Source organism: Aegilops tauschii, chromosome 6, assembly GCF_002575655.3.
Source record: "Aegilops tauschii subsp. strangulata cultivar AL8/78 chromosome 6, Aet v6.0, whole genome shotgun sequence".
NCBI lineage: Eukaryota > Viridiplantae > Streptophyta > Magnoliopsida > Poales > Poaceae > Aegilops > Aegilops tauschii.
In genome coordinates, this window is record NC_053040.3 from 415,221,460 (window position 1) to 415,291,864 (window position 70,405).

Sequence of the window (70,405 nt, forward strand, 5' to 3'; positions counted from 1 at the left end):
TAATTTCATTCCCAGTTGCTCTTGTTATTAAAAGATGCATCGAATTATTCTCCAAACTTTTTAAGAATCCTTGAGCTTACTGCCTTGGAGTTCTTTGCCACATGAATACCTCCTACGGATAATTCCTCACACTTATCGAGTATCCGTTCTTCCCTCGTGGTTCATATGATTCACAAGATACATTGAGAGGTTATCTGATCTTTCGGTAATCCTCTGCCCGCTATTGCTCTGCAATTGTGTGCTTGCATTTTGGTTGTGTTCCTTAAGACCAGCAATATTCATTTACTATCCTTTGTCACTATCATTTTGAGTCCATTGATTCAATAAGTTGTGAATGCTCGCAATCCTCAATCAGATCCTATGATTCATTCTTCCAGCTCAGACGTCATTTTGAACTGGAGTTGGTTCTCAACCAATCTAATCATCATCAATTGTACCCCTAAGGCTATTCAACTTATCCAGCCCTAATCAGAGCTTTGCTTCGGATCCCTTGATTTGAAAATCATAATTCCTTTGCATTTGAGCTCTGAATTAGTCAGTTGCTTCTATAATCCAATGCCTTTGCATTGTTTCTTCCTTTGGTTGTGTGCCGATGCTCACATCAGCTCCGTTATGGATCGTCGGATCCTTTGTTGAAATATCATCCGACAGAGTCCTTCGTATACAAAAACCTTGAGAAGTTATTTCCCTGATACAAAATGCCATTGGTAAATCCTATTCTCGGATTTGGTCAACCATGCTCTGCCTTCGAGCTGGTGATAATTACTCTTGAAGCTTGTGGTATATGTTCCTAAGATGCCCCGATGGGTTGAACCTATGCCTTCCTTAATCTGTGGGAATCCGAGAGTTTTCACGAGTCATATTCTTCTGGTATTTTGCCAGATAAAATTTCAACACTACAACTTCTTCGAAGTGAGAAGTGAATGAAAGGTTATGCATTGGAGAAGTGGGAGTCGAACTTGAACTTGGTGTTCATGCCCATGGATACGATGTAGATCTTATCATTAAAGCTTCTCTTAAATTAATTATTCCTTTGGTATAAGTTCATCTTATATCTGGGATCTGGTCTTTTGCAATCGTGGTTCCGACCATGTTCTCCTTTAAATACCATTTCTCGTGCAAGTTTAAGCACTTGTCTTCTGCAAAGCAATACCCCAGTCCAACCTCTACTTTGATCTGTCGTCGAGTATTACCCCCTGGTATCTCGAGGATATCACCCCCATTGCACTACATGTTATGAATTTCTGATGGAGTAGTAGCTTTCCCCGTCATAGTCACTCCACGAGTTCTGGGTTGTCGTCAACCGAGAACACCGATTAGTGAATCGAATCAACACTGTGATTCAGTAGTCCTAGTACTTTGTTGCTGAGACGTTTAATACTCCATCACGTCACTCCTAGCCCGGTCGGTTACTTCATGATCGTGCAAATTTTAATAGTGCTACCTGGTCCTTCTTCCCGGAGCACAAATTTAGACGGTGAGCTAATCTTACGTCGATCTTCCTCGTCATATCATTTCTCCTTGAACATCAAACTTGATTTCGAGTTTGTGTCGTACCCATGGTTCCAATAACCTTTCGCTTCATCATTCCTTTAACTTGATGTCATCGCCGATCGATTACATCTTCATGAAATCTCTCAAAAATGTGTCGTGGTTATCATCAGCATTCGGAGCTCTTCCAGGATATCAATTGAATTCATGATGAGAAATATCATCCTTGCCCTCGATGATTTGTGTTGTCATCGACCACTTTATTGCCTTCCCTCAAACACAAACTTGTTCGTGTTCTGTGTTATACCTTGAGATTCTTGTATCCAGTATTTGTTCTCCTTTACCTGGGAGTATTACCATCTTTTATGTCAAGAATGTCATGAGAATTTCACCACCTCTTAAGAATTCTTGATACAGGTGATACTTGTTGCCATATCCATTCATTCCTTGGTCCCCGTGTTGTTTCTAACAGGAAAACCGACAATTGAACTATGTTGTGCGACTTCAAAACTTCTAGCAACCCTATTGCTTTGAAGTTAATGGTCGATATTTCATTCTTAGACCATTGGTTATCGAATCACCATTCTAACATTGATCATGCTACCTAAGCCATATTTCGGGTGCACCTTTCAACCAATGTTTAATTGTGTATGTTTTCCTTGAGCATACCTCGTTATATCATTTGATCTGACAAACGTTATTTCCTTGTTCACATAAATGTGGAAATCCATCTTTGAAAATCTCGATGAATTGTCACTGAGACCATCAGCCACCTCCTCATCCTCTCCTTGATTTAATGATGAACTCTTGTTTCGGAACTCGCTTCCATAGTTCAATTCCCGAGAATCTTACAATGTCATCTCGACAATTTGTGTTGCACCTTTCTTCTCAGGCATCCTGAGTCTGAGTTACCCTGACACCAATCAGATCTGAATCTCGGTCAGATATGATGGTTGGAACATATTTCCAAGAGTTATAACATTGGTCTTTATGTGACCCAGTAAGGTGATGCCGTGCCTAGTACACCTGGCCGGAGGACCTATTGTTATAGTTTCCTTGTTAGCAAGGCTATCCGTTCTTCCATGAGGAAATTGTAAGACTTATTCTACAAGTTATTCCTGATGGATCCTTTGTGTTTACAAAGTTTGATCTTCACCTGATGACCATGTCAATGCTATCTCGAAGCATGTCTGTGGAACTCCGATTTTCAATAAAAGCATTTGAAGCACAATGCTAAATTTTCTTTATCAATTATCCAAACACCATTGTTTGGGTTATGTCATGAAATTCCTCTCCCCTTACCTAAATGGTTTTCTACTTTCTATCCTGTCATGGATATCATGCTCTGCTTGTCCTTGGGAAGGATATATCCCTGAAACATGTGTTTAAACACATTTTCCTTTCCATTGTTCTGTTTAATCTGATGATCACCTTTTCCTTTCCATTGTTTTGTTTAACCTTTCTGGTGACCTATATGATCTAAGCAGTAATATTCTGCTGCTTATGTAAACACCTCGGTGTACAACTTTGTCAGTAAGACCCTGTTACTATTGTTGATGACATTCTGGTAGCCACCGATGGACGAGAACCTTGCCTATTGGTCCGCCCCGTTCAACGAGCAGGAAAATGGTTCTCTTCGTCCCTTGCCCTTGGTACCGATGTTGTTGCCGACATAACTGACAGACTATCCTCTGACATGCCTTGCTTACATGATCGTGCAAGATGTCACCGACCTTCCTACTTTTAACAGCATGGTGGGCCCATAAACCACAGTTCCACAGGATCGAAACCTGACTCTCCTGTACACCTTGTTGACAAAGTTATCCCTTGCTCTTGGTTTCGTAGGTAATTCACGAGCCACCTTCCTAGTGATCTATTCTGGTATCTGACGCAATACTTATTCTCGTTGCTCTGAACCCCTTTTCACACTCCGTTTCACGCAATGAGCGATTGCATGCCTGCTCGGAACTTCTCATGCGACCTTCCTACTTTGCTCTCGATACTTTCTTAAGTTTCAATTGGAGAGTTACTTTCCGCCACCTTCCCCGATGTTATCGACCAGATAGTCAACCTTGCAGAGGTTCGTTCCCCCGGAATACCCACCCTTTATTCTTTCGTAAGTACGATGGAGTTCCCGAAGAAAGGACGACAACTTCATCATGATGCATTGGAATAAAGAATTGAAGACATCAACAAAAGGGATTAACTTCTTCGAGAAGATCCGTTAGAGTATCATAACCAGAACTTTCCCCCTTACTCCCCTCTTAAATCTCGGGACGAGATTTCTTGTAGTGGAGGAGAATTGTGACGGCCGGATAATTAAGCTACAGTAATTCTCTGCTAATGGTGCCACGTCACCACGGTTACTGTTGCTAATCTCGCGTTAGTTCGAAACCGATTCAAATTCAAAATCAAATCAAACGGTAAAAGTTTTCAAACTTTAAAACTGTAATGTTTGGGTTGTGCCAAATAATGCATATGTGATTATGGAGGTGGAACAAAACTTTTATGAAATGCTTAACTGCACTGAAATGATTTAAATAGTAGCAAACCTAATTATTTAAATGCCTTTACTAATTAATAAAATATCAAACTAAATTATTTAGGGACTAGACTTTTGTGACAGTGGACTAAACTGAAATACTAAATTAGATGCCAAGTATATATTTTACAAAAAACTAAAGCAATAGGAAACAAAGATAAAACAGAATAAAAAAATAAAACAAAACAAGAAATAATAATAAAAGAAAGGAAAACCCCCCCTCCTGGGCCGTGGCCTAGTTGGCCACCGGGCCAACCAGGCCGGCCTAGCCGCGCCCCACCCACTTCCCCTTAACCCCACTACGCGAAACCCTAACCCCTGGCCGCACCACTTCCCCCCCTCGCTCCCATGTTCGCCCCCTCCCGATCCAGATCTGGATCGTGGAAGCGAACCGCCGACGTCGCCGCCTGGAGGACCACAACGCCACACGCCGTCGCCACCATCACCTCCGACGCCGTCGCTCGGAGCCCCCCGTCCGTGTGCCTCCTCGACAGCCCGTCGTCCCCGTCCTCCTCCTCGAGCTCGAGCCCGCTGCCATTTTCCCCACGAATGTCGGTGAGGCTCCGGCCTCCCTCCCTCTCTCCCCTTGTTCTCTGTCGCCGGCGCCGTCCACCACGCGCCGACCACGCTCGGCCCTGCGCCTCGCCGTGGTCCCCCGCGCCCTCGTACGCGCACACCGCGTCCGCGTCTTCGCGCGCCCCGGCCTCTTCGCGGTGCACGCGCACGGCCCCGCTCGCGCCCAACACCACCCAGCTCGTGCCCGCGTTGTGCTCCCCTCGCCCGCTCCGGCCGCCGTAGTTGTCCCGTTGTCTTCCGTCGTGCACCTCGTCGCACCTCGTGCCGCTACCCCGTCCGCTGGCCTCCTCTTCCCCTGCTCGCCGCTCCCCTGCTGCCTAGCGCCCGCGCCCACCGGAGTTGCCCTCCCGCGTGTGCGCCCTCCTCCCCAGCGCCCGCGCATGTCGCTTGGGGCCGCGCCCCGCCTTTGCCCCCGTGTCGCCACCGCAACGCCCTGCCTCCCACCTCGGCTCCGCCGCGCCAGGCCGCGCCGGCGCCACCCCTTGCTTGCTGCCTGCAGCTACTGCTACCCCGCGGCCGCGCGCCGTCGTCGCCCGTCGCCCGTTCCTTCGACCGCGCCGCGCCGGCGCCCCTCCCCTGGCCCGGTTGCCTCCCGCTGCCCCGTTTGCCTCGCCCGCACCCGGGCGCCCGTGAACCCGCCCTGGTTGGCCCTGGGTCATAGACAGCCAGGGGCCCACGTCCCTAAAACTGTGAAAAACAGAAATGTAATTAAAAAAGAGTTAAAGATATATTAACTAATTAATTAATTAATTTAGCTTAATCAACTTAACTTAATTAACATGTTTAATTAAACTAATTAATTAAGTAATTAGTTAATCAGTGTATGACAGGGGACCCCACCCCCTGTTGACCAGTCAAACGTTGACTGGTCAACTGGGTCCCCCTGGTCCCACATACCAGCCAGAGTACATTTTTGTGTACACTGTGCTGGGTACATCTAGCAATTTGACATTTTATTTACGAATTAAAATAATTTAGAAAGTGGATTGAAACTTTAAAAATTCATATAAAATAAACCGTAACTCGGATGAAAATAGTTTGTACATGAAAGTTGCTCAGAACGACGAGGCGAAGACGGATACACTCTTTGTTCGTCCGCCACACATCCCTAGCATAGCGAACATTCAACAATCCCCCTTCAGTTCGTCTGTCCGAAAATGCCAAACACCTGGGATATTTTCCCATATGTTTCCCCCCTTCGCGTGTATCACCTATCCCTGCGTTAGATCACCCCTAGCACTACGTATTGCCATGTTATACTCTGTGATGCTTTGATTTCTCTGTTATTTATTGTGTTCCCCTCCGTTACTTCTTTCCGGTAGACCTCGAGACCGTTGTCGATACCCCTGTGATCGACTACATCGACGACGACCCCTTCTTCTTGCCAGAGCAACCAGGCAAGCCCCCTCCCCCCCTTGATCACCAGATATCGCCTATTCCTTCTCTCTACTGCTTGCATTAGAGTAGTGTAGCATGTTACTGCTTTTGGTTAATCCTATTCTGTTGCATAGCCTGTCATTGTTGCTACAGTTGTTACCCTTACCTGCAATCCTAAATGCTTACTATAGGATGCTAGTATCCATCAGTGGCCCTACATTCTTGTCCGTCTGCCATGCTATACTATCGGGCCGTGATCACTCGGGAGGTGATCACGGGTATATACATATATACATACATACTATACAGGTGGTGACTAAAGTCGGGTCGGCTCGTTGAGTACCCGCATGTGATTCCGATGTGGGGGCTGAAAGGACATGTGGCTCCATCCAGGTAGTGGTGGGCCTGAGTTCCCGGCGGCCCCCGACTGTTACTTTGTGGTGGAGCGACAGGGCAGGTTGAGACCACCTAGGAGAGAGGTGGGCTTGGCCCTGGTCGGCGTCCGCGGTTACTTCATAACAAAACACTTAACGAGATCTTGGTATTTGATCTGAGTTGGGTCATTGACCTTATACGCACTAACCGCCACGTGGGACAAGATATGGGCAACCAGCGTCGTGGTATCAGCCGAAGCCTTCGTGACGTCAGCGACTGAGCGGCGCGCGCCGGATTGGACTGGAACGCCTGCTCTTGTATTAGGGAGGCTAGGTCTGCTTCCGGCCGCCCACGCAACGTGCGGGTGTGCAATGGGCGATGGTCCCAGACCCCTGCGCGCATAGGATTTAGACCGGCGTGCTGACCTCTCTGTTGTGCCTAGGTGGGGCTGCGACGTGTTGATCTTTCGTGGCCGGGCATGACCCAGGAAAGTGTGTCCGGCCAAAGGGGATCGAGCGTGTCGGGTAATGTGGTGCACCCCTGCAGGGAAGTTGATCTATTCGAATAGCCGTGTCCACGGTAACAGGCGACCCGGAGTTGTACCTTGACCTTATGACAACTAGAACCGGATACTTAATAAAACACACCCTTCCAAGTGCCAGATATAACCCGGTGATCGCTCTCACACAGGGCGACGAGGGGAGGATCGTCGGGTAGGATTATGTTATACGATGCTACTTGGTGAACTTACCATCTATTCGCTTCTACATGCTGCAAGATGGAGGCTGCCAGAAGCGTAGTCTTCGACAGGACTAGCTATCCCCCTCTTATTCTGGCATTCTGCAGTTTAGTCCACCGATATTGCCTCTTTACACAGTTACCCATGCATATGTAGTGTAGATCCTTGCTTGCGAGTACTTTGGATGAGTACTCACGGTTGCTTTTCTCCCCTTTTTCCCCTTTCCTTTCTTCCTGGTTGTCGCAACCAGATGCTGGAGCCCAGGAGCCAGACGCCACCATCGACAACGACTCTTACTACACCGGAGGTGCCTACTACTACGTGGAGGCCGCTGACGATGACCAGGAGTAGTTTAGGAGGATCCCAGGCAGGAGGCCTGCGCCTCTTTCGATCTGTATCCCAGTTTGTGCTAGCCATCTTATGGCACCTTGTTTAACTTATGTCTATACTCAGATATTATTGCTTCCGCTGACTCGTCTATGATCGAGCACTTGTATTCGAGCCCTCGAGGCCCCTGGCTTGTATTATGATGCTTGTATGACTTATTTTATTTTAGAGTTGTGTTGTGATATCTTCCCGTGAGTCCCTGATCTTGATCGTACACGTTTGCGTGTATGATTAGTGTATGATTGAATCGGGGGTGTCACAACGAGGGAGAGTTCCGTCAGCACGACGGCATGGTGACGGTGATGATGAAGTTACCGGCGCAGGGCTTCGCCTAAGCACTACGACGATATGTCTGAGGTGTGTAACTGTGGAGGGGGGCACCGCACATGGCTAAGAGAAGACTTCATGTGTCTTTGGAGTGCCCCCTCCCACGTATATAAAGGAGGGGGGAGGAGGTGGCCGGCCCAAGGGGGGCACGCCAGGTGTGGGGAGTCCTACAAGGACTCCCTAGTCCTAGTAGGAAAGAGGGAAAAAGAGAAGGAGTAGGAGAGGGAAAGGGGGGTGCCGCCCCCACCCCTTGTCCAATTCGGATTGGCAAGGGGGGCGCGTGCCACCTCCTTGGCCGGCCCTCTCTCCTCCACTAAGGCCCATGTATGGCCCATTAACTTCCCGGGGGGGGGGGTTCCGGTAACCCCGGTTCTTCGAAACTTTCTGAAACTATTCCGGTGTCCGAATATAACCTTCCAATATATGAATCCTTACCTCTCGACCATTTCGAGACTCCTCGTCATGTCCGTGATCTCATCCGGGACTCCGAACAAACTTTGGCCATCAAATCACATAACTCGTAATACAAATCGTCATCGAACGTTAAGCGTGCGGACCCTACGGGTTCGAGAACTATGTAGACATGACCGAGACACATCTCCGGTCAATAACCAATAGCGGAACATGGATGCTCATATTGGCTCGTACATATTCTACGAAGATCTTTATCGGTCAAACCGCATAACAACATACATTGTTCCCTTTGTCATCGGTATGTTACTTGCGCGAGATTTGATCGTCGGTATCATCATACCTAGTTCAATCTCGTTACCGGCAAGTCTCTTTACTCGTTCCGTAATGCATCATCCCGCAACTAACTCATTAGTCACATTGCTTGCAAGGCTTATAGTGATGTGCATTACGGAGAGGGCCCAGAGATACCTCTCCGATACACAGAGTGACAAATCCTAATATTGATCTATGCCAACTCAACAAACACCATCGGAGACATCTGTAGAGTATCTTTATAATCACCCAGTTACGTTGTGACGTTTGATAACACACAAGGTGTTCCTCCGGTATTCGGGAGTTGCATAATCTCATAGTCAGAGGAACATGTATAAGTCATGAAGAAAGCAATAGCAATAAAACTAAACGATCATTATGCTAAGCTAACGGATGGGTCTTGTCCATCACATCATTCTCTAATGATGTGATCCCGTTCATCAAATGACAACACATGTCTATGGCCAGGAAACTTAACCATCTTTGATTAACGAGCTAGTCAAGTAGAGGCATACTAGGGACACTCTGTTTGTCTATGTATTCACACATGTACTAAGTTTCCGGTTAATACAATTCTACCATGGTAAGGCCTTCAACCTCGCCGGCCAAGGCCATGCTTTCGATCCCCACGAGACCCAAAGCCAAGACGGTCGCATCCAATATGGTGACGACCAATTCACTGGCCATGAAGAAGGGGAGGCAGACGACTATGGCTACTCATGGCATGAGGATGATGACGTGTATTGCGAAGATGAGGAAGAAGAGGTCGACATTGCGGAGGAGCCATTGTTTATCGATGAGCTCACCCAAAGGGCCGACGCGCAATGGAGGAAGCAAAGCATTCGCGCGGGATCATACACCAAAGAAGAGGACACTTTGATTTTAGAGAGTTGGATGGAGATAGGCCAAGACCCCACGAAAGGTGCCGAGCAAAAAGGATCCATCTTTTGGGTGAGAGTTCATAAAACCTTTCATGAGCAAAGGAAGTTTGCGTCCTACAAGTTTGCAAGCACCCGAGGCATCAACTCAATCCAAAAGAGATGGGGACTCATTCAACAAGAATGCAACAAGTATTGTGCCACGCTTGAGAGTGTCAGAGCCCGTCCCTTTAGTGGCCTAGGCGTGGGTGACTTGGTATGACCTCCTCTTTTTCATTGCTATGATCATGTTTGTTTACATATTGCCATATTCATGTTAGTTTACATGTTGTCCTTCGCTATTACATTTGTGGCCTTCTCTTTGATTTTGTAGGTATTCCAATCTTTGGAAGCCTTCAAGGCCCGACATAATAACAAGCCATTTACTCTCACTCGTTGGACGCTCATCAAGGATTGTCCCAAGTTCAAAGATCAATATGTCGCTCTTAAGAAGAAAGGAGGCAAGGTGGCCATGGCTGAGAATGGTGATTTGCTCAACAGGCCGAGGGGCAAGACCAACTTGAAGGCCGACGAGAAGTGGATGCGCCATCCGTCGCCTTGCAAGTAACTTTGCAAGGCACGATGACTCAAAAGAATGTGAGGGGGGAGAGGAGCAGCAAAGAGAAGGAGGAGCAAATGAAGACATACCTAGAGCTCCAAACAAAGAAGCTTGCCATGGAGGAGGCCGCCAAGAGGGGGAAGCTCGACATTGAGGAGGCCGACCAAGTGAAGAAGCTCGCCATCGAGGCCACCAATGCCAATACCAAGGCAAAAGAGGTGCGCGCTAACAATCATGAGCGTCGACATGACCAACATGTCCTCGAAGAGGAAGATTTGGTTCGCAAAACGGCAGAAGGAGATGTTCGACCAAGACGGCCTGAACTAGGGAGGCCTCGACCATGGACTATGGCCGTTCTTTTTGAAGGTTTGCTTGTGTGCAGGCCCCTGTCTTTGTTGTCGTCGTCAAAAACGTATTCATTTTGAAGCCTGGCTGGTGTGCCGGCCGCTGACTTTGTTGCCAGCGTGAAACTTGTTCATTGTGCCAGCTGCTGGCTTTGTTGTCGGCGTGAAACTTGGTGGTGACCATCTTGTAGGCCGGCCGTTGGCTTTGTTGCCGGCATGAACCACGGCCGCTGGCGTGAACTATGGTCGCTGGCATGGAGTTACGTCTTTGTTGCTTTGAAAAGTTTATATGCAGCCAGACAATATGCAGTCGAGATGCACCCGGACGTTGGACGTACGGCCGGCGCATCAAGAAAATGAGCGGACGTCATTTCATTATCAGTATCAAATGAACGAAATCCGAATAAAACGGTAGAATCGCGCGTTGGAGTTCAGCCTCAGAAACCACTCTGTGCGATTACTAGTCGTAGAGAGCCACAAGGAGCACCCCAGCGAGACGACTACAAACCTCATTGCTCATGTCACGTCCTGTTCAGTTCCAAAAGAAAAGTCATGTCCTGCCCAATAGACCGCCATTTCCAGCTGCTAAAATCCACGCAGACGGATCGAACCACGTGTTCCCGGCAAACGTGAATCATGCACCCTGGATCAACAGTGTCGTGACAGCTAGCTTAGCATACCATGCTTGCAAACTGTGGAACAACCCAATTATATACTCATGGACCTAACTAGTACTGCTTCGTGTCAAGCAGGGCGGTTTATTCTGGAAATTTTAGAAGGGAGAACGTACACCTAGAGTACCAAGGACATTTTTCTTGTCCAAGTCGAACCAACTAGGCCCACTTGCATACTTCAATCATGTCATGCGGGAGAATATTTCATGGAAACATAATAGTTATACATGCATCTCCCATCCTCTCAACCCTAGCCGCCACCAAAGCCTTCTCCATGCCATCTCCTTGATCCTCCTCCGCTCTCCCGCCGGCGGTCTCATCGACGACAAGATGAGTTCGAAGTTGACTCTTTCGTTTTTTCGTCGGTAATACCAGGTTTGTGTTCTCTTTAGGTTTTGATTTTGTGTTAGCATCGGCGAGATGGCGTCGGCGATGAGCATTGATATAAAGCATTTTCCATAGCCGTCTCTTTTATTTTTATTTTCTTCGGTTTTACTAGGTTTGTGTTCTCTTCATGTTTTGATTTTCTGATAGCATCGGCGAGATGGCGGCGGCGATGCACATTGAAATAAGCTTTTTCGATATCTTCCTACCTCGATGACGTTTGATCCGACACGGTCGAAGGGCTTGTGAAGTATTTTGGTGTGGTGACTTCAACATCTTCTTTTCATTTGTTCAGTCATGTTTCTCCAATCCTTTGGACTTCTGATGAAGAGTTGTACCCGTGTGCTGTGGGGGGTGATGCCCCAACCGATGTTTCTTCAACAATTTCTAGTTCAAGCGGCGAGGGTGTTTGCAGGTGTCTTTTTCCTACAATGTCAATTTATTGAAATTTTCAATCTCCAATGGTCGGCGTAGCACCGAAGGAAAAAGATAACCGACATCATTTTCAGTGTAAATTTGTTTTCTATTAGTCATTTCGTATCCAATTGTCTTCTTATTTTACTAGTTATTGTTTTCTTGATAATTAACAAATCTAAGATACTTTTAGCTATTTTTTAACAAAAAATCCAGCCACAAGGGCTAACAAACTAGTAGTAATAATAAGATTGTCAAGGAGATATACAATCGTTGTCCTTGATGATGCTGATGCCAAAGCTAAGTTAGAAACGAGCTTCGTTTGTAGAAAATTTTGTCCCGTTTGCTAGCTAATATCTGGAGTAAACTCCATTTTTATCCCCAAGTTTCAAATTTCTGACACAATGTGCTCCATTTTGCATATTTTTTACTTAATTTAAACAAACAGTTGCCACTTTCTACCCTTTTTTTGCCATTCTGACTGGTTGAGCCCACATGTAAGTATTGACTTGGCCTGCCAAATGGGCGGGTTTACTTCTTCAAACGCTTGTTGGGTTCCGGTTCTAACGGTATCAACTTTTCATGTGGCCACAACAATTAGAGCCCCGAGCATGGCACCCACTGTCCATGCCATAGAACACACGACCAATGTCAACGCCTCGCCACGCAGTTTCATCTTGGCCCGCGGAGCAACTCCGTCGGAGGAATCGACTCGCGAAGCCATGTATCACCATCAACCATTTCTTCTTTCTCGTCTCTGGTCCTGTTGGGACCGCAACTGATCTGTCGCTACAGTCGCGTCCCCGCTCTTCGTTCTCCCCTTATCGACTTTACGGTGTGGTGACGAAGCTCTTATAGCTATTCCTGAGTAGCCCTTCATCCTCGAGCTGCGACCTCACGAGCGTCAGCTTCGGTATCCTCCATTGACAATGGTGTCACTGTTTTTTAGTTCCCCTAGCTCGGCAGGGCGTCCTGGCATGTTCGTGCCGTGCCTCTATTCTTGTTTCACCACTTCCATCTCCCTCTCTTGTCCTCTATCACTCCCGAGCCGAACACACACTCGGCATATCCCCGCTTCCTGTCCACCCCGTGAACATGGGCTTACTGCCCCAGCAACGCCGCTACTCCAGCGTGCGGATGGATGACCCCGTGCAGGCGAGGAAGAGGCAACCAACAGTAGCAATACTCGTTGAAACAACTGAAAACAAAAAACGGATGCATCGAAAGAAAACGGGTTGGCCAAATTAACCAACCCGCATGGCATCCAAGTCGACACTTACATGTGGGCCGACTAGTCAGGACACAATAATAAATAAATTAAAAGGGTAAAGAATTGCAAAAGTTTGCATAAATTGAATAATAAAAATTGAAAGAAAAAAAATCTGCTGAATAGTAGGGTAGATAATGTCACAAACCTGAATCTTAGGCATAACTCTAATATTTATCCCCGTTGCTAAACCCGCACATTTCTACTACTGCCTCCAAGAAAAACGGACCATGGTAGTAGCATGTTCGCATACCATTATCCTCGGCGCTTAACCGCTCAATCCGATCCGATTCCCTGATCGCAGCGCCAAACAAGCACAGTAAACAACACGGGAAAACAGCTCACGGCCTCCCGACAACCCCAATAGTTTTCCGTTTCCGCCTGTCCCGTTCACCGCCCAGCACGCGGGGCGGGCCCGGCCGTCCGATGGCCCGACGCGAGGGGATTGGGCCGGGCGGGGCCGTCCGATTTATTCCATCTCCCGAACGTATAGACGGGAAGCAGATTCGGCTTCTAGTACTCTATACTATACTAGTCCCACTCGCGTCTTCGCTTCCCAGGCGTGGTGGGAGAGGAGAGGACGACTCGGCCGACCCGACCGACCCTCGCGCGCTCCGCCTTCCCCGCCTCGCCGTCGCCGTCGCCGAGGTGAGCGCCCAGAACCTCGCGGGCAGCTTCGATTGAGCACCAGTTTCGCTTTTAGCACCTTTTTGTTTCTCCGGAACAAAGATTGCCTGCCCTTTTTGGCCGGCCGGACGATTTGCTGCATGTGCCGGAAAGCTCTCGGCTTGGTGGGGATCTCCTGGCGCGCGTGGTTTATTAGCTCGAGGCCAGGCGTGAGCCGGGTGGGATCTTGCATTCCTGCCCGCGGCGGCGTTTCCGGGGGAGCTAACCCCGCCGTCTTGGGGCGCGTGCCATTTCGACGGCGTTTCTTGGTTCTTGCGGCGGGCGCCGTCCCGAGCAGGCAGGAAGAACTGGGGTTTTCTGGCTCTTGGCCGTATTCGTTTACTGCGATTTCCAGCCAGATTGGGGAGGTTGCTTCAGGAATTTGGCTGCTCCGCAATTCCCCCCTCTTTAAATGGTTTAGCTAGATTGTTGGGGGATCTGGATGGTTCTTGGCGAGGGTCGTGGACTCGAGGTTGCCTGTTGATTTGTTTCCTCTTTCGGGCATAAGTCTGTTCAGTTGATACTCTGAATTTTGTCGTTCCGGAGTGGTTCCTTGCTAGCTACTCGTAGTTTTTGTTTTGGCCGGCAGTGGGAATTTGGGAGTCTTGTTTTGCTACTCTGCTGTTCTGCTGCCTCCTGCGGGATGACTAACTGGATAGTGTTCATAGTTGACACGACAGCTTCAACAGCAAGATGGCTGATGTGAACATTGTATCCTATTCCATTATGTTTTCTGTATTCTACTCCTTGGCCATCGGGTTGGATTAACACTCACGTAGAAGATGAAGACGATCTATGTAGGTTTAAACATACACACAAATATTGCTCCATACTACAGGAGTAGGTAATTTTATACACAAGAAAACATGCTCCAGCCTCAGTAACTTTCTCATTCTTTCAGTTACAGGTCTACTTGTACAGACTATTGAACCATATAGATTGAGAAAAATGAGTTGGTTGGTGTTGATGAACTCTTATGCTTTATAGAGATCACCAACAGAATGCTCTATTTCCCTCTGTCACTTTCACTTCACCCAAGTCCTTGCCACAATTGCTGTGCAAGGCACACTCAAGAATACAAGATCACATCCTGCTGCATGGCCCTCCATAAGTTTCTTAGCTAGCTTCTGAATATCATCTGCCATAGTTACCAGCGAGATTGGACTGTATGAACTGTACTTTTTTGGGTGGGGGCGTGGATGGTGGGGGAATATATATGCTTGGCATTGAGTTTGGCATTGCAAATGTGGTGCAAACTAGCATAACTGGAACCTTTAAGCGTAATCACTGTGATCACTTATATTGTGCATATCTGCTAGATTTTCTTTTATCTTTATCATACTGTTTCTGAGGGCAGGCCTGGCGCCGTGGTGAAGTCCTCCCCAGTTGTGCCAAGAGGTCCTGGGTTCGAACCAGCCTCTCTGCATTGCACTTTGCAGGGGTAAGACTAGGTTCCTATAATCCCTCCCCAGACCCGCTTCTATGCACTGGGTCTGTCCTTTCATCATACTGTTTCTCGCATCATCTAAATACAGGCATTCTGTTTGGTCTAACTCGATGCAACTCATTTTACAGTTCTTACAAGTGATTTGTGTTGTATTATGATAGGGAATAGCAAAACAGAAGTATGAGCTCAGGGAGCGGTGCAAATAATGGCCATGCGAAAGAAGCAGCATTATATGAGCAGCAGCTGTCCAAGGTGATCCAATATCACCTGGGTTGAATATTTTGCTTACATGCAACTCATTATTCTTTACCCTATTGTGCGCGGATACAATTTTTTTTATTTCTCATTTTTATATTCCTCCTTGTTAGATTGGTGAAGTTAGAGCTGCTCTAGGACAACTATCTGGAAAATCTGCACTGTATTGCTCAGATGGTTCAATTGCGAGGTACCTGATAGCAAGGAACTGGGACGTGAGGAAGGCTACCAAAATGCTTATGAAAACCTTGAAATGGCGTTCAGAGTATAAGCCAGATGAGATCCGTTGGGTGAGCCGTCCCCACCTTTTGACTTCAGCTAACCTATATTTCTCAAAAGAAATAGCATGTCATGTATCCATGTGGTACAAGTGATTCACCTTATACCATTGTAGATCTTTGTAGTAGTATGCTTTGTGAAACAGCCGAATAGTTGATGCATTATTGTAGTAGGTCTGATGGCATAGTATTTGATACACATTATTAATTTAAGTTTCATGATATAGGATGAGATATCGGGTGAAGCCATGACTGGAAAAATTTACCGGAGTGATTATTTTGACAAGAGTGGACGGAGTATTCTCGTCATGAGACCTGGATGCCAGGTTTAATGATGCTCTTTGTTTCTTATTGTATCAAAATGTGCATATGTATGCACATTAGATTGTGTCATTTTGTCATTCTAATTTTGGTGACTCATTTTCAGAATACCAAAAAGTCCAAAGGGCAGATCAGGTATTTGGTATACTGTATGGAGAATGCAATTCTAAATCTTCCAGCTGGACAGGATCAGATGGTTTGGCTCATTGATTTTGCTGGCTTCAGCTTGCCTAATGTATCACTTCTAGTGACAAAGTTGACAGCAGATGTCCTACAAGGTCATTATCCTGAAAGATTGGGTGTGGCAATTCTTTATAATGCTCCCAAGTTTTTTGAGTCTTTTTGGAAGGTATGATTTGTAAAAGCTTTAACCATCTTATTTTTTATCTATTTAGGCGCAGTTTGCGGTTGCTGAACTGTGATGTGCTACCCTTATTTTATAATCTGCTGTGGTAAAATACACATGAAAGCAGAAAAATGTTGGTTAGGCAAACGGAAAAATAGGCAAAAGCTGGGTTATCATAAATTCATAATCTACCTCCTTGCTTGTAGAGTTAATTAATCAGAAACATAGGGATGATGTGTTCTATATCTAGTGCCTAAGCATATCTTTGTTCTCCTCCTTGCTTGTAGACTTACAATATAAGATGTCACGGTGGGCTATGTACTTATAATTTTCTTAAATTCAGAACACCTCGTATTTGTTTCTTCATGTTCTTTTTTTGGTCTTGTGGAGTTTCTGTCAATGAGTAACAGTTATCTCTACTCTTATAAAAAACTGAGTTGGTGATGATGGTGTGCCTGCCATCCTGTAATATAGGCCGTCCGATTTATATCCGACGGATAGGAAGGAAACTATGGCAATTTTGCAAAAAGATAACCAGACCCCTCTCCACATTTGCAAATAAGGCCTTCCCTCGTTCATCATTTTCTCCCACAAGATAAACTACTCATACAAATGCATCTTGATGTTCCGTGCAACGCATGGGCATCTTGCTAGTAGCATATAAAGAGCCTGTTAGGAAGCTCTCCCGACTCTCAACTCCGCTCCGCGCGATTGTGCTGGCGCTCCCTCCGCTCCGGGAGCTGTAGTTGGGGAGCGGAGGGGATCCGGACAAGGCCAAAATTAAATGAAGCATCCAGTGTTATTTATATTATCGTTAGCTGTTTCCAAAACTAAGTTCTAGATCTGAATGCAGATGGCAAGTCCCCTTCTTGAGCCAAAGACGAAAAATAAGGTCAAATTTGTATACTCGGATAGACCTGAAACTGACAAGATAATGGAAGACCTTTTCAACATGGACGAGTTAGAATGCGCATTTGGCGGTAGAAGCCCGGTCACTTTTAACATAGATGATTATGCTGCAAGGATGAGAGAAGATGATAAAAAGATGCCATTACTCTGGAGCCCCGAGAATTCGGCTCTTGCTTCAGAGCCATATCGCATGAAGAACCACGGGTCTCAACAATGTGACTCGGGTTTGAAGACTGAAGAGACTGCATCTGACGTGATTGGGGAAACAGAGGCTGCATCTGAAAAGAGTGGAGAAACAGACACTGCATCGGACAAGGAAGATACCGAGGCTGCATCTGAGGAGAGGGAAGAGACCGAGACTTCATCGGGGAAGAGGGGAGAAAACGCGACTGAATCTGTAAAGGAGGAATTAACTGAGACCGTTTCTGAAAAGAAAGAAGAAACAGAGACCGAATCAAGCACTGTAAAATCGACAAGCTCGCAAGGGGAAGGTATTGCATCAGCAGGCAAAAGTGGCAGTTCATCTGATCCGTGAAGCTATCAGCACAAGAAGTACATTCCAATGTTGATATGAGCTCCCACCACAGTGAATTCCCACCAACAGATGAACATTAAAAGTGATAACAACCTTTTTAACACACAAGGGGGAAGTGTTGCCTGACTTATTTTGTAGTCGGCCCCCTTGTGACCTTGTTCGAAGAACCTTTTGGCAACAAATGAACCAATCAAACGGTAACAATGATAAAATACTTTGCTACCCTCAGCTTTTGTATTCCTATTGCTCTTTGGAATCTATTGGAATGCATGCTATATCCTGCTCTCCTTTTTTGGTAAATCTGAACACTCCCTTTCCGCTATTTCTTAACTTTTGCACATCAAAGTTGATGTTTACTTCGCATTGACCGGACTTCTGTCTTCTTATTCAACCTTTGACTGAAAAATACTAGTAATTTCTACTGTTATTTACTCCTCAACGAGTACTAAGCTAGTGTCAAAGCTCAAGGAGTTGGCAACAACTTGTAATATCTGCTAGAAGCCACCATTTACATTTCAGTCAGCAAGAAAAAGTGCCAGGCATGGAAGTTGAAAAACTTTCAGCCCCTCCTCTTACTAGAGACATTTCTGATCCTTGTGTAACCTATAGAGGTATAGACAAAAGAGAACCACTATAACAGGTCAAAAGTCATAGAAGCTGTGTCTCTGCGGTATCGGCAACGGCGACTCGCAGTGGACCCTGGAGTCGAGGGTGGAGTAGCCCTTCCTGATCCTGCTCCCGTTGTCGGCGTCGGCCTCGACCACGAAAACGCTGCAGACGGGCCGGTGGTCGGAGAACCGGTGCTCCCCCCTGATGTACTGCAGCTGCTCTATCCCCTTGCCGTGCCACAGTATCCGGTCGCACCTGCATTGGCATGGCATGGAGGTAACAGTGCGTCAGTTGGCGAAAACCTGAAAATTTCATGGTTCAGATCCAGTGACTGGTCGTTTTCTGCTGGTAACTACCATGAGGGTGTTCTCCTTTTCCTCTTGGACTTGGTGGTCTCGCCGGCGTAGGTGTCGGAGTTGAGCTTGTACTTATACGTCGGCGCGAAGTAGATCTTGCCCTCCTTCCACCCCTTGAACACCCTTCCTGCTTGCCTCTCGATCATCAGCTGTCCATGGATAAACAGGTTTCTTGGTCAGCCAGCAGAGTTCGCTTGGTTTTGTTCGCTGCCACTGTAGCATATCTGAAAAATCTGAAAAATGCAGTTCACCATTTTGGTACCTGATCGTTCTCCAGCAGGGTGTCCCAGTCGTTCTGCTCCAGCAGCACCCTTGTCTCGTCGTAGCTCAGCGCGACGCGGTAGTTCAGGTCCCCGAGCCATATGATCCGGCTGGATTTTTACAGATGAAATCAACACCAGCGAGCACAAACAGAGCCTGTGATTTTTTGGGGTGGGTGATGGGATCGGCTTACTCGTGGTCGATGATCTTCTCGGGGATGCGCTGGCCGGGGACCTTGCAGATGCGGGGGAACTGGGTGCTCTTGAGGATCTCGGCGACGTCGGAGTTGCGGCGGACCTCGTCGCCGTCCTTCTCGCCGGAGGCCAGGTGGCTGCACACGAAGCAGACGCTGGTCTGGTGCAGTGTCATGCTCATGGCGATGCACCCCTTGTTGCCGAGGCGGCCCATGATGCCGCGCCCCACGGAGTCCACCCGGAGGTGGCCGATGTTCTGCACCAGCTCCCGCCGCACCCACACCGACAGGAAGATGCCCACCATCTGCTTGCTCGCGATCAGGCAGTAGCTCATGCCGCCGCCGCCGACGACGCCGCCGGCGTCGGGTCCCGCGGGCGTCGTCATCGCCGAGGAGGAGGAGGAGCAGGAGGGGTCCGGGTCGTCGGCGCCGGACGGGGAGGCCTCGACGCGGTAGATGAAGTCCCGCATCTCCCTGGCGCGGCGGTGCATGGTGGAGGGGTTGGCCATGCAGGTGCAGGTCTTGACGAGCGCGCTGTTGACGCGGTAGCTCTTGCTGAGCGCCTTGAGGGACGGCTTGGAGAAGAAGAGCGCGCCGCTGCTAGAGGACTTGGGGATGGACGGCCGGGCCCGGGAGGAGGAGGAGGAGGCGACGGACTCCGTCGGCGACAGCTCGTCGCCGGAGGACGGCTGGTCCTGCTGCTGCTGCGCCTGCGCCTGCTGCTGCTGCTGGGGCTTGTTGAGCGCCTGGTAGATGAGCGCCAGCCACTTGGCCGCCGGCTCGTTGTCCTCCACCACCAGCACGTTGCCCGCGTTCAGCGGCACGATCTCCTGGAACCTGCATGCGCCCATATAGACCATAATTTCATGGGGAAAATGTGCAGCGTCGGTCATGATTTCATCGAAAAATTGCAGGGAGATCCTGTACGTACGTACCCTAGGACGTATATGTCGGGTAGCCCTTCTATCTGGAGAAAATCCTCTAGGTTAAGGCTGCTGTTAGGGGGCCTCCCGCCCACGTTCCACGTGCCCACGAACACCCTGCAACACAATGCCATCAACTTGACAAGATCAGCCTGTGTCAAAGATCAAAAGTTCAGACGAAAATTGAAGACCATGTTCTCTTCTCTTGCTTACCTGTACTCCCGTGTGTCGACGTTCCGGTTGGGCGAGTCGAGGCAGCTCAGGGTCAGGCTCTCGATCCGCGTCGCGCAATGCCGATCTGAAACGACACCAAAAGAAAAAGAAACGCAGTGTGATCCATGGATCACGACGAGCGTACACACATTTCTCCCGAAAGCGACGAGAGCTCACCTGAGACGCTTTTGCGGACGGCCGGGGACGCGTCCAGGAACTCCGCCGCCGCCGCGGCGTCCGCCCTCTCCCTCTCGCCGTATTTCTCTTCCAAATCTGCCATGGCAAGGAGACCGCGCAACCGTCAGAAACAGAGGAGGCCGACCGGCGATCCTCCGGCCGTCAAAAGGCGAGCAAGGGAACGCACCGAAGAGGAAGTCCCGGTCCCGGCGGGAGGGCGGGCGCTTGTCGGAGCTGCCGGCGCCGCTGCGGCCCTTCTTGCGGAAGATGTTGGACATGAAGGACTTCTTCTTCTTGCCATTCTTGGCGAGCTCGTCGGCGGAGGCGGGCTTGGGGATGTCGCGGGGGACGGCATTGCTGCTGAGGCTGTGGTGGTGGTGGTGGGTTGACATTCAGCCGCTGGCGGTCGCGGTCGCGGTAAAAAGGAGGGGACGGCGTGATGCATGGACCCTCGTCCGGGACGGGCGCCTCGCCTGTCTCTCTTCTGTCGTAAAAGGCAGCTCCTTGTTTTTCTCTCCCCTCCCCACGGAGCCCGGCAGGGCAGGCAACAAGGCGAGAGCGAAATGTGGAGTGGTGGGCGCAGGAGGCAAAGTGGGGGCGAAAATGGGTGGCGGGGAGGGAATTGTGTTGCCCGGGCCTTCAAAAATGAAAATGAATGAACGGGCGCCTGGTGTTCTTTTTTTTCTTTGCGAAGATGACCCAGATCTATTATTGAAGTTCAGCGAAAGTACAAAGCATCTCGATCGTAATAAAAATTACATTGAGATTTCAAGACCCCCAAACAACCAGAACTGCCATCAGAACGAGCCGCCGACGCGCCGCTGTCGTCGTTCCCCTGTCGGAGTTGGCTTGACCTTGTCGATGACAGCCGGGAAGTTTTCCTGCACATGCCCATAAGGACCAAGTTTGGAGAGAAGAGTTCGTCCTGGCACCTAGTGTTAGGAGTGTTAGGGAAGGGAAACGAGAAGAAGTCGTTCAGGGAGGGAGCCTACGATGCTAGTCGGTTTCTTCTTGGCTTCTTGCTGCTTTTTTTTTTACTTTCGATTTTTTAGCAACTGAAGTGTGTCATGATATGAGCACTGTGATTTTTAGGCATCAAATCGGACTCCCTAGGATGCTCCCGGAATGTGTCTGGGTACTGGTGGGTAGAGCACAGTATGATGTGTGTTTGAATGTCAGGGAGAGATGCATGCCATGCTAGGGGGAGTGGGGCGGTAAATAAAATAAGTATAGTATGAAGTCAAAACAGCGAGCATTAGTAGATAAGATGTGCCAGCTCAAGTTTCTGGCCACATGTGGACGGTGCATGTTTTCATCCAGTGCCAACGTTGACCTCAGCTCAGATCCACAGGTTTTCTATCACCCACTTTTCCAACTTCAGACGCCATACTATACGCTGGTTGATTTCCGCGCCTTTGAAAATCGAGGCAAACAGTATTCTAATCTTTCTCTGGATCAAGGCAGACAGTTTTTTAATCTTTCGTCTACATATTTGTTTTCTGTAACCCGGCCGGTCTGTTGCTGAAGCTGGGCCAAAAGACAAGACAGGCCGCTGCCTGCAACTTATCAGGCATCATCTGGGCTCGGCGCTTGTGTTTGTATTGCTTATATGGGCTGGAGAATAGGAGCCCAAATGGTGGATTAACGATACTACCATGTACTGTAGTACATGATGTACAGTTGAGCATTAAACACTCAAAAGTAAAAAACAGTGATCATCTACTTGGCAAGAACTCTATAGTTCTGATCACACGGTATCATTTCTGACAGTACCCAACAACACAAAAACATTCAATACCGAGTCGTCGTAAAGTCGCATCTAAAGAATGTGGGGAACAAAAGGAGTGGAACACACTGGTGACCAGAATTTTATCCCCATTTAATCTTTCAGGCCGTAGCCTATATTTTCCCTACATTTCCCTGTTACAAGCTGCAATGGCTTCAAAGGAAACTGAGGAGAAGCTACAAACTGCAGCAAACTCCTTACATCTCAAAGTTACTAGTGCCCAATAGTATGTGAAGTTAACCCACTTCTTTGGCGGGAGAAATGCATGTTCGACGAGTGAGGACGACTCAGACCACCGCTGCAAAATAAAGCCTGCATACCCATTCAAGATAAAGGATCGGCATTAGAGCAGTATCTTCAGAATAATGCTTTTTTTTAGTGCTACTTGTGAAAATAGCAAATGTTTTGCTTACAATGGTTACCGTCTTACTGATCCATGCCGTCAAGCTTCTGTCTGTACTTGGCCAAACTCTGCAGTCAAAATTTGATTTCTTCAGATTCAAATTATGGAACATTTAAAAAGCTAGCATATTCATCTATCCAGACTAAATAACAAATACTGGTGAATTTTAAGTATTGATCTGCACACATATAAGAAAAATGATGAATCCCACTTCACCTCAAAAACTACTCTTGCTGTTTTATAGTTTTGCTTGGAGTAAAAGAAAAGATACCGTTAGTTGCTTTAGCTTCTGATTATAGTTGTGCATATAGTAGTAAGCTTTAAATGTCAGATGATGGTCAAGATATGTTAATGAGCATGAAATCAGCATTTTGCTGCACCCAATTCGTTCTAGTTAGAAAATAGAGAAGACTCTCACCTTTGTATAAGCATAGACGCCTGCCTCAGAAGGTCCTGCGGGACTACCCCGCCTGATAAATTTCCCTTCCTTAAATATATACAGCATAGGAATGCCAGTCGACAACTCAAGGCTTATTACCTAAGTAAAAAGTCTTAATGCATTAGTATCTATCTCACTAAAACACGGCTGATTGGAAAGCATAGATAAACAAGATACAAAGTAATATCACCTCTTGAGAAGTCAACTTGTCCAGATGCATTATAATTGAACGGAGTGAATTCCCATGGGCAGCAATCATAACATGCTTTCCAGACACAAGCTGAGGTATAATCTGCAGGTCAAAATATATGATGGTCACGATCCTCTAAAATATGTTACAAACTGGGAACGGCAAATCAAAGCTGAATGCAGACTGCTGATTTCATATCACGTTAGGTGATAACAGATGACAGAAAAGCAGAAACTGATACGTATTCAGAGCCAAGAGACAGCTAAACCATCTACTCCCTCCGTTCCCAAATATTTGTCTTTCTAGAGATTTCAACAAGTGACTACATACGGAACAAGATGAGTGAATCTACACTCTAAAATATGTCTACATACATCCGTATGTTGTGCCCATTTGAAATGCCTAGAAAGACAAATATTTAGGAACGGAGGGAGTACAACCAAAGGTCCAACTAAATTAACAGCACTGAAACATATCCTTACTTGCTCTTTGAAATAAGAAACTGCTCTCTCTGCACACATCTCTAGGCTCTCTCCATTTGGGGGAGGAATGTCATAACTACGACGCCATTCATGAACTTGATCTTTGCCAAACAGATCAGCCGTTTCTTGCTTGTTAAGGCCTTGCAGTTCACCATACCTTTGAGGCACAACATTAGTTTATATCTTATATGCAGAATTAGAAATATAATTATGAAACAATCGTTATAAGATATTAGCGAACCCTTACATTCGTTCATTCAACTGCCAAGCTGTTATTACAGGAATGGACTGCTTCTTTGTCTCCTCGCTGTATACCTGACTCCACTGGTGTGCCCGTTCGCTCTCCTTGTGCACAATAATTGGAACCTGGTATAAACACAGACATGAAGACCTCTAAATATAATACTAATTGATTCAAAATGTCCAGATACAGTATGCTTCCACTACAAATCAGATAGAGAAAAAAAAAGAAGGTAGAGAACCTTCTTACGACGATGCTGCATCATGGCAAGCATAGCGGTCATCTGAGCACGGATTAGTGATGAGGTGTATATAACATCAACTGGGATATTGCATATCCTTTTACCCGCCTCGATCGCCTCATTGACGCCCTTGGGGGTCAGGGGCACATCGACGCAGCCAGTAAACAGATTTTTCTCGTTCCACAACGATTCCCCGTGCCGAATCAATATCAGTGCAGCCTCACCTACAAGCACATGAAGAATTGATATTATAGCAGGCGAAACGAAACGTACCGCTACATAGCCTAACAGAACTTAAGAAGATTACTTGATTTTTTGGGGGTGCTGCCACTTTCGGGGCTCGACGGTAGCTTAGCCGGTTCAATCACTGAAGATTGCGAATTCGATGCGCAGACCAAGCCCAGTTTCCGGCTGCCGGGGCAGCAACTCGTTGCTGAAACAAAGCGCACATTGCCGGCCCTCCTGTCGGAGCCGAAGCTGGCGGAAGCGCGCGGAGGTTTGACGGAGATGAGCGCATGCTGAGACGTGCACGCGGCCATTCTGCTCCGCACCAAGACAAGAGAACACCAAGGTTAGCAAACCCTCCCATGGCCGATTGAGCAATCGGTCCACACATCGAATCAAAACAAGCACACAAAAGAGATCAATAACGAGCAAGAGGGGTCGAAATCTATCGTGCTCCATTGCGTTCCGAGCTGCAAACCGCGCCAGGAATTGCATCCACGCGGAAGGGGGGGAGGTAGCGGGGGGAGGGGCGACACGGCACGTACATGGGCGGGGCGGGGCGGGAGAAGAGCGCCTCGGCCTCGGGGAGCTCGACCGGGGGAGCGGAGGGCCGCGTTTTATAGGCGCGGATGTCCCGACGGGTCGGGGAAACCTAGCGCGCCTTCCTCGGCGAGATCTGCGGCGGCGGCGGGTCGCGGTCGCGGAGATCGCCGGGGGCTGGCGGCGACGAAACCAAGGAACGGACAAGACAACGGGATGGAAAGACTATTTTTGTTCGGGCCGTTCTTGTGCAGGTGCGTGTGTGGTTGCGGCGCGGTTGGTTTGGCCGTGCGCGTGCGTGGGTCGGAGGCAGGTTTTATAAGTGGCGACCGGGTTGGGTTGGTCCAAGCACAAGCAGATGACCGTGACATGGGTTGGGTTGGTACCGGTCTTCTGGCAATTTGAGCCGGTGGCGGTGCCAGAATTTTAAGCTTGTGTGGTCAATTTAAAATTGTGTAGTTAAATATGTGAGTTTGTAGTATTTTTTGCAGGATCCATACATGTGCACGTTGATTTTAAAGAAAAGTTGGGTAGTCAACTGACTACCCAGCTAAAACGTGGCTTCGCCACTGATTTAAGCCGCTTGTGAGCACACGTAAATGTGCGTAAAATTCATGCGAAACTTGCGAGCTCGACGTGGCTTAGATGTTTTAGCTTCCTTGCGAGGTTCAAATTATAGGCTTGTATTTTTCTGTATTAATTTTAGGTTTTTCAGCGATGTTCCTTCATTGGGCATGCAAGTGATAACTTTCGGATGTGCTCATGAGGGTTGGATGTATGTGCATTCATAGACGTGAGTGGGTTGGATGTGCTCATGTGTAGGTGAGGTGTTGTAATGTGTTTCTAAAAAAATGTTTTTATAAAAGATGTGGCTAGGTCTCAGTCGACTGAGATTTAACCAAATTTCAGTCAAGTAACATAACATGCAAGAGAGAGAAAAAGAAAATAAAAAGAAAATTCTGCAATTATAACAATGTAAGATCTCATGGATATAGCATCGACTCAATCGACTGAGAATTAGCAAACCCATTTTATAAATTTATTTTTATACATATCATAATATTGTCACTTGTTGTAGGGGACTGCTACGTGTTCCGCCTGCGGATCTTTCTATAGATCTGCCGGCTCGCCAGCGGTTGGATTTGATACATTCGATCAAATAAACATCTTTCTCTACTTCGCAACAAATGGCTTGTTGCCGAAACATTTGCAACAAGGGTTATGTTGCGGGGTTTTTTTCAACATAGGTTGTATTGCGGCAATTTTTTTGCAACATGGCCGTGTTGCAGGATTGTTTTTCAACATAGGTTATGTTGCAGAAAAAATTGCCCTCCGTAGTGCGAGCCGCGACAGTATCTAGCCGCTGGACGGTTTGCAACAAGGGGCTAGTTGCAGAATCCCTTTCTGAAACAATTGATCAGTTGCACAAAGTGGGCACGGATAGCTTATCTACCCACCGTTGTTTAAGAGTCCATCCGACGGACATAGAGATGGCGGACGCTCGCACAAAATCGATCGGTTGAAGGGAATCTTTTCCCCTTGTTGTAGTAACTTGTTGCTTGACTTTTATATTTTTTTGTGTATAGTTTTATAAAAAAGAATATATTGTTGTAACAATTTATTCAACTTATAAAGAAAATACTTTATAATTGTAGTTCAATTAAAATGTGAAATAGTGCACCGATTGCAACGTTGGACCATACATTCTTCGCATCGAAATCCTTATGAAATCAAGATTTAGTATGCGAGCGACTCTGATTGTACTGTGTTAAAAAAACATAAAATCAGAAATAGCTCTTAAATGCATTTTTAAATAGAAGAGGGATCCGTAGGCACACCGCCCCAAAGCCTGGACGGTGGGCGGGTTGCCTGCACACCCGTGCGGCCTTGCGCTTAGCCAACAGAGCGACGTCCTGTTCTCTGTCCCGATGATATGAGGTTTCTGAACGCCGCGGTTTCTTTTATAATGACGAATTCCGTGGGAGTGGTTCCCGTTTAAATAAAGAGAGAGAGAAAAGCACATAAGTAACGATGACGAGCTCGGCAACACGGGGCAATTTAGGCTTTGACATCCTCGGTAAGCCAATGCTAGGAGGGGGCGATTTTTTAAAACGATCATGCAGCTGAAGAACAGAAATTGCCTAGCCATTTGCAAGCTCGACCAAACAGCTCTTGGCGCTTCCAAGAACCAATCCGGCTCCCCGGTTCTGACCTCGATCGGCCGCTCAACCCAAGAGCCCAATCACCCTAAACCTGATGACACAACCCCTGCCAATCATTAAGATACTACCACCGGTACGACGACGAGTCGCCGACGTAACCGTCGATCGATCGACAGGGAAAATGACAGGTTAAAGTGACAATCCCATTCTACGCTTTCCTAACGGGACTTCAAGTTTCTGCCTCCTCGTCTCCTCGCCATTGCCAACAACCATAACTTGACTTTCTTTCCATGTCAATGAAAACATTTTTCTTGCTTAGACGACGCATAAAAAGGCAGTCGTCGTTTTCTTCTCGCGCTGCTCACCAACCCGGCTCGATCGGGCTGGTGGGCACCGTCCAAACAAACCCGGCCGGGTCACGCTTGATGCATTGATGGATTGGTGCTGGAATGCAACTCTCCGTCGCAGTTGAGGCATGCTTAATCAGTTCTTTTGATGTCCGAAGGATATTCGCTTATCGTAAAAAGAGAAGTATATTCTCTCACCGGTGCATATTCGATGCATATTCCCTCACCAACAGTTTCACCTAAGAGCATCCAACCGAACTCCCAAGCCCCCTGTATGTCCAGGTTGATAGTTTGGGTACTGTTCGGATGAAAAAACACCACCCAATCGTTCTCTTCGTACTTAGTCCCATGTCTGGGTTGTTCAACAAACCTCAAACTTAATTTATATTTGGGGTGGATTTGAAGCCGTTTGGACCCACCCAAATCCTCGCAATTGACCAAATAAACTGCCCTCTCCCCCGCGCCCGTCCTCCATTTTATGTGTCCGCGTCGTCGCCCTTACAGCATGCACGTTCGCACCATCAACATCCTCCTTCATCCTAGCCGTCGACGTCCGCTCCGACGTTCGCCCGTCGCCATGGACAATGGGTCAGCGAAGTCCATGGGTCCCTATGCTGGGAATAAAGCGGAGACAATCGTCTGAAAGGAGCGACGTGCCCGATTTGCCCGCGAGAAGGCCGAGAAGGAAGCTGCGGTGAAGGACGTCCTCGACATGGGGTTCGTCATGTCTGCTTTGGCGTCTTCCGTCATGTCAGCATCTGCACCCAGGTTTGCGCCCTCGGCCACGCTAGCGTCCTACGCTGTTCTGGCTTTGCAATGGTCGGGCATCCCGAATGACTTCATGCAGGAGACGGGCGCCTCCCCTGACACGGTGTATGAATCACCGCAACTCCAGTGGACGCGGACCAATTTTAAGATAGTAATTTCATTGTGATGCATGTTTGCGTCCTCCAAATTATGAGATGAGTGATACAATTTCGCCTCTATTTGATGTTGGACAATTACTGGGCACTCAAGGAAAACCGGAGGGAAGGAGAAATGCATACACAACCCATGAAGATGCCTTGGGGTGTAAACCTTCATTGACCACAAGTATGGATCCTATATCTGGAGCTGAGCAAAGAAAAGGCTCATGGACATACATGGCAAGTAAAATGTCCGCCACATGGACATACATCTTTGGCAACAAGAGAGAGAGAGAGAGAGAGAGGGGGGGGGGGAGTCAGAGGTACAACCTCTTCTCGAATGTGTGAAGGGAGAGGATGCAGTTCGATCGAGGGAGGATGCCATTGAGAGGGGGATGATAGACATGGAGAAGATGGATAAATGACAAAAAAACGAGGATCATGTTAGCCGAAGCTAGGTTCGTGGATAACAAAATCAAGAAGTGATTAATCAACAAATAGAAGAAGGTCAAGGAGGAAACCAATGGTGTTTCATTCATTTGTGTAGCGCCCCGCTTATGTATGAAATGTTAAATTTTATTTGTTGTGTATTATTTTGTCTTATGTTAAATTGTGAAGAAATAACCTACGTGCATGAGTTTGTATGGATTTGAGAGTTTCATTGTGAGGGGTGTGGTTGCTCGGATGGACAAATGGGAGACAGGCGGCTTCTGTCCCGAACATGTCCGTGGACATATAATGGACCGAATTAGTCAAAGTGTGGTTGAAGATGCTCTAGAAAAGAACAGTTGTCATAACTGGGCATCTAGTTCTCAGACACGGCCTTTGCTTGGAGGGACAAAAGTCAACTAAACTCCAGGCTGTAAACCAAATAACAAGAACCCCTGACAAAAGAATGTCATCAACAAGAGGGTGCGACCGCTTCTGCACGTCATAAACGTGAGCTGTGTCACCCCCGGCCCTCACCGAGTCAAGCAAAGAGCGCGCACAAGTTCGTCTCCGCTTGAGCAAAGACGGCTTCAGGACAGTCAGCAGCATATATAACACGACTCGACTTTACAGATTACAGAGTGACGCTTTACATGCTCCTCATATCATAATCAAGAATGCTATTTGTACAGATTGCTTGCCCCCTACAGCGCCTTGCGCATCGGAAACCGGGGAGCATCCGATTTCGCCGCCTGAAGAACTAGCAAATCTTTCTCTTCGTCTGCCCGCCTGTAGTTCAGTCTCCCTTGCAGGTGTAACCACTGACGAGCATGGAGAAGAAAAGCTGCTGCAAGAAAAAGGGTTCTACCTTGTACTGGACCTATGCTCAAGGCTTGTGGACGTATTCGCTGCCGTCAGACGCTCACTTGTAGATGCCGACGAGAAGGATGTCGTATAGTATCGTGGAGTTCCCAGGAATGTTGCAGTCCCCTGTCAACGATTGATATAAGCTAGTCTGAATATGCATGCATGGGCTGAGCTTCTCATGGGAGAAAACAAGCCAAGTCAAAATGGCACAGCCAATACGCGCAGTTGCCAGGTGGGGATCGATGCATCATAGTACATTTCCTCAACTGAAAACTAGGTTTTTCCTTTTGGTACCTGAGAAGCAGCCTGCTGGTTCGGGTCCGTAAGCCAAAATCGGAGGTATCATCAGCTTGCGCTTCCCACCTGTTAGCAGTTTCAAGACATCACGCAGTTCAGAAAACAGATAAGAGTTTGTTTGGAACGAAATGCCGATGCTTGTAATATACAGATGGCTGCTGAAGTCTGACAGTACCGACGAGCATGGGCGTCACGCCGCCGCCGCCGCCGATCCCCTGTTGAAGCCCTCGGAGAATCTGCAAATGGAGAAAAGACAGAAGGGTTTAGGCCCAGACGATCACACACTGCTACAAGAAAACTCTGCCTGGCTGCAATAATAAGCATTGCATCTTTCAGTGAGCGAATGCGCCCACCTTGCCTGCGCCGATGCGCATCGTCAGCGGCCTCCCGCGCTTGTAGCTGCTGTCGAACACCGTCCCGTCTGGGAACCTCGCCGTGTAGTGTATCTGACAACCACCGACACAAAAACGACGGGTTACAAACTTGAAATCCATCCATCCATCCATCTAGGTGAAGCCAGCAGGGAACACGGCGATCGGCGCAGCTTCAAGGGCACCCACATTGATGAGCTCGCCGCGCTTGGGCTGCACGCCGGTGCCGACTTCGACGTCGCAGTAGCCGAGCCCGGACTTGGCGAAGTCCATGTCGCAGAGCTTGTCCCCGACCGTCGCGAAGTACTCGATGCGCGTCGCGCCGGCGTCCCCGGCCGGGCACAGCAGCGCCGCGGAGGCCAGGAACCCCGCGCCCAGCGCGAGCACGCCCCTCCTGCCGCCGCTCGCCGGCGCAACCGAAGACGTCGACGTCGACGGCGACGGCGACGCCGAGGAGTTGCAGGGCGCGACGGCGGCGAGGGCTCTGCCGCTGCCGGGTCGCGCGGCCGGAGGCGACGGGATTGGGCTGGAGGCCATGAGCGGCAGCGGGGAGATAGGAGGCGGCATGATGATTATCTCCAGACTGTGGCTGCAAGCCGCGCGCGGGCACGCCCCGATGGTCGTTTTACGCGACTCTGGTTTGCCGCGCCTAGGCCCGCTGGGCTCTCGAAAAATGTTTTTCTTTTACCCGAACAGAGTTCTTTATTCATTCAAAACATTTTGCGATACAGCGAGCATTTTTGATCCCGAGCTCACATGCTCTTTGATTTTTTTTCGAGAAAACTTCTGATCTATTCATCTTCAATCATGGCAGTACAACGAATACCAGAAATAATAATTATTACATCCAGATTCGTAGACCACCCACCGACGACTACAGGCACTGAAGCGAGCCGAAGGCGCGCCGCCATCGTCGCCTCTCCCTCGCCGGAGCCGGGCAAAACTTGTTGTAGTAGATAGTCGGGAAGTCGTCGTGCTAAGGCCCCATAGGACCAGCGCACCAGAATAGCAACCGCCGTTGATGGAGTGTAGCGTAGATCGAAAGGATCCAACCTGAAAAGAGACGAATGTAGACGAACGACAACCAAGTCCGAGCAGATCCACCAAAGATAGATCCGTCGGAGACACACCTCCACACGCCCACCGACGATGCTAGACGCACCACCGGGACGGGGGCTAGACGGGAAGGACATTATTCCATCTTCAGGGAGCCGCCGCCGTCTTGCCTTCCTGAACAGGACACAAACCCTAACAAAACTCAAAGAACCATCTAAAACCGGAGCCCTCCCGTCGGCAAGGGCCGGGATTCACCGCGCCCCCATGGCCCTAAGGCCACGGGAGACGAGGCGGACCGACGGCATTGCCGGCGAGAGGCAGGGAAACCCTAATCTTTCTTGGGGAGGAGGACAGGAGGAGGCCACATGCTCTTTGATAAACAGTAAAAATAGAAGAACAGTAAAATATATAATAGTTTGATTTTTTTTTGGTTAAACATCAATGAATCTTTTAAATTCATGCAAAATTTTGTGATGAAATGACATTTGTGGAAGCCTATGCAACAAAAACAAAATTGGTGCTCCAAAACGCTTTCAACAAAAGTCTTTTCGGAACATCAATTTTGCTTATTGGCACAGACCTTCATGGATGGCATTTCATCGTGGAAATTTGCATGTAGTTGAAACATTCATCTATGGTTATCAAAAAAAATATTTTGTCCTTTTTGTAATTTTTTATTTTACTGTTCATCGGAGAGCATATGAAGTCGGGTTCAAAAGCTCCATGTCCTGGAATACATCAAATATCAAGTGAACTACCCTCTAAGGACATCTCTAACACTGACCAACAAATCTGCTCCTGCATCTGTCCACGGATAGGGGGAACCAGTCCGCAGACATGGATGCGGGAGCCGGCTATTCAACGACATCCGCATACATTTCAAACGGCCTTTCAACTAACCAGGCGAAATTCATGCAAACCGACCAGAATTCATCACAGTTTGGATAGAAAATAACATAGATCATCCACACGTAGCATGCAAATAAGTCTAGTACAACAATAGTTCAAATTCAGCGAGATTAACCAGATGTTTAACAAGTTTTTTCGTGAACGGATCATGTTGTCCAACACATACTGCCCCTTCAGCTTCATCCAATTGTGTATGTACCTAAATGACCGTCCCTCTTTTATGTGATACATCACAGCAACACATATGGACTACACAATGTGTAGAGAAACATCGAGTGAAAGGAAGATTCAATCGTCAAGTTGAGCAAGAAGAAGCAAACATTACGATCTCCTTCAGTGTCGCGCACAATGGTCATCTTGCCTTCAATTGAGCAGTCGTGTCACAAAACTTGGTGACGGTGGTCTAGATGGCGTACAATCGATATGATAACGACCTCACATTGCGTTGTTGGATGATGTGTATGTCGTAGGGCGCAATGCCTGTGTGGCGGCCGGAGAGGTATAACAGCAGCATCAGAGCAGAAGGGCGCGGATGCAAAGCAAGGGGGAGAAGGGGCGAATTGGAATAAAATAAGACCGGGAGGGGGATTTAGAACACGTCTGGACAACGCAATCCGAATGTATGCGGGCTGTTTGAGGGTCGGTGTCGGAGGGGCCCTAAGGGTGCAACAACTTTAACTAAGCTATGAGCCTCTCCAATTGACTCCATGTTCTCATCATCTCATGTACCATTGTAGTTTCACTAAAAATCCTAGAGCAACAATCAATCTCCCAAAAAACATTGAGTAAGAACATAGCGCCTTTTTATGTACATTGGTGATCATCTCCAAGCAGTCTAATGCCACTTCCACAGCCCCAACGTGCAAGTTTTGAGCATTGGCTAAACCGGGGACGACTTGTATAGGATCAGCACTTAGGTGAGATCAATGATATTAAATTTTTTGAAGATACAAAACATGTTTAAAAATTCTGAATTTTTTTGGAGACACACATTCATGTGTGATGTACAAGCACAAAAAGTTTCAGCTCCTAATTCGAACTACACTTAGAGGATAAAAAAGACAAAATCAGATGTGAATAGTGTCAAGTACTATGCACCCCAAAGCTGGCACTATTCATACTCGGATTTGTCTTTTTCGAATCTCTAACTGTAGTTTGAGTTTTTTGAGCTGATTTTTTTTAAGTTGTAGACATACCCCGCTGGTATGTTGCACTTTTTTTCAGAATTTTTTGCATTGCCTAAATATGAAATGTTTGGTTTGATCTTACGATTCACATCTAAAGGGCTGATCCTATACTAGTCTTCCCCTGGCTAAACCTTCATTGCATGCAGTAGCTTCTAGACTAGCTGGATCCGTCGGGCCTTAAATCACTACAACCGTGCCCCCAGATAATTCCCATGTTCGTCGCGACATACTGTTCGGCTGCACCATGTTTGCCAACTCTGGATAATCCCTCCATCAACCTTAACTTACAGAGCCCCGGGCCAGGTTCAATCCACTTCATCTCAGTAACTATTGGTCTCGGCTCGCTAGCTAGGCCGGCCCTTTACTGTAGTAGTGACGCGAGTGTTTTCTTTTTGTGTGATTTTTATCTCTTTTTTCACTATTTGTGGTGGTTTTATTTGTTTCATTCTCGGCTTTCACTATTTTTTTGTTTTTATTCTATAGCGATCAGACCTCAAAAGGCCTCTGCTGCTGTGCACCAGTGTCATCCCTGGATCAGTAATGCTGACACGCACAGTATAAATGGAGGATTTATAATAGAGTAGCAATCACACACTTATTACATCGAATATCTCCGAAGAGATTAAGTATGAAAACATGGCTTAAGGCCATCTAATAACGATAACAGCGGAAGACTTGGAAGATAAGTGAGTCCATCAACTCCAGCGGCATCACTGAGTATAAGACCACGACCTAAGGCACCTTACTCGTCGTCTGAAAAGTCTGCAACATGAAACGTTGCAGCCCGAAAACGGGTCAGCACATAGAATATGCTGGCAATGTAACACATAGAGAGCAATGAACAATAATAATGCTAGGCTATATGCATATTGTTGGAAATCGTAGCATAATTTTAAAATTTTCCTACGTTCACCCAGATGCATCTATGGAGTATACTAGCAACGAGGGGAAGGGAGTGCATCTACATACCCTTGTAGATCGCGAGCGGAAGCGTTCCAATGAACGTGGATGACGGAGTCGTACTCGCCGTGATCCAAATCACCGATGACCGAGTGCCGAACGGACAGCACCTCCGCGTTCAACACACGTACGGTGCAGCGACGTCTCCTCCTTCTTGATCCAGCAAGGGGGAAGGAGGGGTTGATGGAGATCCAGCAGCACGACGGCGTGGTGGTGGATGTAGCGGGTCTCCGCAGGGCTACGCCGAGCTTCTGCGAGAGAGAGAGGTGTTGCAGGGGAGGAGGGAGGCGCCCAAGGCTGTTGTGTGCTGCCCTCCCTCCCCCCCTTTATATAGACCCTCTGAGGGGGGCGCCGGCCCCAAGAGATGAGATCTCAAGGGGCGGCGGCGGCCACAAGGGGGGAAGGGGTTGCCTTGCCCCCCAAGGCAAGGGGGAACTCCCCCCTAGGGTTCCCAACCCTAGGCGCATGGGGGGAGGCCCAAGGGGGGCGCCCCAGCCCACTAGGGGCTGGTTCCCTTCCACTTTCAGCCCACGGGGCCCTCCGGGACAGGTGGCCCCACCCGGTGGACCCCGGGACCCTTCTGGTGGTCCCGGTACAATACCGATAACCCCCGAAACTTTCCCGGTGGCCGAAACTGGACTTCTTATATATAATTCTTCACCTCCGGACCATTCCGGAACCTCTCGTGACGTCCGGGATCTCATCCGGGACTCCGAACAACTTTCGGGTTTCCGCATACATATATCTCTACAACCCTAGCGTCACCGGACCTTAAGTGTGTAGACCCTACGGGTTCGGGAGACATGCAGACATGACCGAGATGCCTCTCCGTTCAATAACCAACAGCGGGATCTGGATACCCATGTTGGCTCCCACATGTTCCACGATGATCTCATCGGATGAACCACGGTGTCGAGGATTCAATCAATCCCGTATACAATTCCCTTTGTCAATCGGTATGTTACTTGCCCGAGATTCGATCGTCGGTATCCCAATACCTTGTTCAATCTCGTTACCGGCAAGTCTCTTTACTCGTACCGCAATGCATGATCCCGTGACTAACGCCTTAGTCACATTGAGCTCATTATGATGATGCATTACCGAGTGGGCCCAGAGATACCTCTCAGTCACACGGAGTGACAAATCCCAGTCTCGATCCGTGCCAACCCAACAGACACTTTCGGAGATACCCGTAGTGCACCTTTATAGTCACCCAGTTACGTTGTGACGTTTGGCACACCCAAAGCACTCCTACGGTATCCGGGAGTTGCACGATCTCATGGTCTAAGGAAAAGATACTTGACATTGGAAAAGCTCTAGCAAACGAAACTACACGATCTTTTATGCTATGCTTAGGATTGGGTCTTGTCCATCACATCATTCTCCTAATGATGTGATCCCGTTATCAATGACATCCAATGTCCATAGTCAGGAAACCATGACTATCTGTTGATCAACGAGCTAGTCAACTAGAGGCTTACTAGGGACACTTTGTGGTCTATGTATTCACACATGTATTACGATTTCCGGACAATACAATTATAGCATGAATAATAGACTATTATCATGAACAAATAAATATAATAATAACCATTTATTATTGCCTCTAGGGCATATTTCCAACACATATATGGCTGGTGGAAAGGCTCTATGGTTACTGTTTTGCGAAAAGCCAATTTTATCCTACTGCAAAGGAATAAATTTTATTTAACTATCATGGTGGTTGAAACATTGAGAAGGTACCTCCAACTCAATCCCAATTAAGTAACATCATTAACCCAACAAAATTAATTATAAGTATCACAGTGATGAGATTCAAATGATAATCCAGATACTAGATACTCAAGTTGTCCATAACCGGGGACACGGCTAATCATGATCAGTTTGTACACTCTGCAGAGGTTTGTGCACTTTTCCCCACAAGACTCGATCGCCTCTGTTTTATTTCTCGCACTGCATGATGTTTGAGAAACGGATGACCGAGACACAGTCTTTCAGAAACAGTCACTCTTTACTCTGGATGGACCGGTACACCTACTTTCCCCTACATCTGCTAGTCCACCTCTTCAAGAGATCCTGTAACCTACTCAGCTATGCTAGAGCCCATAATAGCTTGTGGCTGCACACGGAAGTTTCTAGCATGAATAATCTTATGATCCCTTTGAGCCTGGGTGGCGGACCTTATACATACAGACAACACTGGGTTCTCCAGGTGCCTCAATCCACCCAAATGTGAGTTTTAGTTGCCACCTTAAGTTGAACCATTATTAAACATCTCACATCTGTCATGAATATCACTCAAACCAATCCACGTCTACGAGCATAGCATGGCAATATAATAGCAACGTAGAAGTAACTCCCAAGGGTTTGATAAAGTAAAACAGGTAATAGGTACTACCTCAACTACTTCCCAGATACCCACAAGTTTAATTTGATCCTAATCATGCAATGTGTTTGGGGAAAAAGATCTAATGCAATAAAACTGGGTATGAACGGAATATGATCAACGTGTTACTTGCCTTGCTGATGATCCGCGAAAGCTAACGAGTCGAAGTAACAAGCGGCACACTCCGGGTACTCTATCGCAAACAAACAAGCATACAATCAGTACTCAACTAATGCACAGGTAAAACTCGAATGAAAGATCCAACCAGAAATTTCAACTTAAGAACTCCGGTTTGCAAAAAGAATCAACTCGAAAGAAGCAACGAAAATCGAACGGCGAAAGAAAGAAACTTCGTTTGCTAATCTGGATCTAGGTCAAATTTTACTGTAGCAAAAACTTTTTTGAGTAGATTAAACGGAAAGAGAATTTCGAGACGAAACTCTGGGCGCTTGAATCGCCTGATTCCGATAAACGAGCGAGAAGTTAAACAGATTCGAAGATTTGATCAGAAATCGAATCTGAGAAAATCCGACGAAAAAGAAAAACGGACGAACGGTTAAATAACGGATGTTCGTTAACAGAGAAAAACCGACGAACGCGTTCGTTAAAACGAACGGTTCGGTGAACGCTCGCGAAATAAGAAAACCGAAAAAAAACCGATCTAGGTTTTTTTAAAAAAACGAAGGGTTTTTTTTACAGAAAACCGGTCAACGACGAAACGGGGTAGCGGCAGTACCTCGTCGGGGCTCCGGCGGGGCGGGGCTTGGCAGCGGGGTGCGGGGCTCGGGGGGGGGGGGGGGGGGGGCGGCGCGAGGGGCGGCGGCTCCGGGCTCCCGGCGGCGGCGGCGGGCGAGGCAACCGGCGGCGGCGGCGGCGGGCGATGCGGGCGGCGGCGGCGGCGATGTCGGCGGCGGCGGCTCGGGATGAGGAGAGAAGAGAGGGGGGGTATTTAAGGAGGGGGGGGGGGGGCTCGGCGGCGACTTGGGGAAGGGGGCACCCGAGGCGGCGGCGGCTTCCGTGCCCGGATCGAACTCCGGCGGCGGCGGCTACGTGCGGGAGAAGGAGAGGCCGCGGGCGGGCCGTCGGCTGGGCCTTTGGCCCAGTCGGCGCGGGCGCGTTTTTTTTTAAATAAGTTCCGCGGAAAAAAAATTGCGTAGAAAAATAAATAAAAATCAGAAAAATATGAAATAAATTTCCCCGTCTAGTTAGAAAATCTAGAATAGGGTGAACATTTTTAAAATCAAAAATAAATATTTTGAAAACATGCAATATTTTTAATGCAATAAAAATTGCAAATAAAATCCAAATAAATCCCAAATATTGTTTTTAACATTTTTCCTCCAGTATTTCAATTGTTTTGGAGAAGTCATATTTTCTCCTCTCGTTTATTTAAAATTAAAATATTTTTCCGGAGAGAAAAATAATTAAAACCAAAATCCTCGTCTTATTATTTGATGAAAATCAAATATGAAAATTCGAGAAAATCCCCAACTCTCTCCGAGGGTCCTTGAGTTGCTTAGGATTTATCGAGGATTTGTCAAAATGCAACAAAACATGATATGCAAAAGATGATCTATGTATAACATTCCAAATTGAAAATTTGGGATGTTACATATTCTCTTTTATTTTATTATTTTCAACACGTTGGTCTTCTTTGTATGCATTAGAATCATTTTTGTACACATTTTACATTTTAAATACATGATTAACATTTAAAAAATATATGTTTGGATGTTTACTTTTTTGTGCACATTGAACACTTTTCAATACACTTTTAAGAATTTTCAAATGCATGATTAAAAGTTTCTAAATTTATGTTTCGTCATCGTTGAGTGCATATATACAGTTTACTTGATATGATGAGGTCTGGTGTTGCTCATCATGATCATATCGGCTTGATGCTATATTTTTTAGTTAATAAAAGTATACTTGTCATACTGGAATATTTATATCGCGTTGCAACGCACGGGCGCACGGGCATTGACCTATAAGTAAAAAAAAATGTTGTGGGCTCTTTCTGTCTCGGATGCAAGCTCATCTCACAGCTAAAACAATTTCAACCCCAAACAGCAGCTTCAGCAAAACCGCTATCACATAATCTAAAAAAAAAAGAAGCAAAACCGCTATCACAGATCATACATCTAGAACCACAGATTTTTAGCGCGGAACAAAGATTGTAACAAAGCAACGAGCTAATATTGTGTAGAGAAAATATGAAGAAAGTAGTGACATCAACAAACACATTAGGCTATTGAAGTAGGTTACATGCATCTAGCCAGCCCAAAACAAAAACACAAATGTTTGAATGTGCTGATCCGCCCCCACGGTATGCACGTCATACAGCACATGCTCACCAGATAACTCACATAGCATACGGAGTATTATTACGAAATCCATCCCGGTACTGGGGCTAGGCATAATCCGGCACGAGAAAACCGCGTGAAATCCGCGGCACCACAAATGCGATGCGACGTCTTAACAAGCTAGAAGTCGAATGGGGATGTTTACCCACCATGTGTTACTTCTTCTGCTGCTTCTTCCCCGGCTTCAGCTTTATGACCTCGTCGATGTACAGTATGCCCTTCCCCTTGTACACTTCTGGAGGCTTACTGCATCGGACAGCTCCAGCGAAATGGTGCACTCTATGCTTGTCAATGCCAGTACAGCATATTATGTTGGGCTTGAAGCAGAAGACGCGGACGGCAGGTGGAGCCGTGAACTGCACCTCATGGCTGTAGCCTAGTTTCAAAAACAACTCGCGGCCTTCACGCTCTGTCCTGGCTTTGAAGCCAACTCCAACAAGCTTCAGGAACCGAAAGAACTTGGCTTCCATTGCGAGATGAGAAGTCCGTCCGAGGATGAAATATTTGTTTCCGACTTTACTTTTGACAAAACAAGGACAAAAGGTTCATCAGAAAATTGAGCACTAATGTAATGAAACAGGGGAGTACCATCATGCTGCAAGTATTGAGAATTCGATATATACACAAGACCATAGTTAAATCGACTATTTTCAGAGCATTGCAAGAGATTCGGTACAATATACACGAGTATATCCCGTAATTTCATCTCACAAAGAATGAAATGTATGCTTCAAACTCTTACTGAAATAAATATAGAATGAAAACAGCAACTCTGAATTCTGAAGTCGTACTCATTTCCTCAACTATCAAAGATGGGAGCAACCACCAAATAGAGTTCATAACTGCCTAATTATATTATCTCTAACCAAAGGAGGATAGAAGGTTCATCAGAAAATTGAGCGCTTACGTAAAAAATAACGATGATCATGCTGCAAGTACCGAGAATTTGGTATATAAATACGAGACCATGCTTAAATCGATTATTTTCAGAACATCGCAATATATTTGATACAATATATAGGGGTCTATCTTGTAACGTCATCTCATAAAGGATGAAATGAAATGATTCAACAACTCTCAATGAAATAACTAAAGAATGGGAACAGTAACTCTGAACTCTATCAGTTCATTCCTTTATCTCATCTTACAGAGGATGAACCAATTCAACAACTCTTACTGAAATACTCCCTCCGTCCCATAATATAAGAGCGTTTTTGACACTAGTGTAGTGTCAAAACACTCTTATATTATGGGACGGAGGGAGTAACTATGAAGGAATGAAAGAACCAACTCTCAACTTTGAAGAACTACTTGATTCCTCAACTAACAGAGATGAGGGAAGGCACCAATCAGTGTTCACGACGGCATGATTATCTTATCTCAAAACAGGGAATATATATACCATTCCAGGCTAGATACCAAGTGGCAAGCTAAAATGCATTGATATGGATACGTAAATTCACCATTTTGGAAAAGCACCAATGCGGAGATATGTTATATTTTTAATTCACGAGAAAAATGTATAGAAGCTAGGAACATAAGATTACCTTCTTGTTTGCTCTACTGGATGCCGAAGCAGCTCCAAGCCTCTGCAATTGACAGTGTTGATGCCCTGTTTGAACTCCAAGTTCCGAAGGGATAGAGTTAGACTTTTAGTTACTGTAAAATGAATATGGAGCAGCAAATCAAATCATTAGTTAGCTGTACATCCATCATGGCATAACACGAAAGGTGGAACCTGAAGATCAATCAGCTAACATGCAAAAGGAGAAACAATCACTTTAAACGGTAATATTTTAGGTCTGGCTGTTAAAATCAACAAAACAGAGTAACAGTACCACTATATATATTCCCAATCATAAACAAGAATTGGAACATCTACCATGCCAACAATACCACTAGTACTTATGTGTTCACCAATTTCCGCCAGTATAACCAAGACAAAAGCTCCTGCTCTCTCAAATTGCAGCTAAGCATTGATTTCAGGTCAAGACAGTGCAGCTAAAACAACTATATATTTTTCTTTTCATATATCGTCAGTCATTGCATGTTTCACTGCCAACATGTTTAAACTAAAATATTTGTTCATCTGAAAGAGATTCAATCTACAATTTGTACCCATTAGCCCCTACAAGCATTATCACAAACACCTGTCAAGCAAAATCCTTTCACATGTAAACTTGAACATGCACTGGGAATAATTATGCAGCAAGTACTCATCAAGAAATAATTATCATTCTATTCTCAGTTTCACACAGTATCAAATCTACAGAGAGTACTCATCTAATACAAAAATCAGGGAAAAAATGGAACAAATAGAGGATGCAAGAGGAAGGAGGGAGGGGGGGTGAGGGAAGAGGGGGGAAGGTGGGAAGGAAGGAGGAGGAAGGACGAAGGAATGGTGGCTACCTGCCTATGGAATGGTCGCCGGCGTAGATCCGGGCGGCGGCGTTGCTGAGCGGGAGCGGCTGCTCTAGAGAGGGAGGCGCTGCTCGTAAGACCTCGCTGTCCGCGCTCGGGAAGGACTCTGCTCGTTCGCTCGCTTGGGAACACAAGGACTTTTTTTTTTTGGCGGGGTCACAAGGACTTTTTTGAGACAAAGAAAATGGACCGAGTTCAAGGCCCAGTTTTCATTAGATCGTATTCACATCACGATTTGTCGCCACTCAAAAAAAAACATCACGATTTGTCTTTTTTAATATGCGTTTTGAATTTGGGTATAAATTTTTATTTCGATGTAGACATGTATTGTATTTTCATCCTCATAATGTACTATTTCTCCGCCTGAAAAAGCTTGTCCCTTAAATGGATGCATCTAGCACTAATGGGACAAGTTTTTTTTGACGGAGGGAGTAGAATACATGATTGTAGTTTCTAACTGGGTAGACATACTACAAGGCAGGCAGCATGAAGGGGGTTCGAGGGGAACAGCCAGATCGGGCGATAGCGCGCGCACCCCCCCCCCCCCCCCCCCCCCCACGGGCGCTCACGTAGAATATGAGTTGGCCCGTATTTTGATCTTTCAGTATCCGTTTTGTCGGTTTCCATTTAGTTTGTTCTTTCCATTTTATTTTTAAAAAACGTAAACATTTTATAATGTTTGGAACTTTTTTGAAATTTAAAAACTAGTTAATTTTCTGATTTGTTTTGGTTTCATAAATATTTTCTAAAATTCTGAACATTTTTCAAATACGGCACATTTTATGAATTCACAATTTTTTTCAAAATTTGTGAACCTTTTTGAAAAATATGTATCCTTTTTTGTCAATTTTCTAGTTCTTTTTCCTGTTTTCTTTCTTAAAATGAAGTATATTTTTAAATGTGGGGAACATATTTTGTGTGTGCGAACAATTTTTGAAATTTAAAACATTCTAAATTTGTGAATATTTTCTTGTTTAGTTTTTAAAAAATTTGTGAACGTTTTGCTCAAATTTGTGAAAAATTATAAATTCAGGACATTTTTTAAATTTGTGAATTTTTTGATATTTATGAATATTTTTGGATTCACGAAATGTTTTGGAACCAAAATCCTTTTTCCAGATTCACGAACATTTTTTGAATTTTCGACTCTTTTTCTTAAAATTCTTGAACAGTTTTCAAACGTACGAACATATTTCAAAGTTTATGAAAAAATTAAAACCTCATTTTTTTAATTTACCTACATTTTTTGAATTTTGTGATTTCTTATGAATTCATGAACTTTTTTCAAATGCACAAACATTTTTCCAATTCACGAACATTTTCTTAGTAGAAAAACAGACAAAAAATTATGCTTAAAAAAAGCCCCCCAAAAAACACGGCAAACATTACGGAGCGCAACATGTACATTTGTTGCTGGGCCATCCTACTAGTGATGACGCTAGGGAGGAGACGCGCGTTTGTTGAGTTTCCAGAGTGCAGGTCCCCGAGGAGGAGCTCACGGGAGCTCCTATACGGCGCTTAAGCGCCCATTCAGTCAACTGGCGCCTGCAGCAGCGTCTTACTGGGCCGGCCCACGAGCGCGTAACGCCAGGGAACAAAAATTCCAAGAAAAAAGTTGCAACGCAGAGAATTCGAACTCACACCTATGCATTCTGAACCAGCTCGGCTAACCACTAGAGCTCCCTAGTACCTGTGGTCATTACTACCTCGGCAGTAATTAAGGACAATATTGGTTGCGCGGTTCCAAAAAAATGAGAGTTCACACTTCACAGATTAAGAAAAGTTTGCGATTTTTTTTCGAAAAAGAAAAGGCTCACGTATTCATAGAAGTTCACAAATAATGAAAAAGTTCACAGATTTGAAAAAGTTCAAGAAAATTGAATAAAGTTCACTAATTTGAGAAAAAAGTTCATGAATTTGAAAACAATTTCATCAATGTTTTAAAAGAGTTCATCATATTGAAAAAAAGTTCATAGTTTTCAAAAAAAGTTCATCGGATTTGAAAACAATTTCATCAATGTTTAAAAAGAGGTCATCATATTGAAAAAAAGTTCATAGTTTTTGAAAAAAGTTCATCGGATTTGAAAAAAAGTTCATCGGATTTGAAAAAAGTTCATCAAATTTGGAAAAAGTTCATCGATTTTGAAAAATGTTCATGGGTTTTGAAAAAAGTTCATCAAATTTGAAAATAAGTTCATCGATTCTGAAAAAAGTTCATCGAATTTGTTAAAAACCGTGCACTGAAGAAAACAAAGAAAAAAGAAAAAACGTTCCAAAAAGAAAAAAGAAAAAGAACAAAAACATAACAAAACCGTTCTGAATAAATAGGAAAAAGGAATCGTTGTAAGAAGAGAACGGTGAAGATGCAGTATTTGAACAATTAACACGATGTACTGGAGTGGTTAGTGCATGTGGCAAACGACCATGGCGCCGGTTTCTGGAAACAACTGTAACCGGCGCCTGCAACGCTAAATAGGAAATGCCGGAGCTCACACAGGTAGGGCAAGGAGAAGCCACCGTTGTCATAATCCCTGTGGATACCTTGAACAACGATTGAAGCCTCAGGTTAATCGTACTGCATCCATCTCCATGCGAACTGGGCTAGGCCCAAGGCCGAGCGCCAGCCCAACGATGACATTAGAAGGGCTCACTCACTGCCCAAGGATGAAATTGGAAGGTGTCATTGACTGGAGTTCCTATGTCTCGGTTCATGCGAGACGTATGGGACTTTAGCGGGAGCTCCTATACAGCGACCTACGCGCTGGGAAACAGGGCAGCATGCTCACCCCTCGCTCCCATGTGCGACCTTGGGCCAGCCCGGGTGCGGGATGGTGCTCCCACGTTTGTTGTTTTTTCGTTTCTTTTTTATTTTTGTTTCATTTTCTTTTTTTGCTTTTTTAAAATTTGGGTTTGAAAAAAATGATTTCATAAAATGTTCACTAATGCGAAACACTGATCAAATTTTTTCAAAATCTTCACAAATTCACAAAAAATATTCGCAATTGCTAAAAACTGTTTTTCTAAATTTTGAGGAATGATATTAGGTGGACAATGGTATCCCTAGCACACCAGGGTTCAAGTCCTGGTGTTTAGTTGGAGGAAACGTTCCCGTCGTCTACGAGGCGCCTTTGGTGTCTTCGTCAACCACAAGATGATATGCCAGCTCAGTCTCTCGGAGCTGCTCATAGTGATAGCGTGTGCGTGTGTGTTCATATGAATGAGAGTATGCGCGTATATATAAGCGCCTACAATTGTACTGTGTACAAGGAAAAAAGACTCTCGCGTGAAGTCGATCGCAAAATGGGCTCGCCGAGGTGCACGGGAGCCATACGTTCGTTCTTTGTTTTTTCCATGTTTCTTCTTTTCTTTTTTGTTGTATTTGATTTTTGTTTATCCTTCCAACTAAATAACGGGATTATTAAAAACACTTTACATAAAAATACTTGAAAAAACTATTATCCCAGCCTTAGAAAAATGTGTGTTTATAGAAAATATTTCTCATGTATACGAAAAATGTTTTAAAAATTACAATGTGAGTGTAAAAAGTTGATAATGCATTAAAAAAACTCAATCAACATTTAGAAAATATTAAACAAGTGTTTAAAAATGTTAAAAAATTTGAACAAGCATTTGAAAAATGTTTAAAAGTGTATAGAAAAAAATATTGACCATGTATTAAAAAATGTTAAAATCGCATTTAAAATTGTTAATAAAGCATTGAAAAATGTTAAACATGCGTAGAAAAATTGTTGACCATGTATTCATAAATTTTAATTTTGTATTTGAAAAATGTTGGTTAAGTATATGAAAAATGTTAAAGGTGTATAGAAAAAAGTTGATCATGTATAAAAAATTAATATTGTACCTGAAATTAATCAAGCAATTAGAAAAAAAATAAATGCATATAAATTTATATTCACCATGTATTTTTAAAATAAACTTATATTTGAAAGATGTTAAATATATATTAGAAAAATGTAGATATATATAATAAAATGTACATTGTGTATGAAAAAAGTAGAGATTATAAAATAAAATTTTTAAATGTAATCAGGAATTTGAAAATATAAAAGATGTATATAAATATTTTTCTGATGTGGGTGAAAAATGTTGAATGTGTACTGGAAAAAAGTTAACATGTGTTGAAGAAAAAAACACGACGAAAATTAACAAAAAAAAAGAAAAAAGGAAAGCCAATAAAACCAATAAGAAAAACAAAAAATCAAAATAAATGAAAATCCGAAGAAAGCACTGCGAAAAGAATGAAACTGAGAAAGAAATAAAGGAAAAAAACAAAGGAAGAAAGAAAAGCCAGAAAACAACGGATACCGATAAAGAAAGACATAAAAATGAAGAAAAAAAATGGATGAAAGGCAAGAAAGAAACGGAAACGAAAAAAAATCAGACAAAACTATGAATAAAACAAATAAAACCGATAAAAACAAAGGGAAAACAAAAAAACTAGAGAAAACTAGAGAAGAAACAAAACAAAAAGAGGAAAGAAAAACATATACGAACCAGCAAAGCGATCGACCGCCCGCGAGCGAGCTTCACGTGGCAGTGATCGGAAAAATGAATATAGATGGGCCGGCCCAATTGCTATGCGGAGATAAGAAGTCCTTCAGCGAGAGAAGCTACCATCTTTTATAAGCGAGAATTTCTCAAAAAAATAAATTATAAGTGAGAAATAGCTCTCGCAGTCGTTAACACATTGGTTGCACCAAATGCCCTCGTGCATCAGATACATTCAACCCCGGTGAAATTTTCAAAGGGAGGACAGAATTAGTGGGAAGGTTTTGTAAGTGGTAAGTCATGCCCGGACCCTCTACATGCCGAGCTGGCAGGGTGCATGGAGGGCATAGCATTGGCCCTCCAATGGACGGAGTTGCCGTTCATCGTCGAGAGCGATAGTCTGCAGGCAGTGCAACTGATCAATGCCTCAGGTCAAGACCGCTCGCAGTACGCCATGGTGGTCTCGGAGGTGAAGCGTCTTATGAGTGAAAGGGCGTGTCGTGTTGTTCATATTTCTCGAGAGCAGAATAATGTAAACCATATGTTGGCTAACTTTAGGAGAACGGAAGACCGTACTGTGGTCTGGCTCAGCTATGACCCTTCTTGGCTCTTGAGTAATACAAATCCCTTTTACCCCCGCAAAAAAAAAGTGGTAACAGCTCGCAGGTCTAGGTTTTCTGCCGCCGTGGTTCATCATATATGGTTTGGTCAAGGGCACTAAGGAAAATGAAGGTGCCAAATGCAGAGAGATTAAAATATGTGATATTTTGACGATGCAATTGATCGAGGATCTCTCCATTGGAGGCGGGAAAGGAATTAACCATGCACCGCATGGCATCAGTAAGCCACCGGCTACCACTGGCGCATCACCGCCAGACGGACTCCAAGACAAGGGAGTTCCCTATGCACTCGTGGCTGCAGAATGCCCCTCGCCCCCGAGGACACAGACCGGTCGAGACGTGTCAGCGCGCGGGCCAACTGGAGCAGCGTCAGGCGTCCAGGCGGCGGAGGCGCCGCTAGCGTCCCGGCGACGTGCCGGGCCCGGGCCGGCGGCGCGGCGAGCGCGGCACCTGGCAGCGGCAGGAGAGCCGCGCGCACGTGAAGCAGATGACGGTTGTCCCGATCGATCGATCGCCGTGCCAAACTGCGAAACGAGGCCAGCGCTCGACGACCACTTGTTGGCGCCACGGCGCCGTGGACGGGACACCTGGACCTCGGCCCTTTTTCCTGTTCGGCGTGACGGCGTCGGTGTCGTGCCTTGCCATGGCCCATGGCGTTCAGCCTTGGCGTAACGCTTTGTTCTCTGGAATCCAACAGTGCATGCATGCTTATGACATGTTCCAGATGGCGCCACACCTTAACTTTATAGAAGGAGAGAAATACAGCCATACAACTACATCTACCTCTCGCTGCGAACAAGGAGCATAGCACAACTCCACACCCGACACAAACAAAGACAACCACACACGACTACACAACTACGACATACAAGAGCCTACCCAAACCGATAGCCTCGCCGCGTCTCGACCGACACCGGTGATCACCGAAGAACAACAACTCCAGCTTCCTTGATAGAGCCAGCGATGACCGAACATAGCGCCAGAGAAGAACGATCCGGGCAGCGATGCACGCCGGAGGAGCGCAACATAGGGCCTCTTATCTCCCAGCATGATGCTCCCAACAGAGAAACAACGTCAGAAGATGCCGCCATCGTGCTAATCCTACGAATCAAGGCTTTCGCCCCGGAGATGCTTGCCGATACAAGGTAACGTGGAAAATGGCGCTACACTCGGCGACGCCTCCAGAAAGGGGAATGACACCCACGGGTGCACATATCCACGCCTCCAAGATTTCGGCCAGCCCCGAAAGTTGTCTCGCATCGCCAACACCGCAGCCACTTGCAGTCGGAGCCACAAAACACTGCCGAGGAAGCACGCCTCAAGCCACCACCTTCAACACACTTGGAACCGCAGCAACCACCAGGCGACGCGGGGACCAGATCCGTCGCAATGGCCTTCACCCGCACCTAGGGACTGCCACACCGGTGGATCTGACCCGCACCATCAACCACACTTCGACGCCAACTTCACCGAGGCATCACCGCCGACACCTCACACGTAGGTGGTCGGGCGCCCGCTGCTCGCCAGGGCCCTGCCTAGCCGAGCCTCGCAGCACCGCCGCCTCCATGGCTGCACATGCGCTGCCGCCTCCGACGACTTCAGTGCACCACCCACATCCACTCTCCCGCTGCACCCCTCGTGCAAATCAAGGGGACCGCCGTCGTGCATCCCGCTGTGAACCTGCCACCCGCTGCACCCGACCGGGAGCCGCCCGACGCGCCAGATCTGGCTCGAGTAGCCACGGATCCGTGCAAGGGAGGCCGACCGGCGGCCGACCCGACGCCGACCAAGGGCGCCACCACGGCGCCACAGGCCGGGCGAGGTCGCGCCGAGCCGCCCGGAGCAGGGCACCGCCGACCCCAGACGCCGCCGGCTCGTCCCGCGCCACCCGGAGCAAGGCCACGCCACTCCGCCCCGACGAGAACCAAGTGCCCGCCGCGCCTCGCCAGAGCCACCCCCGCCCGCCGCCGGCACGCGACGACCACCCCGGCGAGAGGACCTCCGCGACAGATCTGGGCGTCCCGCGCCGCCTGGAGCCTGGAGAGGAGGGGAGAAACCCCGCCGCCGCCGACACACCCGGGCTTTGCCCGGCGTCGTCCCTTTGGCGGCGGCGAGGGGGTGGGGAGGCGGGGTGGGAGGACTGGCGGCGGCGCGCTTAGGGTTCCACCCGGGCCGCTCGCGGGAGCGGCACGGGGGACGGGGGGTGGGGTGGTGTGTGTGCGCGCGCGCAGGTCACCGCATTAATCTGATGGCGCCATGTCCAAAGCGTAGTAGCACTACTAGTAGGAAGTACTGTGCTCCGCGGCAACTTTATCACGTTTCTCTTGTCTGAACTTTTTCCGTGGTGCAGTGCAGCACAAACCTACGGTGTTAATCCTCACACAGTGGCACGTATGCTAGCGCAGTTGTGCATTATACTCGAGGATTAGCAGACAGAAGCAACTGCACCCCGATAGTTTCCAGTCTCCTGTTAGATAGTTTAAGCACTGGGAACGGATTAATAAGTCGGCAGCCATGTGAACCGGAATGACCGAGACTTCTCGTGTGATTCAGGGGGGCAGCATTCAGTAGCACACTAGCATAAAATACGTATGCCTCTTGAGCCGGAAGAAAGGGCAAATTAAAGATGCAACGAAGCCCCCCTCTATAAACTACGATTACACCTGGAATTGGTTACTTCATAAGCTACATAAAACCAAACCATATGACTACATGAGTAAGCGTAACAACACAAGTAATTGACCAATCAAATTGATCAATCCACAGCTAGCAGATTGCCGTATCCTACCTGCGAACTGACCAAGTGCCCCCAATAGTTTGTGCCACCTGTTTGAAGTAAAAAGTAAAGAACGAGAGAGTTGAATGAAAGATAATCCATAAGTCTTTATTGATGATAGAAGTGGGGTATTTATACCTAGGCGGAAGTACACATGGTGCTTGGCGGTCAAGTAAACACATAGTTACTTGAGACCCAAGGAATTACATAGTTGCCTTGAGAGCCAAGGAAGTACATGGTTGCTTGAGAACCAAGCAACCTATCTAACAGTTAACTTAATCCTAATTAGCTTAATTAATAAGCAACTATCCTATTCTTAACACTCCCCCTTGTACAACGCCTCTTCTTTGGTATATCCATCATCTTGACAAATTCTTTGAATAATCTTGAATGTCTCCTCCAAAAACCATGTGGGAAAAATATGAGGAGAATAGTGCAGATATGTTGCTAAAACTCCTTTAAATCCAGTGAGAAAAATATATAATAAGGAGAAAATGATGCGACATATAATGATTATTGTCTCTTGAACTCATATAAGAAAAACCTTTGAAGAAGGAGAAAACCCATCAGTGAGTTTAGAGAACAATTAATATGTCTTGAGTACTTTCTTTAAAGAAAACCGATAGGAAAAATAGAAAGTATGACGTATGATCTTTGGTAAGATATTGCCTCGTTAAAAACCATTATGAGAAACTTTGAGATAAAACTCATAAGGGAAAAGAGTGCGATATGATATGCCATTGAAAACTCCTTTAAAACCCAGTGGGAAAAATATAAGGAGAAAGTGTATGACATATACGGGCACTTGTGTTTATATTGTCTCGTTAAAAATCTTTATGAGAAACCATTAGGTAAAACTCATGAAGGGAAAAAGAGTACAATATATGCAATCTTAGGATTGTTAATAGGTTATAGATTTAGGAAATTACTCCCCCTGAACTTTGCAAACCTGGAGAATGTGTAATAAAAAATCCATTGATATGATCATGACATTATGAATAATCTGTAGGATTTTCAAAGTATGTTGTTTGCATATTGTTTCCTCACTTCCTATAATTCGTGAGGATAAGTAATTTTCGAGCAATGTACTTTATGATATTGCTCTTCATATAACCTGTAGTTTTTGAGTAACACAAGTGGTAGGGTCTTGATAAATCAAGTTATGCGATTCTGATGAATCTCAACCACATGATTTTGAGTGTGGATAATCATTCTGTTATGCCATGCATATTTTGCAATGCTTTTAGATAAAGCAACTATGTCAGAACGATAACTGGAAATAGCCATTAAAGCCAATTTAGATGACTTCCATATGAAGGCTATTCCAGCAAATCTAGTCATTGATATGGCATTGTTGGGATCAAAGAAAGAGCCAATATCATTATATCATATTATGGCCATATCTTGTATTTCCTGATGGAAATATCCAAGATTTATTGTGAGCTTGAGATATAAGCTGATATTTCTTATATTGACCATATACCTTTTGTTGGGGGTTGCACTCTGGACAAAGATAGCAAATATAGTGTCAGGCCTGACTTAGTTTGCAATTATATGAGTACTTTGACATTAGTGAGATATAAAACTTCAGGTCCTGATATCACTTCATTAACACCCATAGGTATGAATGGATTTGTACCCTATCAAGGGTAGTATGACCATATTACATGTCTTTTATTGATATGATATATCCACATTGAACTTCTCGTATATGTTTTGGATATATGTAGACTGATATATGTACTCTTGAGAGAATGCTCAAGTTGTAAACTTAAGCTAAATTTGGTTGAATCCAAATTTCCCGTCTTGAGATGATTGTGTGGATGTTTAGGTCTTGTATAGACATTGATGATGAGGTCATCAATATACACTGAGGTGATGAAAGGAAGTCAAAATGATTCCTTTATTAAACATGTAAATAATCAACATTAATCGAGTAGTCCTTTTTAAGAAGGAACTCATTTAGTCGGTAGTACCATATGATTTCCTACTATTTCAAGTCATGGAGCGACTTATGAAGTTTTACACAAAACTTGTTGCGATTTGCTTTTGGATTCAGGAGTATAAGCCCTTCAGGGACTTAAAAAAAATCCGAAATGAGTGACTCATATGAGTATGTAGCCACTTCATCCATGAACTGCATGGATAATGTTATTATTTTTATTGCCAATGATATTTAGTATCGAAACGTAAATCCACCCATACCAAGAGGGTATGTTACATCATAATTGATGTCGAGTCTCTGCGTGAACCCATTTGCTACAAGCCTCGCTTTCTCACCATCTCGTTGACTTTGTCTATGAATGAAAAGTTTTTAGTATTCCATATGGAAGATACTTATGAGGAGTAGGTATTACTGCGGTAAACACCACTCATTTGTTGAGCGAGTGCTATTTTTCATTACTTGCTTCCTTTTATGTGAACCAATATGAGTGTAAGAGGCACTCTACCATGGATTTTGATTCTGGGCCCAAAAGGTTTTAGCAAATTGAGAAGAAATATATGTCGACAAATGTAGTCTTTAGTTTATATGATCCTGGTGGAATCATTGAAGTTTGTGGATAAAATATTTATTCCTTTTTAACTCCTTGTGATTTCCTACAACAAATGGAGTGAAGGTGTTTCGATGTCCCGGCACCAAAACATTTGTGCACATTTATGCCGGGCTTTGGATGATGAGCATCCAGTGAGGTGTCTTTCAACTTGATGTTGAATTACATTTACTGGTTGAGGATTTGATTTCCTCTGTTTCCGCGGAAGCATATGAGAAGTTATATCTCGTCTTGTCAGATTTTCTCCCCTCTTGCTCTCATTTGGGGGAGAAGAGTGGTTTATCAGGTACCTCCACTCTTTTTGATACTTTATTGCAGGAATATAGAATTTAGTGACACCTTGTCATCAGTAAATGTATGTGGCAGATTTGCAATGTGTTACAAATATATGATTCTCTAAACTTCTAGTTCAGATTCTTTGAGTACGTGGATATAAGGATAGAATGTCAATAACATTTCTAATTTATTTCTCGGCATTCTTTGTGGTACTTATCTCCCCCTAATGCTGAAAAATATCCTTATTGTTGATGCAATCAGCATACGGGCTATGAATAATTTTGATTGACGGATAAATTGTTATTCCTCACATAGATCCCTAATTTTCGTGAGTGCCCATTGATGTACGCTGGAGTGGTGATATCGGTATGTAACCGAATTATCGCAGATACGAAATACTTTGTTGATTTCCACGTAGTAACTACAAGGGGAAAGTAGTATGCTTGCAATTGGTATGATTTAGATTATAATTACGGTGTGTAAGGCCGTATGTGTCCAGCAAGAGGCTGGTAAATTTACAATTCTTTAAAAGTGGTCATGTAATTCATTTAACTCTCTTTGATAAGAAATTTAGGTAAACCATTCTGGGTATGTACATAAAGTACTTAATGCAAAAAAATTTGCTCATTGAATGAGTTCAACAACATTCTTCATTCGAATGGGTTTATAGATCCTGTTTTCAGGAGAATTTGCTCTTACTTTGATAAGTTGAGCAATTTATTTAGTAAGATCATGCATGGTTGTGTGTGAGACACTTAAAAACATTTTATGAATGTGTATATGAGTACCATGAAGTATCTAAATTACCCCAGATAATGGTTAAGCAATATCTTTTGAATGTTTTTAAGGAAGAATAAGTGTCTTGCTTAGAATTTTAAGGTGAGAGTGGCTTAAAACTTATTTCCCCTATGGCACATGTGGTGCACATAAAATCTGATGATTTGGGAAAATTTGTAACTTGATAAGTTGTGACCAACAGGATTGTCAATAATTTTCTAATCATCCCCAAACCAGGATGGTTAAGGCTACCAAGTCAAATATTTAATTTGTTAAGATCTAGAAAATTATTGTGTATGCAACAATATTGAGTATGACTTGATTCATACATTCAAAATTTATTGAATATCAAGTCCGAGAAATAAGATATTGAACATCGCACTACTTGTAGTAGAACAAGTATAGACTAATAATATTTTGGGATAATTAAGAGATTACATGAGGTCTCCAATGTCATTGAAAAGTTTATTACACAAACATATCATCGTTGCAATGGAATTCACAATCCTTTTATTGCACTACATTTTTGGTTCTCTCCTTTTGATGAAGATTTGAGAACAATGATTTACCAGAATATTTTCTGGTTGTAAGTTTGCAAATTTTAAAATTTATCCCAAATATGCGGTGTGGTTTGACTATGTATTTGAGGGTTTGGTAATCATAGGTATAATCTTTGTATAACCACACTTTTGACAAACTTGAGAGTTGTCTTTGTGATCCTTTGAAAATGATATATTCCCTATTAAGAGGTAATTTTGTCTTTGGTTGTCTATTAGCCTCCACTTTACTTCGTATTCCTCATGGTTCTATTTTGTGGCCACTGTCTTGCATAGTATTCTTAGTACCAGCAAATATTTCAAATAATGGTATATCACTTGTTGGGTGAATCTGATGATTTTAAGAAATTCTATGTTACTTGATCATGGAAAATTGTAGTACCATCATAAGAGGATGTAAAGTGTATGAAGGGCATATGGAAATATTTGATCACAAGATCTCAACTTGAAGTTGATTAAGTGATAGAATTGTGAGCTGCGATAGACTTGAGGTCTTGAAAAACGATGGGTAATCATTCGCGATGTGCTCAAGGCACCATGTTTATATTAAGGGAAATACTCAAGGTGAATAAATATTCATCCATTATATGTTTAGTTTGAGAACTAAGTGGAGTTCATGACACATAAAATGCATATGAGCATTGCAACTTTAGAGACACCACCAAAAACATAGACATTGCATGTTTAACATTGGTTAGTCACCATGAAAGTATAACCACAATGTGATGTGGACATGGCAAAAGTGTTGAGACACTCAATCATTGCCATAAATTAGGGGATCCATCTTGATGGATGGACGACACTATAATTATAAATAGTGACATAGGCTCCATTGCCATGTATTTTACCAATGTAATAGAAGGTAATCCCCATGGTATGCAAATATTTGCGTAATTTTCTATGAAATATTCAAGCAAAGTGAGGCTTGAATTAGCATAAGATTACCATTTCGGCATATAGTGATTGCTAATGAATAATATTTACTATGAGAGTAAATCATTTTAGTGAACAACAACAAATGCTTCTGAGGAGCAAATTTTATAAATGTAGCTGATGCTATCGGGGTCTTATATGTATACCACAAATTAAATAGATAACACTTTAAATATAATCACCAAATGCGGTGTAGATCTCGCAGTAATAGAAAACATAGTCTGACTTTTGTCAGTAGATGTTCATACCTCTATTACCTTATGTTATGCTAAATGTATGAAATCACTTTGAAGGTAATCATCTGTCAGAGTGACATGATGTAGACCTTGCAGTAATAGTGGATAGTCTGCAAAATTTTGCAGTAGATGCCAATATTACCTAATGATATCTTGATGAGGTAGTCATATCTAATATTAATATTCGGAAGAGCACGTTGAAGGTAGTCATCTTGTCAAAGTGGCAAGACGTAGACCTCACAGTATTGATGGATAATCTGCAAATTATGCAGTAGATACCACCATCACCTTGTGATTCACAAATTTCTGGGTAGTGGCATTAGTTTTGACACTAATTCTTGTTTGATTACGTCGACATTTGCAAAAAGAATGATTTTTTATTGCAAAGTATAGCCATTGTATTAAAATGACGTAACATAGACAATGCCGAGGCAAACATATGCCAAAAGTTCTATGTTGTCTATGTTAGTCAATGCCAAAGGCAATACCACACTGTGCGTAGTAGTGTGCATAAAATGCATTGTGGCTATATATCATGAACTCCATCTTGAGTACGACCGATGCAGTCACATAAATTACATTGTGAACAATGCATGAACAACTTATAAATTGTATGTTTATAATTTTATGCACAATATGGAAAGACCAGAGAGGGTCTAAGTCATATAAGAGTGAGCCTGATGGCTACTATACTAATACTCCCTCTGTTCCTAAATATTTGTCTTCCTAAAGATTTCAACAAGTGACTACATACGAAGCAAAGTGAGTGAATCTACACTCTAAAATATGTCTATATACATCCGTATGTGGTAGTCCATTTGTAATCTCAAAAAGACAAATATTTAGGAGCGGAGGGAGCAGTTATGATGAGCCTGATGGCCTAAAAATGCAAAACAATACAATATTGATGCCAAACTGCATAAATAATTAAGCCAAAGGTCAATCGATTTATTTGTATGCAGCTTTGTACAGGGGCCTCCACTGTCTTGAGAGATCAGGATGGAGAGGTGTGCCGGCGAGCCAGAGGACGTCGTCCTCGTGCATGGGCCGTTGGCCGGCCTTCGCCCCGTCTTTTGCGGTCGCACGGTGGAGTACCGCAATTGTCGGCGCTGCCGTCCCTCCAGGATGTAGGCCGGGCGCCGCATCAGTCACCGCCGTTCCTACTTCCTAGATAGAAGGTCGAGCCATGGAGGGATGGATGAGGATCATTGTGGGCGATGGACCACGTCGATCGCCATGCACCGTCTTGCCGTGGGCAATGCTTGGTCAAAACGGTTTTTCCATTCCGTTGAAATAAAGTGGATGCTGATTATATGAGTTCATCCGTTGAAATAAGTACATGATCATAATCAATCCTATCAAGGTAGTATTTTAATGAGTGCATGCAAACTGGAAAATGATCAATCCAATCGATTTTCCTTCAGTGTGTTGGCAAGTCGTGATTAGGAGCAGGTGCCCGCTACATGCTTCTTCCCGCTGATGCCGCTCTCGTCGATTCACATCGCCGTAATTTTTTATTTCGAATAGTTGCTGATTCAGGAAAAATATAATTGGTCAATGAATCACTGATGCTAATCATAAATAGAAAATCAAGTTGGCTTTCTCCCAATGGATTTCTTGTATGCATGCATCATAGATGCATGTTCGTCTTTTCCATGGATGGTGTGCTAGAGCAAGCCGATGGCTAGGACCAGGCTGCGTGCCGACTGTGACCCGGGACATGGCAGAGGGCCACGCCGGGGTTGTCTTGTTCGCCTCGGTTGCCGTGAGGACGAGTGCGTCGTGCTGAAGGCTGTACCGCCGCCGTAGTTGGTGCCGAGGACGCTGCCGTGCGACGGAGACCGACGCCATGGGCTGCTGTTGTGCCGCCACCGGGTGTGCAAGTCCGGCGCCGCTGCGTCTGCTTGTCAGAGATAATTCGCCTCCGTTCTACTCTGTTTTAGCCTATCGCTCTAAGAGCAACTCTAGCAGACCCCGCATCCTCCCGATACGCAAAACATTTTTGCAGTTCGCGGAAAAACGTCTTTGCGGGTCGGCACGGACGGCCGCAGTTGCAGAACCCGCATAATGGACCGTAAAAAAGATAATATCCTTTTTACGGGTTGGGGTTGCGGCGTCTGATCTGGCGCATCTCCTCCCGGCCCGCAAAACTTAAATTTGCAACTCAATTTGATCTAGCGTATTGCATTGCTTTGACAACATTGAATACAAAAAGCATCACCAAATCTTTGCTAGAATAGCAAGACCAAAGAAAACAAGAACTACAAGAATGCATTTGAGAAGATTTCCAATTTCCATAACTGCTCCCACTAGTTGGATTAATATCTTCTCCATGCATTCGTTGTTGATCTGTGGATTCTTGATTTTGCATTCTTCTTTCTTCATCTTTGGTTCGGTAGAAGTAGATGTTGCTTCCCCTCTAGTTGCACATGCAGCCGCATCATTGCCTTCGATTGTACTAAGGAGTGCACTAACATCTATTAAATTTCTTTCTATCAACAAATCAATGTATTGCCCTTCCCAAAACCAAAATGAGCATCCTTCGTCCTACACAAAAGAATGAGCAAGCTCGAAGTGAGCCACCGCAATTTAGCTAAAGAATGAACTATGAAACGAGCTACCGCAAGTGCACGTACCCCGTCGTTTTCGCATTTGAAGAACACCCATCCGGGGTGCTTCGGCGTGCTCGAAGTGAGCCACAACACTTTCCGTGCACAGTCGTCGCACTCTATGAGCGGCATCGGCAAGCCACAAAGATGCTGCGCGAGCGCCGAGCCCGGTGGACGGCGACGGCGGGCGGACGAACTCGCACCTGCATGCGGCGATGCACCCTTGCCTGGGTTGCGGGAGAGGCTCTCCGACCACTCCATCGCTTGGGGCAGCAACCGGCGGCCGGAAAAAGCCAAATCCGGCGGCCCGCGATGAAGTGTCGCAGATCTGCAAATCCGGCGGCCCGCCGACGCAGGGGGAGGGGGAGGCCTCGTGCGCGTGGCGGCCTTCTGGCGTGCTCCTGCCGGCTGCGGTCGCCGGAATCTTGGGCGGCGGCCGGCGGCGGCGCGAGAGGGGAGAGGGGAGGTGGTTGGTGGGAGAAAGCGCGGGATGAAATGTCCCCCCACCAACCGCTTCCGCGAGGGGGAAACCCGCGTTTTCCCGGATTGGGCTCGGGATTTTGCTGCGTCCCCTAAAATTTTTTGCGGGCCGGGGCGGAATGCGGGGTCTGATCGGGCGGGTTTTTCCGCCCCGGCCCGCATTTTGGCGGTTATTTTACGGGTCGGGACGGGATGCGGGGTCTGCTAGAGTTGCTTTAATGGAGAGCAAAGTGCATGATAACGTGTTTGAAGTAAAAAGTAAAGAACGAGAGAGTTGAATAAAAGATAATCCATAAGTCTTTATTGATGATAGAAGTGGGGTATTTATACCCAGGCGGAAGTACACATGGTGCTTGGCGGTCAAGTAAATACATAATTATTTGAGACCCAAGGAATTACATAGTTGCCTTGAGAGCCAAGGAAGTATATGGTTGCTTGAGAACCAAGCAACCTATCTAACAGTTAACTTAATCCTAATTAGCTTAATTAATAAGCAACTATTTCACCTGGAATTGGTTACTTCATAAGCTACATAAAACCAAACCATATGACTACATGAGTAAGCGTAACAACACAAGTAATTGACCAATCAAATTGATCAATCCACAGCTAGCAGCAGATTGCCGTATCCTACCTGCGAACTGATCAAGTGCCCCCAATAGTTTGTGCCACCCACAGCGGCCACCACAACTTACGTTTGGGATGTTATGACGACACATGGCCACACTAAACATGCTACTCTTGACTCGCAGAAGGTGCATGCATGCATGGGACCTAAAGTAGATTCATCCATTCCTTAGCTGAGCCACCTTTCTCCCGGCCAAGCGACCGACAAACCTCGATCGTACGATAGCTTCCAGGTTCAGCGGCATATTATTTTGGTATCACTATATCACAAGCCGGTTGATCGATCTGCTGCAGCTTTAGTAGTAGACGCGGATGTGGATGGAAAAGAAGGCGGCCGGGTCCAATGTCCCCCGGACTGCAAACCAAAGCAACATCCATTGAGTACAAAACGCAACTGCAGCTAGAATATATAGCACCATGACCACATAAAAGTCTATGCACGGCGTGGTGGTGATTGATAGCTCGCTAGATTGCTACCCTGCCGGTTTATCGCGTTGCCGCTGTCGTGCGACAACAAACAATTACTCCCTCCGTTTTTAAATATTTTTCTTTTTAGAGATTTTGAATGAACTACCACATACAGATATATATAGACATATTTTAGAGTGTAGATTCACTTATTTTGCTCCGTACGTAGTCACTTGTTGAAATCTCTAGAAAAACAAATATTTAGAAACGGAGGGAGTACATGTCATGGCGCTTCTTCGTGTCCTAGTAGTATCATAATATAAGGTACATCTGTTGCTTTCGAGAGAAATATACTGCATCCGTTCTCTCTGTGAAGGAACGGGTGATGAAGTATACATCGTGACCTTGCGAGGCAGGCGTGAAAGCAATGAGGCTGTTTGCGGTAATGCTACACCCATGTAAGGCTACGTATGTGTTTTACGTAATATGCAAGGTGGACCAATCAGATTAGAGGAAGGAGGATGAAGCGGCCCACCCTCTTGAAAATTAGGGAGGGGGGGGGGGGGGGTGGTGAAGTTAATTAGTTAGGAAGGTAGGATTATCGGGCTGTTTGTAATGGGTAGTACTATCATAAGTTAGTATCATGCATATGATACTACCTTCCTAATGCATAGTATCATACTCCCTCCTTTCTGGTTTATAGGGCTCAATTCAAAAATCTCACCAACCAAGGTAGATGATGAGTGCTGGAATAATTTTTGTAATTTACAAAAGAACCCAATTAATGTTCTTGTTTTCCTCAAAAATTTATGTTTATCAATGCATTAATTGCAATGCATGCATGCATAAAGTACATCCATTGGTCAATTTTCTCTTAATACTTGCATGCAATTATTTAATGCATCCTTGGAATCTGAACTTGTGATGGGGAACAACAAAATTAAGCCTTATAAAATGAAAAAACTAAGATTTTGAGATAAATGCATATGACACTCGGCTGTGCACGTCAGTGTGTCAGATAGATGAAGCTGTGGAATGTGTGCATTTCTAGGCCAGCTGCTTCTCACATGCAATAAAATCGAGTTGACACGTCGTGCATCTGATCTGGTCCGGCCGCAGGTTGGACGTCTAGGAGGGTTCATGGATACGTTTTAGTCCCATGACTAAAAGTAGTGGGATTAAAACTTGCTAGCCTCATCCATGCTTGGATCTAAATACTAAAGAGACTAAAATTAAGTTAATGAACATTTATTATCCTTCAAACCCTCCAATCCAGAACTCGCGTGTGTTAAAGGAAAAGAGTTAAATGAGGAGAGAGATGACTAATCCACATTTTAGTAGGGGTACCCCTGACTAAAAATTTTTAGTCTCAAGGCTAGTTTTAGCCCCTCTTTAGTTAGGGGTGCTTGGAACTTTAACCTCTTAAAGAGACTATTTTTATTTAAACTAAAATAAGCCCCTTGGATCAAAAACCCTCTAGGATAGGCTAGCATCACAGACGGGCGTGGTCGCGCCTCGCTTGGCTGGCTGCCTTATCTGTCTCCGCTTCCCGAGGCGAGGCCCATTGTCGCATTGCTCTCAACGACCCGGCCGCGTATCAGGTTATCTATCGGTCATGAGCGAGCAGCAATGGAAAATGAAGGTGCCATACGCAGCAGACGGAATGAAAACACGTGCAATTCGACGATGCAATTGATCCATGGCGTCACATGGCACCAACGACAACCGCTAATAAACACCCCGGCTACCAGGTCGATGGGTGCATCAGATCGACGGACTACTACTGTAGCTTGTACACGCGGACGCCTTAAACACGAGGGCGGAGGCGCCCACAGCGCGTCGGCGACGTGCCGGGCCAGCGGCGCGGCGGGAGCGGCACCTGGCTGTCGCAGGGGAGCCGCGAGCACGTGAAGCAGATGACCATTGTTCGTTTGTCCGCCGAGCCAAACTGCCAAATCGAGGCCAGCGCTGGACAACCACCTGTTGGCATCACGGCGTCGTGGCGTAGACACCTGGCCCTTCGCCGTTTCCTTCCCCGGCACCTTTGCGTCGGTCGGTGTCCTTCATCTTTGGCATTGCACTTTCTTCTCTCCAATAGTGCATGCATGCTTTTCATGTTCCAGATGGCGCATGTCTAAAGCCGTACTACTGTACTACACGGCTCCTCGTCGTGTGATCTATGGCGGACAACGCCATCTTTTTATTTTGCCGGCAAGTGTGCCGCATGACCACGGGAGATGGCGTGGTTGTTCCCACATCTCTTTTTGTGTGCTGGTAGTGCCGCCCGTTGGCAAGTGCGCCGGTATACACTGTGTAGTGTTTGTTTTAGGCTGTCATGGCGTCGACATGAACTCTGGTCGATGGCATGGCCACTGACATGATCTATTGTCGTGTGCCTTTTTAGAATTCATACCGTTTTCTGCGCGAACGAGAATTGGGTCGGCCGGCTGGGCGCACGACCGACCCAAACGCAGAAGGGGCGGACGAGCTGACCCAAACGGACAAAAATTAAGCGGACAAAGCGCCATCCAGCGCGGTGGAGTTGCTCTTAGGCCAACTTCGACCTTGGCCGCGTCCTTTGAAGCTAAACAGACATAAATCACGGTCCAACGTGTAGGAGCAAATGGATAAACGTTCGTTTTTTGTCTGTTTTTATACATTCCCGGTCTAAATTTGGGCCGCGTTTGCGTCGAAACGGACAGCGCGCGAACGGGCGGTTGTCCTTCCCTGGCCCGCCCGTCAGGGACACAACACCCATTTTCTCTTCCCCTACACCTCTCCCCGCCCTCCGCCCCCCGCCACAGCCGCCGCCACCCATTTTTCCGACCGCCTCGTCGCTTTCTAACCCAGCCGCCCAAACCACGATCATCCCTCGCCATAGCCGCCCCACGCCTGCGTTTCGGAGGAATTTGTGTGCTACCAAATGTCACAACCATGACTATGAGATTATGCAACTCCCGTTTACCGGAGGAACACTTTGTGTGCTACCAAATGTCACAACGTAACTGGGTGATTATAAAGGTGCTCTACAGGTGTCTCCAAAGGTACTTGTTGAGTTGGCGTATTTCGAGATTAGGATTTGTCACTCCGATTGTCGGAGAGGTATCTCTGGGCCCACTCGGTAATACACATCATTATAAGCCTTGCAAGCATTGTAACTAATGAGTTAGTTGCGGGATGATGTATTACGGAACGAGTAAAGAGACTTGCCGGTAACGAGATTGAACTAGGTATTGAGATACCGACGATCGAACCTCGGGCAAGTAACATACCGATGACAAAGGGAACAACGTATGTTGTTATGCGGTTCGACCGATAAAGATCTTCGTAGAATATGTAGGAGCCAATATGGGCATCCAGGTTCCGCTATTGGTTATTGACCAGAGAGATGTCTCGGTCATGTCTACATAGTTCTCGAACCCGTAGGGTCCGCACGCTTAACGTTCGTTGACGATATAGTATTTATGAGTTATGTATGTTGGTAACCGAATGTTGTTCGGAGTTCCGGATAAGATCACGGACATGACGAGGAACTCTGGAAGGGTTCCGGAATTCATCGGAAGGGGTTCCGGATGTTTCCCGAAATGTTTGGGCACGAGAACACTTTATTTGGGCCAAAGGGAAAAGCCCACGAGGTTTTTGGAAAGTGCAAAAGGAAGTTTTACGGAGACCAGAGGCTAGACGCCCTGGCGTCTAGGGGGTAGACGCCGGGAACCCTGGCGTCTAGCCCTGGAGTCCGAGAAGGACTCTTGCCTTTCGGGCAAAACCGACTTTGAGGAGGCTTTTACTCCAAGTTTCGACCCCAGGGCTCAAAATATAAATAGAGGGGTAGGGCTAGCACCCAAGACGCATCAAGAAACACCAAGCCGTGTGCCGGCAACCCCGTCCCCTCTAGTTTATCCTCCGTCATAGTTTTCGTAGTGCTTAGGCGAAGCCCTGCGGAGATTGTTCTTCACCAACACCATCACCACGCCGTCGTGCTGCCGGAACTCATCTACTATTTCGCCAGTCTTGCTGGATCAAGAAGGCGAGGACGTCATCGAGCTGAACGTGTGCTGAACTCGGAGGTGCCGTGCGTCCGTTACTTGGATCAGTCGGATCGTGAAGACGTACGACTACATCAACCGCGTTGATAAAACGCTTCCGCTTACGGTCTACGAGGGTAGACAACACTCTCCCCTCTCATTGCTATGCATCAACCATGATCTTGCGTGTGCGTAGGATTTTTTTTGAAATTACTACGTTCCCCAGCAGTGGCATCAGAGCCAGGTTTATGCATAGATGTTATATGCACGAGTAGAACACAAGTGAGTTGTGGGCGATACAAGTCATACTGCTTACCAGCATGTCATACTTTGATTCGGCGGTATTGTTGGATGAAGCGGTCCGGACCGACATTACGCGTACGCTTACGCGAGACTGGTTCTACCGACGTGCTTTGCACACAGGTGGCTGGCGGGTGTCAGTTTTTCCAACTTTAGTAGAACCGAGTGTGACTATGCCCGGTCTTTGAGAAGGTTAAAACAGCACTAACTTGATGAACTATCGTTGTGGTTTTGATGCGTAGGTAAGAACGGTTCTTGCTCAGCCCGTAGCAGCCACGTAAAACTTGCAACAACAAAGTAGAGGACGTCTAACTTGTTTTTGCAGGGCATGTTGTGATGTGATATGGTCAAGACATGATGCTATATTTTATTGTATGAGATGATCATGTTTTGTAACCGAGTTATCGGCAACTGGCAGGAGCCATATGGTTGTCGCTTTATTGTATGCAATGCAATCGCCCTGTAATTGCTTTACTTTATCACTAAGGGGTAGCGATAGTCGTAGAAGCAATAGTTGGCGAGACGACAACGATGCTACGATGGAGATCAAGGTGTCGCGCCGGTGACGATGGTGATCATGATGGTGCTTCGGAGATGGAGATCACAAGCACAAGATGATGATGGCCATATCATATCACTTATATTGATTGCATGTGATGTTTATCTTTTATGCATCTTATTTTGCTTAGATCGACGGTAGCATTATAAGATGATCTCTCACTAAATTTCAAGGTATAAGTGTTCTTCCTGAGTATGCACCGTTGCGAAAGTTCTTCGTGCTGAGACACCACGTGATGATCGGGTGTGATAAGCTCTACGTTCAAATACAACGGGTGCAAGACAGTTTTGCACACGCGGAATACTCATGTTAGACTTGACGAACCTAGCATATGCAGATATGGCCTCGGAACACCGAGACCGAAAGGTCGAGCGTGAATCATATAGAAGATATGATCAACATAGTGATGTTCACCATTGAAAACTACTCCATCTCATGTGATGATCGGACATGGTTTAGTTGATATGGATCACGTGATCACTTAGATGATTAGAGGGATGTCTATCTAAGTGGGAGTTCTTTAATAATTTGATTAACTGAACTTTAATTTATCATGAACTTAGTCCTGGTAGTATTAGCATATCTATGTTGTAGATCAATAGCTCGCGTTTAGCTCCCCTGTTTTATTTTTGATATGTTCCTAGAGAAAACTAAGTTGAAAGATGTTAGTAGCAATGATGCGGATTGGATCCGTGATCTGAGGACTATCCTCATTGCTGCACAGAAGAATTATGTCCTTGATGCATTGCTAGGTGACAGACCGATTGCAGGAGCAGATGCAGACGTTATGAATGTTTGGCAAGCTTGATATGTTGACTACTTGATAGTTTAGTGCACCATGCTTTACGGCTTAGAATCGGGGCTTTAAAGACGTTTTGAACGCCACGGAGCATATGAGATGTTCCAAGAGTTGAAATTAGTATTTCAGACTCATGCCGATGTCGAAAGGTATGAGAACTTTGCCAAGTACTTTGACTACAAGATGGAGGAGAATTGCTCAGCTAGTGAGCATGTGCTCAGAATGTCTGAGTAATACAATCACTTGAATCAAGTGGGAGTTAATCTTCCAGATATGATAGTGATTGACAGAGTTCTCTAGTCACTATCACCAAGTTACTAGAACATCGTGATGAACTATAATATGCAAGGGATAACGGAAACGGCTCCCAAGCTCTTCGTGATGCTGAAATCGACGAAGGTAGAAATCAAGAAAAGCATCAAGTGTTGATGGTTGACAAGACCACTAGTTTAAAAAAAGGCAAAGAGAAGAAGGGGAACTTCAAGAAGAACGGCAAGCAAGTTTCTGCTGAAGTGAAGAAACCCAAGTCTGGACCTAAGTCTGAGACTGAGTGCTTCTACTGCAAAGGGACTAGTCACTGGAAGTGGAACTGCCCTAGATACTTAGCGGATAAGAAGGATGGCAAAATGAACAAAGGTATATTTGATATACATGTTATTGATGTGTACTTTACTAGTGTTTATAGCAACCCTTCAGTATTTGATACTAGTTCAGTTGCTAAGATTAGTAACTCGAAACGGGAGTTGCAGAATGAACAGAGACTAGTTAAAGGTGAAGTGACGATGTGTGTTGGAAGTGGTTCCAAGATTGATACGATCATCATCGCACACTCCCTATACTTTCAGGATTAGTGTTGAACCTAAATAAATGTTATTTGGTGTTTGCGTTAAGCATGAATATGATTTGATCATATTTATAGCAATACGGTTATTCATTTAAAGTCGGAGAATAATTGTTGTTCTGTTTACATGAAAAAAACCTTCAATGGTCATACACCCAAGGTGAATAGTTTATTGAATCTCGATCATAGTGATACACATATTCATAATATTGAAGCCAAAAGATGCAAAGTTAATAATGATAGTGCAACTTGTTTGTGGCACTGCCGTTTAGGTCATATTGGTGTAAAGCGCGTGAAGAAAATCCATGCTGATGGGCTTTTGGAATCACTTGATTATGAATTAGTTGATGCTTGCGAACCATGCCTCATGGGCAAGATGACTAACACTCCGTTCTCTGGAACAATGGAGCGAGCAACAGACTTGTTGGAAATAATACATACTGATATATGCAGTCCGATGAGTGTTGAGGCTCGCGGCAGGTACCGTTATTTTCTGACCTTCACAGATGATTTGAGCAGATATGGGTATATCTACTTGATGAAACATAAATCTAAAACATTTGAAAAGTTCAAATAATTTCAGAGTGAAGTGGAAAATCATCGTAACAAGAAAATAAAAGTTTATACGATTTGATCGTGGAGGAGAATATTTGAGTTACGAGTTTGGTCTTCATTTGAAACAATGCGGAATAGTTTCACAACTCACGCCACTTGGAATACCACAGCGTGATGGTGTGTCCGAACATCGTAACCGTACTTTATTAGATATAGTGCAATCTATGATGTCTCTTATCGATTTACCACTATCGTTTTGGGGTTATGCATTAGAGATAGCTGCATTCACGTTAAATAGGGCACCATATAAATCCGTTGAGACGACACCATATGAACTGTTGTTTGGCAAGAAACCAAAGTTGTCGTTTCTTAAAAGTTTGGGGTTGCGATGCTTATGTGAAAAAAGTTTCATCCTAATAAGCTCAAACCCAAATCGGAGAAATGTGTCTTCATAGGATACCCAAAGGAGACAGTTGGGTACACCTCCTACCACAGATCCGAAGGCAAGACATTCATTGCTAAGAATGGATCCTTTCTAGAGAAGGAGTTTCTCTTGAAAGAAGTGAGTGGGAGGAAAGTAGAACTTGATGAGGTAACTGTACCTGCTCCCTTATTGGAAAGTAGTTCATCACAGAAATCTGTTCCTGTGACTCCTACACCAATTAGTGTGGAAGCTAATGATGATGATCATGTAACTTCAGATCAAGTTACTACCGAACCTCGTAGGTCAACCAGAGTGAGATCCACACAAGACTGGTACGGTAATCCTGTTCTGCAGGTCATGTTACATGACCATGACGAACCTACGAACTATGAGGAAGCGATGATGAGCCCAGATTTCTCGAAATGGCTTGAGGCCATGAAATCTGAGATGGGATCCATGTATGAGAACAAAGTGTGGACTTTGGTTGACTTGCCCGATGATCGGCAAGCCATAGAAAATAAATGGATCTTCAAGAGGAAGACGGACGCTCATAGTAGTGTTACTATCTACAATAGACTTGTCGAAAAAGGTTTTTGACTACGATGGGATTTTCTCACTCGTAGCAATGCTTATGTCTGTCCGAATCATGTTAGCAAATTGCCACATTTTATGAAATCTGGCAATGGATGTCAAAACTACATTCCTTAATGGATTTCTTAAAGAAGAGTTGTATATGATGCAACCAGAAGGATTTGTTGATCCTAAAGGTGCTAACAAAATGTGCAAGCTCCAGCGATCCATCTATGGACTGGTGCAAGCATCTCGGAGTTGGAATATACGCTTTGATGAGTTGATCAAAGCATATAGTTTTATACAAACTTGCGGTGAAGCCTGTATTTACAAGCAAGTGAGTGGGAGCACTACAGCATTTCTGATAAGTATATGTGAATGACATATTGTTGATCGGAAATAATGTAAATTTTTTTCTGGAAAGCATAAAGGAGTATTTGAAAGGAGTTTTTTTTAAAGAAAGACCTCGGTGAAGCTGCTTACATATTGAGCATCAAGATCTATAGAGATAGATCAAGACGCTTGATAAGTTTTTTCAATGAGTACATACCTTGACAAGATTTTGAAGTAGTGGAACAGTCAAAGAAAGAGTTCTTACATGTGTTACAAGGTGTGAAATTGAGTAAGACTCAAAGCCCGACCACGACAGAAGATAGAAAGAGAATGAAAGTCATTCCCTATGCCTCAGCCATAGGTTCTATAAAGTATGCCATGTTATGTACCAGACCTATTGTATACCCTGCCCTGAGTTTGGCAATGGAGTACAATAGTGATCTAGGAGTAGATCACTGGACATTGGTCAAAATTATCCTTAGAGGACTAAGAAAATATTTCTCGGTTATGGAGGTGATATAGAGTTCGTCGTAAAGAGTTACGTTGATGCAAGCTTTGACACCGATCTAGATGACTTTGAGTCTCGATCTAGATACATATTGAAAGTGGGAGCAATTAGCTAGAGTAGCTCAGTGCAGAGCATTGTAGACATAGAAATTTGCAAAGTACATACAGATCTGAATATTGCAGATCCGTCGACTAAACTTCTCTCACAAGCAAAACATGATCACACCTTAGTACTCTTTGGGTGTTAATCACATGGCGATGTGAACTAGATTACTGACTCTAGTAAACCCTTTGAGTGTTGGCCATATGGCAATGTGAACTATGGACATGGTGATGTGAACTATTGGTGTTAAGTCACATGGCAATGTGAACTAGATTATTGACTCTAGTGCAAGTGGGAGACTGAAGGAAATATGCCCTAGAGGCAATAATAAAGTTGTTATTTATATTTCCTTATAACATGATAAATGTTTATTATTCATGCTAGAATTGTATTAACCGGAAACTTAGTACATGTGTGAATACATAGACAAACAGAGTATCACTAGTATGCCTCTACTTGACTAGCTCGTTGAATCAAAGATGGTTAAGTTTCCTAGCCATAGACATGAGTTGTCATTTGATTAAACGGGATCACATCATTAGAGAATGATGTGATTGACTTGACCCATTCCGTTAGCTTAGCACTTGATCGTTTAGTATGTTGCTATTACTTTCTTCATGACTTAAACATGTTCCTATGACTATGAGATTATGCAACTCCCGTTTACCGGAGGAACACTTTATGTGCTACCAAATGTCACAACGTAACTGGGTGATTATAAAGGTGCTCTACAGGTGTCTCCGAAGGTACTTGTTGAGTTGGCGTATTTCGAGATTAGGATTTGTCACTCCGATTGTCGGAGAGGTATCTCTGGGCCCACTCGGTAATACACATCACTATAAGCCTTGCAAGCATTGTAACTAATGAGTTAGTTGCGGGATGATATATTACGGAACGAGTAAAGAGACTTGCCGGTAACGAGATTGAACTAGGTATTGAGATACCGACGATCGAACCTCGGGCAAGTAACATACCGATGACAAAGGGAACAACGTATGTTGTTATGCGGTTCAACCGATAAAGATCTTCGTAGAATATGTAGGAGCCAATATGGGCATCTAGGTTCCGCTATTGGTTATTGACCAAAGAGATGTCTCGGTCATGTCTACATAGTTCTCGAACCCATAGGGTCCGCACGCTTAACGTTCGTTGACGATATAGTATTTATGAGTTATGTATGTTGGTAACCGAATGTTGTTCGGAGTTTCGGATAAGATCACGGACATGACGAGGAACTCCCGAATGGTCCGGAGATAAAGATTGATATATGGGATAATAGTGTTTGGTCTCCGGAAGGGTTCCGGAATTCATCGGAAGGGGTTCCGGATGTTTCCCGAAATGTTTGGGCACGAGAACACTTTATTTGGGCCAAAGGGAAAAGCCCACGAGGTTTTTGGAAAGTGCAAAAGGAAGTTTTATGGAGACCAGAGGCTAGACGCCCTGGCATCTAGGGGGTAGATGCCGGGAACCCTGGTGTCTAGCCCTGGAGTCCGAGAAGGACTCTTGCCTTTCGGGCAAAACCGACTTTGAGGAGGCTTTTACTCCAAGTTTCGACCCCAGGGCTCAACATATAAATAGAGGGGTAGGGCTAGCACCCAAGACACATCAAGAAACACCAAGCCGTGTGCCGGCAACCCCGTCCCCTCTAGTTTATCCTCCGTCATAGTTTTCGTAGTGCTTAGGCGAAGCCCTGCGGAGATTGTTCTTCACCAACACCGTCACCACGCCGTCGTGCTGCCGGAACTCATCTACTACTTCGCCCGTCTTGTTGGATCAAGAAGGCAAGGACGTCATCGAGCTGAACGTGTGCTGAACTCGGAGGTGCCGTGCGTTCGGTACTTGGATCGGTCGGATCGTGAAGACGTACGACTACATCAACCGCGTTGATAAAACGCTTCCGCTTACGGTCTACGAGGGTACGTAGACAACACTCTCCCCTCTCGTTGCTATGCATCAACCATGATCTTGCGTGTGCGTAGGAATTTTTTTGAAATTACTACGTTCCCCAACAGTATATTCATATTGGACCAGAAAAAAAAACAAATTTTAGGACGCAGGGGATTCTCACCATGTGTGCTCGCTTGCCTTCATGTGGCAGCTGCACGCGTGGGATGGAGGCGGAGCCGCGCAAGGCCGCCACGTGCGAAGAAGAGGGGCGCTGCTGCTTCCCTTCTCCGGATCAAGGCCGCGACTGCTGCTCCCCTCCAGATCTCACTAATGGCTGCCGCCGC

At 45.4% G+C, this 70,405-nt stretch overlaps 5 protein-coding genes across 16 annotated transcripts; 1 reads left to right on the plus strand and 4 right to left on the minus strand.

The window, feature by feature from the left end:
* The first annotated feature begins 13,594 nt into the window (after window positions 1-13,594).
* On the plus strand, window positions 13,595-18,156 carry LOC109741199 (uncharacterized). Of its 3 annotated transcripts, none has more exons than XM_020300270.4 (7): window positions 13,602-13,747; window positions 15,123-15,206; window positions 15,374-15,464; window positions 15,581-15,757; window positions 15,973-16,071; window positions 16,173-16,415; window positions 17,266-18,156. In XM_020300270.4, the coding sequence occupies exons 3-7, from the start codon at window positions 15,393-15,395 to the stop codon at window positions 17,854-17,856; spliced, it is 1,182 nt and encodes a 393-aa protein (XP_020155859.1). In that variant the 5' UTR covers window positions 13,602-13,747; window positions 15,123-15,206; window positions 15,374-15,392; the 3' UTR covers window positions 17,857-18,156. The 3 variants fall into 3 exon arrangements, with proteins under 3 accessions (XP_020155858.1, XP_020155859.1, XP_020155861.1); XM_020300272.4 differs by having other exon boundaries at window positions 13,609-13,747; window positions 15,123-15,256; XM_020300269.4 differs by lacking the exon at window positions 15,123-15,206 and having other exon boundaries at window positions 13,595-13,747.
* A 154-nt stretch (window positions 18,157-18,310) lies between these two features.
* On the minus strand, window positions 18,311-21,144 carry LOC109741200 (type I inositol polyphosphate 5-phosphatase 5). The gene is made up of 8 exons (XM_020300273.4): window positions 20,776-21,144; window positions 20,589-20,684; window positions 20,412-20,496; window positions 20,211-20,315; window positions 19,276-20,112; window positions 19,084-19,192; window positions 18,822-18,970; window positions 18,311-18,720 (listed from the first exon to the last, which is right to left on the minus strand). The coding sequence occupies exons 1-8, from the start codon at window positions 20,978-20,980 to the stop codon at window positions 18,498-18,500; spliced, it is 1,809 nt and encodes a 602-aa protein (XP_020155862.1). The 5' UTR covers window positions 20,981-21,144; the 3' UTR covers window positions 18,311-18,497.
* A 1,164-nt stretch (window positions 21,145-22,308) lies between these two features.
* Window positions 22,309-25,425, minus strand: LOC109741220 (2,3-bisphosphoglycerate-dependent phosphoglycerate mutase 1). Its single transcript, XM_020300291.4, has 9 exons — window positions 25,141-25,425; window positions 24,678-24,910; window positions 24,371-24,594; window positions 24,136-24,254; window positions 23,889-24,045; window positions 23,407-23,508; window positions 23,196-23,315; window positions 22,788-22,845; window positions 22,309-22,686 (listed from the first exon to the last, which is right to left on the minus strand). The coding sequence occupies exons 2-8, from the start codon at window positions 24,907-24,909 to the stop codon at window positions 22,801-22,803; spliced, it is 999 nt and encodes a 332-aa protein (XP_020155880.1). The 5' UTR covers window position 24,910; window positions 25,141-25,425; the 3' UTR covers window positions 22,309-22,686; window positions 22,788-22,800.
* Window positions 25,426-29,570: 4,145 nt separating this feature from the next.
* LOC109741221 (photosynthetic NDH subunit of lumenal location 4, chloroplastic) lies at window positions 29,571-31,115 on the minus strand. Its single transcript, XM_020300292.4, has 5 exons — window positions 30,703-31,115; window positions 30,496-30,588; window positions 30,318-30,378; window positions 30,140-30,208; window positions 29,571-29,968 (listed from the first exon to the last, which is right to left on the minus strand). The coding sequence occupies exons 1-5, from the start codon at window positions 31,078-31,080 to the stop codon at window positions 29,901-29,903; spliced, it is 669 nt and encodes a 222-aa protein (XP_020155881.1). The 5' UTR covers window positions 31,081-31,115; the 3' UTR covers window positions 29,571-29,900.
* An 8,070-nt stretch (window positions 31,116-39,185) lies between these two features.
* LOC109741227 (large ribosomal subunit protein uL6m) lies at window positions 39,186-41,937 on the minus strand. Of its 10 annotated transcripts, none has more exons than XM_020300303.4 (3): window positions 41,788-41,937; window positions 40,922-41,033; window positions 39,186-39,893 (listed from the first exon to the last, which is right to left on the minus strand). In XM_020300303.4, the coding sequence occupies exon 3, from the start codon at window positions 39,842-39,844 to the stop codon at window positions 39,530-39,532; it is 315 nt and encodes a 104-aa protein (XP_020155892.1). In that variant the 5' UTR covers window positions 39,845-39,893; window positions 40,922-41,033; window positions 41,788-41,937; the 3' UTR covers window positions 39,186-39,529. The 10 variants fall into 10 exon arrangements, with proteins under 10 accessions (XP_020155892.1, XP_020155887.1, XP_020155888.1 ...); XM_020300298.4 differs by having other exon boundaries at window positions 39,186-39,888; window positions 40,922-40,986; window positions 41,784-41,937; XM_020300299.4 differs by having other exon boundaries at window positions 40,922-40,986; window positions 41,784-41,930.
* Between the last annotated feature and the right edge of the window lie 28,468 nt (window positions 41,938-70,405).

Bases quoted from the DNA above. Each gene is read 5' to 3' on its own strand.
- LOC109741199 (XM_020300269.4), top strand. From the start codon at position 15,393: ATGAGCTCAGGGAGCGGTGCAAATAATGGCCATGCGAAAGAAGCAGCA. The intron at 15,758-15,972 runs GTGAGCCGTCCC...TTCATGATATAG, and splicing joins AGCCAGATGAGATCCGTTGG to GATGAGATATCGGGTGAAGC. The intron at 16,416-17,265 runs GTATGATTTGTA...ATCTGAATGCAG, and splicing joins TTTTTGAGTCTTTTTGGAAG to ATGGCAAGTCCCCTTCTTGA.
- LOC109741200 (XM_020300273.4), bottom strand. From the start codon at position 20,980: ATGTCAACCCACCACCACCACCACAGCCTCAGCAGCAATGCCGTCCCC. The intron at 20,685-20,775 runs GTGCGTTCCCTT...TTGCCATGGCAG, and splicing joins GGACCGGGACTTCCTCTTCG to ATTTGGAAGAGAAATACGGC. The intron at 20,316-20,411 runs GTAAGCAAGAGA...ATTGTGTTGCAG, and splicing joins GTCGACACACGGGAGTACAG to GGTGTTCGTGGGCACGTGGA.
- LOC109741220 (XM_020300291.4), bottom strand. From the start codon at position 24,909: ATGGCCGCGTGCACGTCTCAGCATGCGCTCATCTCCGTCAAACCTCCG. The intron at 24,046-24,135 runs GTAAGGGTTCGC...TGTGCCTCAAAG, and splicing joins TGGCAGTTGAATGAACGAAT to GTATGGTGAACTGCAAGGCC. The intron at 23,509-23,888 runs GTAAGGATATGT...TTTGACCTGCAG, and splicing joins TTTCTTATTTCAAAGAGCAA to ATTATACCTCAGCTTGTGTC.
- LOC109741221 (XM_020300292.4), bottom strand. From the start codon at position 31,080: ATGCCGCCTCCTATCTCCCCGCTGCCGCTCATGGCCTCCAGCCCAATC. The intron at 30,209-30,317 runs GTACTGTCAGAC...AACTGCTAACAG, and splicing joins CGTGACGCCCATGCTCGTCG to GTGGGAAGCGCAAGCTGATG. The intron at 29,969-30,139 runs GTACCAAAAGGA...AATCGTTGACAG, and splicing joins ACCAGCAGGCTGCTTCTCAG to GGGACTGCAACATTCCTGGG.
- LOC109741227 (XM_020300303.4), bottom strand. From the start codon at position 39,844: ATGGAAGCCAAGTTCTTTCGGTTCCTGAAGCTTGTTGGAGTTGGCTTC.